This window comes from Musa acuminata, chromosome BXJ3-1 (genome assembly GCF_036884655.1).
Source record: "Musa acuminata AAA Group cultivar baxijiao chromosome BXJ3-1, Cavendish_Baxijiao_AAA, whole genome shotgun sequence".
In the NCBI taxonomy this organism is placed as follows: Eukaryota; Viridiplantae; Streptophyta; class Magnoliopsida; order Zingiberales; family Musaceae; genus Musa; species Musa acuminata.
The window spans coordinates 31,066,937-31,139,025 of NC_088349.1; the positions used below are offsets into that span (position 1 = coordinate 31,066,937).

Genomic DNA, 72,089 nt, shown 5'->3' on the forward strand with positions numbered 1-72,089 from the left:
AAATCGTTTTAACAATTCTAATGTATATTTGGATTGGTTAAGAAATATACCATCACTAAGTTGTTTGATTTGTAATCCCAAAAAGAAAGTTAATTCACCCATTAAACTCATTTCAAATTCAAGACTCATACATTTGGCAAATGATTCACATAGTGATTCATCCGAAGAGCCAAACACAATATCGTCAACATAAATTTGCACAATAAGAAAATTATTTTCAAAATGTTTAATAAACAATGTAGTATCAACCTTGCCTTTGGTAAAATTATTTAAAATAAGAAAGGAACTAAGCCTTTCATACCAAGCTCTAGGAGCTTGTTTTAAGCCATAGAGAGCTTTAGTCAATTTGAATACATGATTAGGAAGAAGAGAATTTTTAAATCCGGGAGGTTGTTCGACAAATACTTCTTCGGAAATAAAACCATTCAAGAAAGTACTTTTAACATCCATTTGAAATAGTTTAAAATTATTACTACTAGCATAGGCAAGGAGCATCCTTATGGCTTCTAATCGAGCCACGGGAGCGAAGGTTTCTTCGTAATCGATACCTTCTTCTTGGTTGAAACCTTTGGCCACTAATCTAGCCTTGTTTCTAACCACGATACCATTTTCGTCTTGCTTGTTTCTAAAGACCCACTTAGTACCTATGACTAAGTGGTCACTTGGTCTAGGAACAAGCTTCCATACCTCATTCCTCTCAAATTGGTTCAATTCTTCTTGCATTGCAATGATCCAAAAATCATCTTTTAAGGCTTCGTCAATGCATTTAGGTTCAATTTGAGAAAGGAAAGCGGTGTTAGCATAGAAATTTTTGAAAGAAGAATGAGTTTGAACCCCTTTTGATGTATCTCCTATAATTTGCTCTTTTGGATGAGCATCTACATACTTCCATTCTTTTGGTAAAGAAATTTCGGAAGAAGATGCATTCAAAAGGCTATTTTGAGGAGAGGGTTCATTTAAATTCAAATTATCAAAACCAAGATCATCATCAAAATCATTTTTCTTTAAATCGGAAATTTTATTAAAAACTACATGAATAGACTCTTCAATTACTAAAGTTCTTTTATTAAAAACCCGTAAAGCTTTAGAAACGGAAGAGTAACCAAGAAAGATGCCTTCATCGGATTTAGCATCAAATTTTCCTAAAGCATCCCTTTCATTTAAAATAAAGCATTTACAACCAAAAACTTTAAAATAGGAGATGTTTGATTTTTTGTTATTCCATAATTCATAGGGAGTTTTGGATAAGGATGGTCTTATTAGGACTCTATTCATGATGTAGCAAGCCGTATTTACTGCTTCGGCCCAAAAGTACTTAGGTAAACTATGTTCATTCAACATAGTTCTTGCCATTTCTTGTAGGTTTCTATTTTTCCTTTCAACTACTCCATTTTGTTGAGGATTTCTTGGAGTTGAGAAGTTGTGATTGTACCCATTACTTTCGCAAAAATTTTGAAAGTCACGGTTTTGGAATTCACCACCGTGATCACTCCGAATTGATGAAATCATGAAGCCTTTTTCGTTTTGAGTGAGTTTACAAAATTTAGAGAAACACTTGAAGCAATCACTTTTGTGAGCTAAGAAATAGGTCCAAGTGTATCTAGAGTAGTCATCCACAATCACAAAGGCATATTTGCTTCCACCTAGACTTGTTGTATCAATTGGTCCAAATAAGTCCAAATGGATCAATTGTAATGGTCTAGTAGTGCTAATTTGATTTTTTGGTTTGAAGCTTGTTTTTATTTGTTTGCCTAGTTGACATGCATCGCATACTTTGTCCTTAATAAACTTTATATTTGGAATTCCTCGTACTAATTCTTGAGATGAGATCTTAGATATTGTTTTCATGCTTGCATGGCCTAATCTCCTATGCCAAAGCCAAGCATCATCATTTACGGCGGAGAAGCACATTTCATTACTTAGTTCATCAAGATTGATGGTATAGACATTATTTTGTTTTAAAGCAATCATAGTCATGTTATGATTTGGTTTTTCAATAATGCACATATTTGATTCAAATCTAACGATGTAACCTTTATCGCATAGTTGACTAATACTCAAGAGATTATGTTTCAATCCATCAACTAGTAAGACATCATCAATGGAAAAATTAAATTTGTTACCAATAGTTCCCTTGCCAATGATTTTGCCCTTGTTGTTGTCTCCGAAGGTAACGTACCCTTCTTCTTTGCTAGTGAGCATAGAGAAATGAGATGGATCTCCAGTCATATGTCTTGAGCATCCACTATCGAGATACCATCTCTTGCTCCTAGCTTGTGGGTTTGTCTACAAAAGAGGATGATTTTTAGGTACCCATTTGATTTTGGGTGCCTCAAAAATTGACCCACTAACTTTGTTATTTATTATTGAATTCTTTATAGTTCCTTTAGGAACCCATATTAATTTTTGTGAACTAATTTTCCTAAATGGGCATTTGTAGGCAATATGTCCGGATTTGCAACAAAAGTTACATTTCATATAAGAGGAAACATGTAATGTAGGTCCTTTTATGAAAGTGGTAGGATTTTGATGTAATCCTTTTACAAATCCAATTCCATTTCTATTTGCGATGTGACCCTTGTGTGCAAGGATCATATCTAATCCTTTGCTACCAACCTTAAACTTGTTTAAGGTTTCCTTAAGAAGCAAGTTTTCATTTTTTATTGCTTCTAAGTGCTCACACTTAGAGCATGGAGGAGTTTGAAGACTATCAAACTTATCTTGTAGCAAAGCATGCTCTTTCTTTAAGATACTTAACTTCTTGCTAACAGTTCTACATTCATCAAATAATTCATGAAAAGCGATAGATAGTTCTTCAAAAGATAAATCTTCATTAAATAAATCACATACCTCTTCTCCTAACGCCATTAGCGCGTAATGAGCAACTTGCTCGGTGTTGGACTCCTCTTCTTCGGATGCGCTTGAATCATCCCACGTTGCCTTGAACGCCTTCTTCTTTGATGTCCTCTTTTTGGCTTGAGGATAATCGTTCTTGTAGTGTCCCGGTTTTTTGCATTCATAGCAAATCACTTGTTCCTTCTTTTGTTCAAATTTATTTTTTACATTATTTTTAAGTTTGTTCTTTCTTAAATATTTTTTAAATTTTTGAGTCAAAAGTGCAATGTCATTGTCACTGTCCTCATCACTTGATGTTCCTTTCAAGTGGTCTTCTTATGATTTGAGTGTAATATCCTTCCTGTTCTTTGGAAGGGGGTTCTCGAGCTCGTCATGAGCTTGACATGTCATTTCGTAGGTCATTAGAGACCCAATGAGTTCTTCAAGAGGGAATGCTTTAAGGTCTTTGGCATCTTGAATGGCCGTAACTTTCGGATCCCAACTTTTAGGGAGGGATCTTAAGATTTTAGTTACTAGTTCAAAGTTAGTAAAATCTTTACCAAGAGCTTTGAGTCCATTGATGACATCCGTAAACCGGGTGTACATGTCTCCGATGGACTCACTTGGTTTCATTCGGAAAAGTTCGTAAGAGTGCACAAGAATTTTGATTTTGGACTCTTTCACTCGGCTAGTGCCTTCATGAGTGACCTCTAGAGTTCTCCAAATATCAAAAGCCGAATCACACATTGAAACACGATTAAATTCGTTTTTGTCTAATGCACAAAACAAGGCATTCATAGCCTTTGCATTTAAAGCAAAAACCTTCTTCTCCGATTCATTCCATTCGCTCATCGGAAGAGAAGATTTTTGAAATCCATTCTCGACAATAGACCAAAGCTCAAAGTCCATAGAAATGAGGAAGATTCTCATGCGAGTCTTCCAATATGTGTAATCCGACCCATTAAACAAAGGTGGTCATGCAATAGAATGGCCCTCTTGCATGCCGGAGTAAGCCATCTCTCTTGGGTATTAAACCAAATATGAGAGATAACCTTGCTCTGATACCAATTGTTAGGATCGGAGTGGCACTAAGAGGGGGGGGTAAATTAGTGCAGCAGATTAAAACTTCGGTTTTAGTAAAATCTTTCGTACGATAAGAACGGAACTTGAAAAGCTTAACTTGAAAGCGTATTCTTAAAGTTGCGCAGCAAAGGTAATGATGAAATAAAGCAAGTAAGAAGATTTGCAGTAATGTAAATGACAATAAGAAATGCAAACCAGAGATTATGCCATTTTTAAAGTGGTTCGGTCAAATGACCTACTCCACTTGCGAGGCCCCTCTTCGATGAGGCTCCCACCTTCCACTAGCAAGTCTCTTGAAATGGAAGGGTAAACACCCCTCTTACAACCTTTTACAAGCAGCTCAACCTCTTATAAATTTTTAATAAGAAAGGAGGAGAACTCTCTAGCAAATTGAAAACAAGACTTGCTAAGACTTTCTAAGACTTTTCTCTCAATCAAAATGCTTCTCAAAAGTTGTAAACTAGATTTGAGGGGTATTTATAGGCCTCAAGAGGATTCAAATTTTGGGTTTCAAAATTTGAATTCTCTTAGGGTTCCCGGTGCTGGAGGTTCCACCGCCCAGCCAGGCGGTGCCACCGCCCAGCGCTCGGGTGCTGGACGGTGCAACCGCCCAGCCAAGGAGGTGTCACCGCCCAGCCAGGCGGTGCCACCGCCTGGCTTTCCGATTCATTGGTTTGGCTTAATTTTAGCCCAAACCAAATCTGACTTTGGGCCCAGTTGGCCCCTAACCAGGATATAGGATTATCTCTTAATCCTAATCCTAATTACAGGTGAACTACATATCACAAAAAAAACATCCTAAGCAAGTTTTTTAACCGCGAACGTCGAGTCTTGTTCCGGCGAGCTTTCCGACGAACTTCTTCCGACAGACTCCCTGCAAGCTCCCAATCTTTGTGATGACTTTAACGAGTAGCCGAGCCTTCTTGGTGATCTCCGCGAGCCTCCGACGATTTCTTCGGCGAACTTCCGACACATTCCCGATTTCTTCTCGGATGGTTCCGGCAGCATCTCCGATGATTCTTCGGTCTCTTAAACGTCCATCGAGCTCGACTCCGGTATCCTTGCTTTATGTTTTCTGGTTATCGTAGTTAATCCTGCACACTTAACTCAATAATATGGATTAGATCAATTAACCCACCAATTGATTATATTATCAAAATTCGAGATTCAACAATTCCAAGAACTATGGTGTCTGATCGAGATTCAAAATTTGTTAGTCATTTTTGGAGAACTCTTTGGAGGAAGCTGGGTACTTCTTTGAATTTCAGTAGCTCGCATCATCCACAAACCGATGGGCAAACTGAGGTAACAAACCAAAGCTTGGGAAATTTACTTAGAAGCTATGTTGGCAAGAATATTAAGCAATGGGATGTCATTCTTCCACAAATTGAGTTTGCTTACAATCGTTCTATGCATCATAGTATTGGTAAGAGTCCTTTTGAGGTAGTTTATGGTGCTAATCCTGCTGGTCCTTTGGACTTAATCCCTCACTCTATAACAAAGCAATTTAGTGGAGATGCTGATGAAAGAGCTAAGCAGATAAAGAAGCTGCATGAGGGTGTGAAAGCAACCATTGAGAAGCAAAATGAGAGGTACATGCATGCTGCCAACAAACATAGAAAACATGTGGAGTTTAATACAGGTGATTTGGTCTGGATTCATCTAAGGAAGGAGAGGTTTCCACCGGGCAAATTTGGAAAATTGAAACCAACGGCTGATGGTCCATTCAAGGTGCTTAAGAGAATTGGCAGAAATGCTTATGAGATAGAGCTACCTGAAGATTACGGAGTATCCCCAACATTTAATGTGGCTGATTTGAGTCCTTTTTATAATCATGTTGATGAATCAAACGAAGACTTGAGGACAAGTCTCATTCAACCGGGGGAGATTGACACGGGAGTGTCTAATTTACTACAATCTGATTATATGAGCCTTGATTATGATCTAGTATCTTTTTCAGTCAATAATGATGCCTCATAATCTTTATCTCAGCACACTCAAATATGACAGCTCATCAGCATATTCTCTACACAAAGTTAAAGCTGTTTCAAGGTGCTTTTCTTCAAGACAAAGGAATGCATTAAAGGAGTTGGTTGGCAGCTGTGAACATTTCTTCATTACCAATGAGTGCATTAAAATAGTTGGTTAGTAGCTGTAAACACTTAATTTCGAAATTTCCTATGCATGAAGGGTTGTTTCATGCACTAGTATTTATTTTGGTGTTTAGGACTTAGAAAGGATTTTTTTTTAGAAACTGATGATATCTGGGCAGAAGCTCTTAGAGAACCCCTTAAACTCTGTATCTCTTGGATGCATCCTTGAGTGGTGAGTCTTTTATTTTCTAGTTCTGTATCCTCGTTTAATTTCCGTTGGGTGGTGAACTTTCTGTATCCCATTGTGATTTTAAACTTAGTGGTGAGCTACTTTTCGTTTTTATCTAAGCTGCTTCGTTAGTGCTTCTGGTATTAGTTCTTCCTTGTCTACTGTGACATTTTCTATCTGAACAAATTTTCCATCGGTGTTATTTGAAAATCCATTCTGCATTTTTACCCTCCCCGGTATCAGTTAGATGTGGCTGAGATGCGACTCCGATGTTAGATTGGTCGAGATACGACTCGGGCATTGGATTGGCCGAGATGCATGGTTCGGACGCTGGATTTGGCCGAGATGCGACTCAAGCATTGGATGTGGCCGAGATGCGACTCGGGCGTTGGATTTGCCGAGATGTGACTCAAGCGTTGGATTGGCCTAGATGAATGGCTCGGACGTTAGATTTGGAGGCCGAGTGGGTAGATTTGGCTCTAAATCGGACCTGGGGACCAAACTAGTTCGGTTCCGAATTGAGTCTAGGGACCGAGTTTGTGAGCTCGGCTCCGAATTGAGTTTGGGGACCGAGTTTGTAAGCTCAACTCCATATTGAGTCTGGGGACCAAGTTTGTGAGCTCGGCTCCGAATTGAGTCTGGGGACCAAGTTTGTGAGCTCGGCTCCGAATTGAGTGTTGGCGCGTCGCTAGTCGGGAGTGACCTGGAGTGACCCGGGCAGGAATCGAGCTGGGGTGCTGACGGGTCACCAGTCGGGAGTGATCTGAAGCGACCCGGATAGGAATCGAGTTGGGCCAACGAGTCGCAGGTCGGGAACCGATCTGGAGAGGCTCGGGCAAGGGCTGGGCTGACGGGCCGTAGGTTGGAAACCAATCTGGAGAGGCTCGGGCAAGAGTTGGGCCGGTGAGCCGCAAGACAGGAACCGATCTGGAGAGGCTTGGGCAAGAGCTGGCTAGCGAGCCGCAGGCCGGGAACCGATCTGGAGAGGCTCAAGCAAGTGCTGGGCTAGCGGGCCACAGGTCGGGAACCGATCTGGAGAGCCTGTGGACCACTTGTCACGAGTGGCTTTTCGGCGGGAGATTTTGGATGATGAGACATCTTTCGATTGGTCCCCTGGGACATGGAGTTGCTTCTCAGGGTTCCTCAAGATAGCGCCCAAGATGACCTTTTCTGATAAAGTCCTCGCTTTGATTCTGGAGGTCACGGCAATCTTCCATGTCATGGCCGTAGTCCTAGTGGAACGTGCTTAGAGGGAGAGGCGAAGGCCTCGGGAGCAGTAGCTCTTTTCAATCGAGCCTCTGGCGGGGTTGCACCGGGGCTGCTGAAGTCGTTCCCCGGGATTGTTTCGCCCTTGGCCTCTTGTCAATCGAGCCATGTACTGGTTGGCGCGCTGGAGCATCTCGGGGATCGTTACTGGCGGCTTCTCGATCAATGACCAGAAGAACCTTGAATGCTTCAAGCCCATCAGAAATGCCTGCATGATAAGAGAGGGGTGAGCGTCCGGGAATCCCTGGATCTCAATGGCAAAGCATGCCACGAACTGAGAGAGCGACTCATCTTCGTGCTGGGATAGCACGAGCAAGGTAGCCATGGAAGGCCTAGGTTGCACGCTGGCGAGGAAGCTCTGCTTGAACTCCCAGGCGAGTTGGTTGAAGGATAAGACCGAGGATTGGCATAGCCGGCTAAACCATGCTTGTGCCGATCCCCTTAGAGTGGTCGGAAATGCCTGGCACATTAATGCATCAGAGGTGCCATAGAGGGCCATCTGAGCTCGGAATACAGAGACCTACTCCGTGGGATCAGAGCCGCCGTCATATGTCTCCAATGTCAGCAGCCTGAAGTTGAGAGGTATCAGCTTATCCTGTACTTCCTGAGTGAAAGGGGACCTGCTCGAGTTGCCTTTGCTGGACTCGCCTCGCGATTTTCGAAACTCATGCTGGAACGCGTCCAGACATTGGTTGAGCCGGGACAATTGGGCCCTAAGCGAGTCGTCCGTCGAGTCGGATGATACGGTGCCAAGCTCGAAGTGGGGTAGTGTGACTCAGCAGGGTGCAAGTATGCTTTGCTCGGGCAAACCTCTCAGGTCCATCGTTTGGTCTCGGGCTTCTCCCGTCCCGACCTGCTCCCTACTCAGCCTTTGTCGGGTCGGGTCAATCGAGGGAGCTACTAGCTGGACGATCTGGGGAATGAGTGGGACGAACGTCTGCATCATCCCTATCATTGCTTGTACTTGCTTGGTCAGGTTGAGGAACGCCTTGGGCGACATGATCGAGAGTCCCACGGTAAGTCCGGGAGGTGGTAACCCCGGGTCATTGAATGGGCGCCGGTAGCGATCTGGCGTCGAGGCCAGGATCCCCCCATCTCGAAGGACAGGGAGGGGCTGATCTCCGGGCCCAGCAAAAGGATGACCACCCAGTGGTTCTCCCTCAGGGAGAGCTCCCGCGGGATGCTCCTACCCCTCCTTCTAGCGCCAAAATATTAGTGAACAAATGTGCCATAGTTGGTGAGTCAGCATGGCCTGGTCCACGGGTCAATGTCGGGAGTCTTCTGTCGGTTGAGCTGGATACCGAGGTTGACCGGGCCCCCGCGACGGGGTGTTGATCAGCGTTCCTTGGTGTGCTGATCCGAGCACTGTGTATGCCGAGTTGCGTCTCTCCTTCTCCGGGGTGGTTGGCAACTCGTCTTCATGAGGTGGTCGCACCCTCAGGAAGGAGTGCTGGTTGGTGTTGGTTGGGATCCGGGCCGGTTGGCTGCTCTCCTTCATGCACTAGACAACGATTCTTGGGTGGTTGGCAGCTCATCTTCGTAAGGTGGCCATGTTTTCCTACAAAAATGGCCCTCGTTAGGATCACTAGATGAGGCCCCTCCGACGAGCAAGTTAGTCCAGTGATCGGTTGATTTTTTTACCTCCCTTGGCCAGATGCTGGTCAGCGGTCTTTATATTATTGTACGTGGGTCGGTCGTACACAGGTTAACGTGGTAGACATGTCGAGCAGTGCCTTAGTACGGATTCTAATTTGGCATGTCTTGGGGGCGGCGCCGCCTCGGGGCTCCCGAGGCCGAGCAATGCCTTAGTATGGATTCTGACTTAGTGTGTCTTGGGGGCGACTTCGTCTCGGGGCTCCCGAGGCCGAGCAGTGCCTTAGTATGGATTCTAACCTGACGTGTCTTGTGGGCTAAAATATGTTATATCAGTACGGATTCTGACTTGGCGTGTCTTGGGGGCAACGTCATCTCGGGGCTCCCGAGGCCGAGCAATGCATTAGTATGAATTTTGACCTAACGTGTCTTGGGGACCGTCATATCACTACCCATGGGAACCAGCATAGGATTCTCTTGCACAAACCATGGGGATCATTGCCTGCTGGCCAACTTTACGTAGATCATAAAAAGAAATCAATGACTCGAGGAAGAACATAATTGAAGGGAATACCAAACGATCGTTGTGGGTCCCTTACGCATATTTGTGTAGTATTCCTTTCTGAGAAGAAACTTGACCATTTTATTAATTATATATAGTACCTGCCTCAAATCTATACCTAAGTGCAAGTTTATGAATCTCTAATCTCTAAAATTTTCTGGTAATAATGGAGATGAACTCCACCACTTCTTAATATGGAATAAAAGGGTAAAATGATTATGATTTTTAGTATGAAATGCTAATAAATCCTTTAGACTTTGAAGATAGAGATTGTCAGGACTTTTTTTCTAAGCTTTTGAATAATGTTTATCGAGTATGTTTAGTTCAGTTGTTTATTAAGTTGGTTTGATTTAGTTAAAGTCAAGTAGAGATTTATTTAATATTTATTTATTATTAGAGTTCAAATCCTTATGGACTATGGGTGGAACACTATAAATAATGATGTAACCCTTTCTTGAATAAATCAATCAATCTATGAAAAATATTGTTCTGTCTTTTGACAAACCTTAGGAGGTCGATCCCCTCGAAGCGATCAAGGAGGCCGATCGGTATCAGAGTGACGATAAGACTTTAGGGTCTTATCAATTAGTATCAGATCGACGATAAGACCTTTAGGGTCTTATCATTTGAGCCCACCCGCTGCCCGTCACTGCTCTCCGGCCAGCAATCGACTCTGCCCCACTTCCGGCCAGAGTCCACCGCCGCCTCCCACTCGAGCCACCACCGCTGCCAGGAGACGACGCTACCATCGTCCCACTCCGCCGCAGCCCTACTCCTCTTCTCCACTGCCGCTGTAGGGCAACTCCTTGTCCACCGTCGCCGCTGCTTCCCGGCCGATCGATTACCGTCGCCCCGCCTCCCAGCCGCAACCCTAGCCGTGCCCGCCCCACCCCACCCCCCCCCCCTTGGGTCGCAGCCGCAGCCCCTACTTCCGTTCTTCCCCACTGCCGCTACAAGGCAACTCCTTCTCCACCGCCGCCACTACTTCCCGGCCGCTCGATCACCACCGCCCGCCTCCCAGCCGCAACCCTAGCCGTGCCCCCCACACCCCGCACCACCCACCCCCCCCCCCCCCCCCCCCCCCCCCCCCCCCCTTGGGTTGCAGCAGCCCCTCGTTGCAATGGTTGCAGAAATAGAGCCACGACCCTCGTTGCCTCCTTCTCCACCACCGCCGCTGCGCTCCGGCCAGCAACCTCCACTGTTGCCAGCCACCACAGCCTTCACCTCAACCCCCTCGCTCTGCACCATTGTTGTAGCCCCCTTGCACTGCATCGTTGCCGCAGCCGTCGTTTGCCACTGCAGCCTCAACCCCGACCGCTTCAATGCCACCTCCCTCTTGTTCTGCCTTCGCTGCTGCAGTTGTCAGTTGCCATCACCGCAACCTCAACCCGGCTGCTTAGCAATTGCTTCCTTGGGTCATAGCAGTCGCAACCGTTGCCTTTCAACCTTGGCGCTCTCATCTCATGCAGTGACAAAAACACAGGGCAGCAACTCTTCCTCCGTCGCAGCCACTGCATCGGTGAGCCCTTGCCGGCGCTGCCCCCAACTGCACCACCATCGCTACCTCTCAGCCCTCAGCAGCAGTGATCCCTCCACACAACGACTGCAACAAGCATCGTTGCCTCTCACTAGTGCCTCCTTCCGTAGTGTGATAGAGACAGAATAACGCTGCCTTCCATCCACGCCATCGCAGCGGCGAGCCCATGGCGGTGTTGCCCCAGCCGCACCACCATCGCTGCCTCCCAGCCCTCAGTAGTAGCGATCCCTTCATGCAGCGACCATAACAAGCATCGTTGCCTCCCACGCAGCAAATGCAGCTACATCCCCACATCCTCGCAGCAACCCTTCATTCCAATAGTGCTACCACCGATTGCATCACAACAACAGCACCGAGTAAGGCAGTGATTTATGCCCTAGTCTTGACACCAGAAATATGAGTTAAGATTATAGATTTGCAGTCTTACAAAATGGCCATCGATAACTCAATGAAAGCACAAATGGAAGCATTAGAAATCAGAATTGAGAACCGGCTGCAAGAAACACTTAATGATTTCAAAAAAAGCCTACTAGAGAGCCTCAGTAAATTTCAACAAAATGGGGGCTCAAGTTCTACGTTGCACAGATATGAAAATATAGGAAAAAGGCCCCAATATTGTAACACAAACTACTTACACATTAAGGTGAAATTTCCGAGATGGAAAGATGGAGATCTGACCAGTTGGATCTCTAGGACAAAATTTTTTTTCCATTTTCACAGAACTCCAGAAGAATCCAAGGTGGAAATAGCCTCAATCCAGCTCGATGGAGATGCACTCCAATGGTACGATTGGTATGAAACTGTTTACGGAGTTCCTTCATGGGAGAAGTTCAAAAGAGGGCTTCTTGTTCGATTTGGCCTATCCAAATATGAGAATATTGATGGCCAGCTCGCCAAAATTCATCAAACATCTACAGTGTTAGAATATCAGAGTAGGTTTGAAAGATTATCAAATCAAGCTAGAGATTGGTCGGAATGATAACTTTTGGATACATTTATTGAAGGACTTAATCCAGAGATCTGGTGTGAAGTTAAGGCTCGTCAACCCCGCACTATGATAGCTGCGATCTCATTTGCACATCTACATGAGAAAAAAATTAGTAAGGAAAGATCAACAAGGGGTTTGCACTATGATGAAAAGTGGAGTATGAAGCACCAATGTAAACAAGGGCAACATCTGATGATTAAGCTAATTAGAGAAGAACCGAAAGCAGAACCGAAAGCAGAAGAGTTGGACTTCGATTATGAAGGTGTGGAACCTGATGAAGATATTGAAACCATCACACATACAGTGCATGCATTGGCTGGCTATGCTAACCCATAAATTATGAAAATCAGAAGAACTTTGAAGCATCAGTCTGTCACTATTTTGATTGATATAGGTAGTACTAATAATTTTATGGACAGGAAAGTTATAGCCCAACTTGTGATAGCAAAGGTCAAGAGTTTTTTGCAATGATTACTATACTGAAAGACCAACCTATTACTTACACTGTTAAAAAGTGGAGACCATACTTACTTGATCAACGGGTTGTGATGCATTGCAGATAGCCTATGACTGAAGTGCTGAAAGAGAAGCTCCCCGAGATTGATGCTACTCAGCCTGAGGACAAGGCTGATTTGAAGAGGGAGGAATTGTTAGGACCATTTTTCTAAGCTTTTAAATAATGTTTATCGAGTATGTTTAGTTCGGTTGTTTATTGAGTCAGTTTGGTTCAGTTAGAGTCAAGTAGAGGTTTATTTAATATTTATTTATTATTAGAGTTCAAGTCCTGATAGACTTTGGATAGAACACTATAAATAGTGATGCAATCCTTTCTTGAATGAATCAATCAATCTATGAAAAATACTATTCTATCTTTTGACAAACCCTAGGAGGTCGATCCCCTCGAAGCGATCAAGGAGGTCGATCCCCTCGAAGTGATCATCCCTTTCTCTTCTTCTTTTTTACGATAAGACTTTAGGGTCTTATCAGAGGTGTCTGTGACCTCTTCTACCACAGGGATAGTCTGACTTGTATCAACTATGCATTTCTAGCTATATTACTTTTTTATCCTTCTATACCGACTAAAGCTTTCTATTATCGTGAAGCAAAAACTCAATTAGAATTGGCTTGTTCATCCACTAATGTTAGTGGGTGTTTGAACAAACCATCATAAGATATATGAGTCTTGTGCTACTAATAATCATGCCATAATAATAATTTAACCTAATATAGGAGGAATCGTCGACTCGCACATGCATCATCATACTTATTTCAAAAGTCATTCATCAGCATAACTCCTGTGATAAAGCAGCCACGGGGGACTATCAAGAAATGTGATTCTTCGCGAATAGCGGGTTTTTGACCTAAATACGTGACGGGATATTACAAGTGATAAAATGGCCTTGCTATCACATCCATTGAGATCTCACCCTGCATCATATTTATTCTCTTGAGACAAAACAAAACAACTTGAGAAGATTATTCGAACATATTTATAGTAGTATAGATCAGACGATTAGATAAAAAAATTGAGAATCGGATCATTGATCATTCATTTGATTGATTAATTAAAATGTTTGCGACTAAAATGCCATCAATTCTTCATTTGTTTTCAAAGACATTGGAGATATCTTGAGAATCTTTTATATTGTATTATGAGAAAGAAATAAAGAGCTATTGTATTCATCCCCTCGGCTTCTTGCTCTCTTGTCACTACCTCTTTTTAACTATAATATTTTTATATTTTTTTATGTTTATTTAATTTTTATATTATGAAATCTTTTATTGATCTTATGGTCTAATCAATTGATCTAATGACTCGAGACCTGAACACGTTGATATCGGATCTGATTTTGATAACTGTGCATTACTAGACCATGCACGTATGATATTTGTAGAATATGATATGTTTTAGTCCTATTTTAGGTTCTTACCAGCAATAAAAATGACATCGGAGCAAGCTGGCTTTGTTGTATTTTGTGAGCATAGATACGCATCAGTACGAGAAGAACGTAACTCATCGCTTGGATTAGGTTTTGAATCTTGACCGTCAGATGATAATACAACAACCCACATTGGTTTGAAGATCTCCATACGTTTATATGATCTTGAAACGTTAGAACTTGGTCTCCTGCATGCCCTTTTGTTTTTTTATTTTGGCTCATGGAAGGCATAAGAAGACGATAACTATGGTTTCTATATAGTTATAATCTAAACATGTGTTGTGTTGTTAGCTCTTAGAAAAAAATATCGTTAATATTTTAGACAATCCAACACGATTTAGACCTAGATGCATAGGACGGTTCGAGGTATCTCCGATGTGAAAATGCTAAAGTCGCGAGGTACCACATACATGAAAACTAAGGTCGAAAGATGTTTCCTGACCTACTCCCTTGAATACTCAAGCTAATAATCCAATATATATGAGTGTGGACATTAATAGTTTAAGGAAATCCTCTCTTTTTATGTCAGAGGTAAGTTTTTATATCTTATTATAAATGATAAAGCTTGTGATTATCTTTGTCATCATAAATGATGAAAATAAAGTTTATGATTACCTTTCTCATCGTTTAAATAAAAGTTTATTTTCTTTTTCCTCTTCGAGCGCTATACGACGGTGATGTGTTAGATGATAATGTATCTCCTATCACTAGTATTATTGACTTATAAAATAACTCAACATAATTCAATTTGGGTTGGATAAACCTCAAATTTTGAGTATATTTTTAAGTTTTCCACACTAATATAACCAATGACGTCTATATTGATTCCATAAGCCAAAACAGCACGATGATTGGAATTTTTTAAAAAAAATATTATTTTAATTAAATTGAGTAGTTGTAATAACTACCGTCATCCAAGGATATTTTTTTGGACTATGACCTTTAAATGTAACTTTTGGAGCACTCGTTAAGCTATCTAAAATAGAGTTCCAAGTAACTTTAATGGGTATTAATAAAGTATTTCTCTTCTATTATTTTATTCCTTGATTTCATTGTTTAATTTAGTTTTACTTCTTATTTCGCAGAGAGAGAGAGAGAGAGTGAGAGAGAGAGAGAGAGAGAGGTTAAATCAAATCACTAGGACACCATCATATTAATCTCGATGTAGAAATCTTAATTAAACTTGCACGTAAGGATATAATTTCATCTCGTCGTAGGGATATGGTTTCCCTTTGCATGTACAGTTCTTTTTAACTTTATTTTTAAACTTTACTATTTAAATATTTATAACTTTTCTCAATTAAAATCTGTATACGTTTCTTTTTATTCTTTTTACCCCCCACAATTCTAATCATGCATGTAGTTATATAACTTAGGTAGTTAATTAAAGCGATCGCACAAGTCTCTTAACAATCATATCCACATTTTAGAAATTTCATTTTTGTAAATCTTGCATGAATTCTTGTTTCAGTTTGATGCATTAATTTCTGAAGCTCTTTTTGAAACAACTGCCTCAAAAGGCCGGCAAAAATAAAAATAATCTAAAGATATATTTATGCTATCGACAACAATAACAATAATAATAAGACCGCAACATTCCAACTATTTGAGGTGAAAAATATTATTATTATTTTTTTTTTTTGTCGATCATTGGACTATGTAGAAATCCACAGCTTTAGATAAATTAAGAATATTTCAATCTTTATTTATAATTTTTTATAGAATTTATTAATTTTTTCTTCATCTCTGGTACTACTAATAGTTTCGCGTCTTCTAATTACGACATCAATAGATCCCACTAGCATATGTTAGTTAATATCATTTTAAATGATTATTTCTCTTTATTTTTTATCTATTACTATTCAGTATGAAATTATTTATTTTATTTAACTCTAAATGTTTTTATAAGATGAAACGTTATGCTGCGAAGGTTCAACACTTTTGTGAGCATGTAATCATGGAGATATGATGTCTCTTCCATGTTAAAGCAATAAAATATTAGAAAGGGATCAAACTAAAATTATGATATTGAAAAGAATGGTGAATCAGACCCTATTTTATCCCTGTCAATGGATCCAATGATTATGTCAACTAAATCGTTTGTTAATCTAATGAAAATAATAAAAATAGGATAAAGCTCAAGCTAAGAATAAAATCATACCTATGCCCATCTCCCAGCTTGGCTCGAATGGGTTCGATATGCGCCCCAGTGTGTGAATAAGCTTTGTTTAGGACTTGAGGATGGGGAATACTTCTAAGGGAAGGAAAGAAGGCATTGCTCTCTTACTTGTGGAACTCAAAGCAAAGGCAAAGTGATTCATGTTGAGGAGCATAGGACGAGAAATTTGAAGTTTCCATTATTGGATTGATAGCCAATAGGTTTCAGCTCATGTAGGGCTTTAATAGTCCACGGCTCACCTCCCTTTTTCTAAACCCTAAATCCAAATTAGGAGATGCTGTAGCTATGATTTTGGGAGGAGAAAAACTACAGCTAGCAACTTGATTCAAAAAGGGGTAGAAAAAAAAAAAAAAAAACAAGGACAACGAGGTTGTTCTCAATCATCCAGGTAGTATTCTTATCTAAGGTTAGATCAGATCTACAGTAGATTCTTGCTGTGATTACTTCGGGAGAATTTAGATATTGTACATAATGACGTGATCCTTATATCCCAGTTATTCTCTTGTGATTGTTGTTAGGGTTTTGAGTAAGAGATTGAGATTTGTATATTCATTATTCTTATAGTGGATTATCTCTAATTTGACTCGTGGTTTTTACCCAAAGGTTTTTCCATATAAATCTTGGTGTTTTATTTGATTATGATTCTATTTAATTTTGCTGTGTGTTATAGCCTGCTAGTATTTGTTCATATATAAAAGTTATTTCTCTTTATATTTCATCATCCATCTTTATTCTATTTTTGACAATCCCAATGAAGCTCTAAATTTCATATATTTATCAAAATTAGACTATATGAAAGAAAAAAGAGTATTAGTTGATGATAATTTTATGCACCCAATTAGGTGCATATCATTTCTAAAAAAAATAGTGAAATAGGTCTTAAACTATTTTAAATTATTTTCTTTCACACAAACTTATCATCGCACCATTATACCTATGATTTCGTGTCTTAGGAACTCATTAATGATCATAATTAATAAGTATTTTATTTATTCATTTGTGTTTTTAAAAATTATCAGCATATTCCCTAAAAAGATACTTGTAAAGTTACATTTAACGTGAATAAGATTGAAGTAGCCCCAATATCGTGAATTAGAATTAAGACGACGAGCCAACTTGGTTCCTTCCTATCTTGAACCAACTTGATTTAGTTTCCACAAGTCTCCATATATATATATATATATATATATATATATATATAGCCAACAAAACTTTAATCACTCTAAAAGTGAAAAAGATTGGGTAAATTCCGGTCATTTTGGACTTTTTTCCTTTAATGCTCCCCACTTTTTTTGTATCCTAAAGAAACCAAAATTGATTGGATCAGTTCATAAGGTGATATGGTCCATTATTATATTAGTTAAAAGTATTTTTGAATAGGATTTCAACATGATCCAATGTAAACTAGTGGATTAATTTTCATTTATATTTAAATAGGATGCAAAATCTGAAAATTTCAGAAGAGTTGAATGATCAGAATCCAACCCAAACTCGTGAACACGGATTCTGATTTCTGTGTGCCGTAAGGTTATCCGCATTAACATGTGTGAATCTGGTGACCTATCTGAGTTAGATCCAAAATATCAGGCAAGGATCATTCCAGATTCAGGTTTGAAATTGTCCCCCATGCTATAGCTAGTTCTTATCACTTCATTTTCTCTCTGGTCCAACCGATCTCCCAGTCTGCCGACAATTAAGGAATCAATGTGCAAAAATGTAGGCTCTCAGGACCACAATAAACAAGCCACACTTTGCAAAATCCTAATAATCTCGAATCAAATGCATATATGAATAGAAATCCCTGCCGACAGTTGATACATAGACCAAGTGTGCTGTGCATGTTCATCTTTCATCTTAATGATATGTACCAGAACTCAGACTTGTGCTCCGCTGTAGCCTATAAATGTCGGCTGTGGAGGAAGTCTGCAAGAGGAGTCAGTGTCCACTGGTGCACTTTTTTCTTCTCTTTCAGACCTGCACATCTCTCTTCTCGTCACTTTTGAGTGGCTCAGACTGCTCTAGTCCGTGATTCTGTGGTGAAACAGCAGAAAAAAGCGTGTTGTTTGAAGAAGACGGTGTTTCGTCTCCATGGTATCAAACACGTGCTACGCTGGAGACAACACGCATCTACAACTTGGTAGATCCTTCTTCTGAGAGCACATATCTAAATTACCTGGTGACTATTACGGTGTTCTTATATGGAAAGATATGCATGCACGTATACCTCTGAGAGAGAGAGAGAGAGAGAGAGAGATGCGCAAAACCATACTCTGTATGGTTTCTGTATCCTGTAAACATGGGTACAAATTAGTTTTGGTCCAACATATGCTTTAGGAAAGATAAGATCAACCAGGAACAAAATTAGGGGCCCCATCCCGATTCCCATGCATGAGACCTGTCAAATCCTTCCTCTCCCCATGATGACCCTTGACGCACCTTACCTTGTGGTCTGTGAGCTAATTAATTACAGCATGGGAAACGTGAGTGACCTGTTCCAGACTTTACTGCTGTCATAAGCCCATCTTCTAAAAGAAACACAGAGAGTCCAGAACTCTCCCACCACGAGTTAAAGCCAAGGGCATGTGCCACTCCTCGTAGGCTGTTGTCTAAAAGCAAAGAGCAGAGACAGGCATGTAAGTTCGATATAATTATACAAACTCACATGTGATTTCCAGGCTACCACCAACCCATACATGTATAAAACAAGCAATACTGCAGTTTGTTTCGGTCTTGAATCACCAACCCTACTGCAGACTCCATCGTCAGGAATATGTGATGCCATCTGGTAGACGCAGGTGATCGACGATGGTTGTACTTGTTTCTCTAGCTAGGATAGCGAGGATCTACTTCATTCTTGAGTGTACAATCTATCTATCACAACAAGTAAATGGTGTGCAATCGCAGAATTTGAGCTTGGCAGTAGTCACCCTATCCGATAAGATATATTGCTATGCAACCTGTTACTATCATCATCTTCCATGCAGCTGTTGTCTGTAATCTCATGCGTCTGTTTTAGCAACAATTTAGTCACAGTGGTCCAAATGCAGCGCTTTGTCTTCTGTCAGGACATGGCGACTGTCGGTGCACCCCATCGAACGCTTTTGTCAGCTCGGAACGCCGCACCCCCTCTTCTCTCTTCCGCTTCACCACCTCCCACATTTCTCTTCGCCTCTGCGAACTACTGTGCTGTTGTTACTGCTTGGAGAAGGAAGGAAAAGCAACAGGTGGCATTGATTCAACCGATGCCAACCTCACTCGAGGTCCCACTCCACCCCACCTGTCTCTGTTCTCTCTCTACTTTCTCTGTCATCACTCAACTCGTTCACTTTCTCACTGGCTTCCTCCTCCCTTTTATATCCGTCACTCCCCTTCTCCACCTTCAGTTCCTCAGCCCAGCACAAAGAGGAACTCCATTACCGCTGCCATTTGGTCACTGCTGCGTGATTGAGGAGGAGAGGAAATGGCTTCTGCGCCGGACACGAGCAAGAGCTTCAAGCTAGAGCGCCACGGTGGCTACCTCCTCCGCCGAATTAACAGTACCAAGGTCATCGCCGCCTCCTCCCACCTCCTTTTCCGCGCCTCCATCCTCGCCACCGTAGTGCTCATCCTCCTCTTTACGCTCCACTACCCTCCGCTCCTCCTCTCCCACCCCGGTGCCGCCGCCTCCTCCGTTGCTCACTCTAACCACCGAAGCCTTCTCTCCTCCGCTGTCACCTATGGCGGCGCCGCGTGGGAGCGGGAGGTGCGCCGATCTGCCACCCCGCGCAGCCCCTCTGGTCTCACCGTCCTCGTAACCGGCGCCGCGGGCTTCGTCGGCACCCACTGCTCGCTCGCGTTGAAGAAGCGCGGTGACGGCGTGGTCGGGCTTGACAACTTCAACTCGTACTACGACCCCTCGCTCAAGCGCGCCCGCCAGTCCCTCCTCTCTCGCCATGGCGTCCTGGTGCTGGACGCCGACATCAACGACACCCCGCTCCTCACCAAGCTCTTCGACGTCGTGCCCTTTTCCCACGTCCTCCACCTCGCCGCCCAGGCCGGCGTCCGCTACGCCATGCGCAATCCCCAGTCGTACGTGGCCTCCAACGTCGCCGGACTAGTCGCCCTCTTCGAGATCGCCGCCAAGCACGCCGATCCCCAGCCCGCCGTCGTCTGGGCTTCCTCTTCCTCCGTCTACGGCCTCAACACCGCCACCCCCTTCTCCGAGCTCCACCGCACTGACCGGCCTGCGTCGCTCTACGCCGCGACAAAGAAAGCCGGCGAGGCCATCGCGCACACTTACAACCACATCTATGGCCTCTCCATCACCGGCCTCCGCTTCTTCACCGTCTATGGGCCGTGGGGCCGCCCCGATATGGCCTACTTCTCCTTCACCAACGACATCATCTCCGGCAAGCCCATCACCCTCTTCCGCATGCAGGACGGCACCGCCGTCCAGCGCGACTTCACCTACATCGACGACGTCGTCAAGGGCTGCCTCGGCGCGCTCGACACTGCGAAGCCGAGCACCGGCAGTGGCAGCAAGAAGCGGGGTCCCGCGCAGCTGCGGGTCTACAACCTCGGCAATACGTCGCCGGTGCCTGTGGCAAAGATGGTAGGGATCCTGGAGGAGCTGCTGGGGAAGAAGGCGAAGAAGAACGTGGTGACGCTGCCGCAGAACGGCGACGTGCCCTACACGCATGCCAACGTGAGCTTGGCCGAGAAAGACTTCGGCTACCGGCCGACGACCGATCTCGCGACCGGGCTAAAGAAGTTTGTGAAGTGGTATGTGGAATACTACGGAGTAAAGACGGGTAATAATGTCCACAGCAAGATGAAGAAGATGGAGGAAAAGGAGGCCGAGGAAGAGGCGTCGGCCTGAGGAGGGATTGCCAACTGTACCTTCTATTTGCTGTTTCCCAATTATACATTTGTTCTCATTTATGATTACTATCAACAGCAGTCAGATCAGCAATGGTAATAAAAGAAGAAGAAGCTGATGATGATGATTGGAAACCGAAGCAGAAGGAACTGCGGAAAGGAAGAAAGAGAGCTAAGAGACGCCAAGACTGAAGAAGAATGATGTCATGGTTCCTCTTTATCTTTTTCTTTCCAAGTACTTCTGTAATTGTGAAGATCGCTTGGATTTTGCTGTGGGATGTAAATCCAAACACAGACTTTAAATTGTAATCAATGCGTCCATATTTGTGTGTGTGTCTCTCTCTCTTACTCGCACTCTCAGTACAGCTGCATCTCATCTGTTAATATAAGTGCATCGTACATCATCATGCCTGAGGAAGTGTGGAGAACGGGGTGGTCGGTGAGAGGTCAGTTTGCGTGGTGGGGTTGTGCTTGTTGACTATGGTGTCATGGAGTTAACAAACAAGTGTTTTTTGTTTCTTGACTTTATTACACACTTCACTTTGTCCGTTCATTCACTTTTTGATTGCTAATTAAGAAGGGAGTGATGGATCCAATTCAGTTGATTATGGGTGTTTTCGATGATAGGAAGGAAGAATCGAAAGCTTCTTATCATGTTGTTAATAGCAATGTTTGTTATCATAAACTATCATTGCTCAACCAGCTGGAATAATGGTGGAAGAAAATGATGGCAGTAGCAGTCTTTTCTTGTTATAATTGCGGATCAGAATTGAGGGTTGGATACCTGAACTGATGTAGCCTTTCTTCCCTCCCATCATTCACACAGTGCCGCACTCTCAGAGATCATTGCAGAGCTCAGCAAATTTTTCTGTCAAGACGATAACTTCCTCAGCTTAATACCTTGAGATTCTTATATCACAGTTGTGATCATTTAGATTAATCAAAATATTTAAATTAAAATTAATCTTATAAGTAACATTAATTTTTTCACTTGGGAGATTAAATGTTTAAATACTAATTAAACTCTGTTACTAAATATCATAATCAGAGCTTGATGTTTTAACTAGTCTATCAATTTCGTTTGACTCAAATTATTGAATCAAAATATTTAAATTAAAATTAATAATAATATATTTATTATATATTTATAAATTAATCTTAATTTTATTTATTTTTAATATGAAATTAATCAGGATGAGAACTAGCCAGCTCCCACTCAGCACAAGTTCCTCAGGTAATTAATTGTTCGGCCGGGGGATCTATCTCACTCTAGTTCCCTCCATCCCAGCAAATGGAGGGAGATGTTGAAAAGAATCTGATCAAGCATTTAGGTCACGCATCATCACAATGTCAGGTCAAAAAAGATCTGGGTACTAATGGAGACGGACAGATCAAACCTTAAAGGTGGGCACCGCTGCCCACCTCCACCTCCGCCTCTCATCTGATGTGAAGGTGGTGAGGGTGATGGAGCTCGAAAGGGATGTGCCACCACTTTGCCCAGTGAGTGGGAGTTCGGCTGACGAGGCCACATGTGCTCGGCGAGCCATTTCGCCCAACGCAAACGCTGTGGTGCCCCCTTCCCCCTCACACCACCCATCCACGCCCACCATATGTGGCCAAGTGAGGATCCACACAGAATCCTTCGTCGTAAGGCATGACGAAGTTGTCGCCATGATACTTGCAGGGCAAGAACAGGTAACGGGGGAGGGTCATGTCGAAACAACCGCAAGCTGTGAACCCAATTAGGAGGAACGGTACCAAATAACGAGAGTCACCATCTTCTCGTTTGTCCCAGCTCAACTTCAACACATTATGGTTTTCGATTTCATTCACATCATATCGACTACTATACTATACTATACATTCCCATCAATATTATCTCTTGAAGAAATTTACCAGTGACAAATGACACCTAACAACAGGATATCCATCTTTTAAGTATGCTGATTGTGGTTTTTCGCACCATAAAAACCACAATTACTGTTGTAGGGTCCAAATTAAACTACATAAGTGGATTCCAGCAGGGGAATTTGAAGCATTTTTCGACGAATATCAAGATATAATGCTTGCCACGTGAATTTGATCATGGATATTGCTGCTGATATTTGTTTACATGGCAAGCATTATATCTTATATTCGTTGAAAAATGCTGGAATCCCCTTCAAAGTCATTCTGTTCTGCAGATCCACCACCGTAACCTTCACATAGCCACTGCCATAACCACCACTGAAACCACCTTGAGGCCCACCACCGGGACTATCATTAGAGCAGCTTACATGGATACTTCCAGCCTTGTTATTCCTGATGATTAAAAGTGAAATGTCAAATATTACTAAAGCTTATAGATGAATATTCAACATCCAGATTGTCCATTCTTTTATCAAAACTGTCTCAGCTAAAAGAGGATGAAGATACTGTGAGACGATGACAGACCTGACCAGCCATGCTAGCCATAGCATTGCTTGCTGATTCACCATTGTCAAAAGTTCACGAACCCAAATACTCTCGACCTTCCAGTGTCTCTATCAGTAATGACTCTGGCTGCATCAATTATGAGATAGCCTGTAGACAACACACAAAGCGAGTGGCTCATAGTAAGATTTAAGGTGATGTTTTGTGCTAGATCTTTTGTTTTTTTAATTCACCACATGGTAGAAAGATTAATAGTTTCATTACTAAAGCAGCCACATAAGTTATGATAACAATTACAACAAAAATATCCATATTGTGGAACTAATATGTTGATCCAGCTGATAATAATTGTTTTAACAGATACAAATCATTTGCTGAGCCACACTACTTACCTTCAACCACATTTCCAAAACCTGAGTGACTGATCATCAGTCCCATAGGAGAGACCTGTGGACCACGGAAAAAGCAAAAGTAGAGTACAAAGCTGAATTCAGTAACATGTCTTCAACATGTACACCCAAAAACTACAACAAAATATTGTGTATGTAGATTAGATCTTGTAGACAAAATGGGAATTTATCCTACCTCCAACGAAAAGTCTTGTTGATGACATATAGCGCACAAAGTTAAGCATAGCATTTGGTCCACTTGATATTGCATTACTGAAAAGTTCTTGCCATCAAGTTTCATGCTTGCATGGCCTAGTTTCCTATGCCAAAGCCAAGCATCATCATTTAAAGCGGAGAAGCACATTTCATTACTTAGTTCATCAAGGTTGATGGTGTAAACATTATTTTGTTTTAATGCAATCATAGTTATATTATGGTTTGGTTTTTCAATAATACACACATTTGATTCAAATCTAACGATATAGCCTTTATCGCATAATTGACTAACACTCAAGAGATTATGTTTCAATCCATCAACTAGTAAGACATCATCAATAGAAAATTTTAATTTGTTACCTATGGTTCCCTTGCCAATGATTTTGCCTTGGTTGTTGTCTCCGAAGGTGACGTACCCTTCTTCTTTGCTAGTGAGCATAGAGAAATGAGATGGATCTCCAGTCATATGTCTTGAGCATCCACTATCTAGATACCATCTCTTGCTCCTAGCTTGTGATGGTGTATGTTTCTACAAGGGATTATTTTTAGGTACCCATTTTCTTTTGGGTGCCTTAAAAACTTGTTCATCATATTGCATAGAATTGATCATGGTTCCTTTAGGAACCCAAATTAGTTTGTTCGGACTAATTTTCTTGAATGGACATTTATAAGTTTTATGTCCATATTTGCAACAAAAGTTACAATTGCTTTGGTGCCGAACATGTAAGACGGGGCCTTTAATGAAGGTGGTTGGATTTTGGTGAGGACTTCTCACAAATCCGATTCCACTTCTTTTAGGAACGTGACCCTTATTTGTAAAGATCATGTTCAAAGATTTGCTACCAACCTCGAATTTCTTCAAGGTGTCCTTAAGTAGCAAGTTCTCCTTTTGGAGAGATTCTAGATCATGACATTTTATACATGGAGCTAAACTATCATGATATTCAGTTTTTAATTTATCGATATCACAAGTGAGACTATCATGCTCCTTTTTTAGCAATTTATATTTTCTACTAATTGTCTTACATTCATCAAATAACTCATGGAAAGCATTTAATAATTCATGATAAGGTAAATCTGCATCAATTAAATCCGTTATCTCATCTCCGATGGCCATTAGAGCGTAATGAACAACTTGCTCGGTGTTGGACTCCTCTTCTTCGGACGCGCTTGAATCAACTCATGTTGTCTTGAGCGCCTTCTTCTTTGATGTTCTCTTTTTGGCTTGAGGACAATCGTTCTTGTCGTGTCCCGGTTTTTTCCATTCATAGCAAATCACTTAGTCCTTCTTTTGTTCAAATTTATTTTTTGTATTATTTTTAAATTTATTTTTTTTTAAATATTTTTTAAATTTTTGAGTCAAAAGTACAATGTCATTGTCACTGTCCTCATCACTTGATGTTCCTTTCAAGTGATCTTCTTGCGATTTGAGTGTCATATCCTTCCTTTTCTTTGGAAGGGGGTTCTCGAGCTCGTCATGAGCTTGACATGTCATTTCGTAGGTCATTAGAGACCCAATGAGTTCTTCAAGAGGGAATGTTTTAAGGTTTTTGGCCTCTTGAATGGCCGTAACTTTTGGATCCCAACTTTTAGGCGTAAACCGAGTGAACATGTCTCCGATGGACTCACTTGGTTTCATTCGGAAAAGTTCGTAAGAGTGCACAAGGATGTTGATTTTGGACTCTTTCACTCGGCTAGTGCCTTCATGAGTGACCTCAAGAGTTCTCCAAATATTAAAAGCCGAATCACAAATTGAAACACGATTAAATTCATTTTTGTCTAGTGCACAAAACAAGGCATTCATAGCCTTTGCATTTAAAGCAAAAACCTTCTTCTCCGATTCATTCCATTCGCTCATCGGAAGAGAAGATTTTTGAAATCCGTTTTCAACAATAGTCCAAAGCTCGAAATCCATAGAAATGAGGAAGATCCTCATCCGAGTCTTCCAATAAGTATAATCCGACCCATTAAACAAGGGTGGACGTGTGATAGAATGACCCTCATGCATGCCGGAGTAAGCCATCTCTCTTGGGTATTAAACCAAATATGAGAGTGAGTCTAGCTCTGATACCAATTGTTAGGATCGGAGCAGCACTAAGAGGGGGGGGGGTGAATTAGTGCAGCGGCTTAAAACGTTGGTTTCGACAAATCTTTCGTACGATAAAAATCGGAATCGGAAGTGCTTAACTTGAAAGCGTATTCGCAAAGTTGTGTAGCAAATGTAATGAGGAAATAAAGCAAGTAAGAAAGTTTGCAGTAATGTAAATAGCAGTAATGAAATGCAAACCAGAGATTACGCCGTTTTTAAAGTGGTTCGGTCAAGTGACCTACATCCACTAGCGAGGCCCCTCTTCGATGAGGCTCCCACCTTCCACTAGCAAATCTCTTGAAAGGGAAGGGTGAATACCCCTCTTACAACTTTTTACAAGCGGTTCACTCTCTTACAGATTTTCAGCAAGAAAGAAGGAGGTGAACACTAGCAAATTGAAAACAAGACTAGCTAAGACTTTTCTAAGGCCTTTCTCTCAAACAATTGCTGCTCAAAAAGTTGTAATCTCAGCTGAGATTTGAGGGGTATTTATAGGCCTCAAGAGGATTCAAATTTGGGCTCCAAATTTGAATTCTCTTTGGGTTCCCGATGCTGGCGGTGCCACCGCCTGTCACTATCAGACATTGACAGTGCTGCGCGGTGCCATCGCCCAGCTCTCGGGTGCTGGGCGGTGCAACCGCCCAGTCTGGCGGTGCCACCGCCAGACCCTTCGGTTCATTTGTTGGGCTTCAAATTTAGCCCAAACCAAGTCTAATTTTGGGCCCAGTTGGCCCCTAACCAGGATATAGGATTATCTCTTAATCCTAATCCTAATTACAAGTGAACTACATAACAAAACACATCCTAAGCAAGTTTTCAACCGCGAACGTCGAGTCTTGTTCCGGTGAGCTTTCCGACGAACTTCTTCCGACGGACTCCCAGCAAGCTCCCGAACTTGTGATGACTTTAACGAGTCGCCGAGCCTTCTCGGTGATCTCCGTGAACCTCCGACGATCTCTTCGGCGAACTTCCGAAAATTCCGACAGGTTCCCGATTTCTTCTCGATTGGTTCCGGCAGCATCTCCGACGATTCTTCGGACTCTTAAACGTCCATCGAACTTGACTCCGGTATTCTTGCTTTGTGTTTTCTGGTTATCGAGTTAATCTTGCACACTTAACTCAATAATATGGATTAGATCAATTAACCCATCAATTGATTTTATCATCAAAATCCGAGATTCAACATCCACAACTGAAGAAGAAGCTGCTAGCACAAAAGAAGAAGAAAGCACTCAAGGCAACTTGGGACGAATCAAGTGCATCAGAAGACGAAGAGCAAACCAATGAAAATTAAGTGGCGAACTACGCATTAATGACTTTCAACAATGTGGGATGTGACTCAACTAAAACGTTTTTACCTTACAATGAATTACTTAATGTATTTCATGATTTGAATGATAAACTTAAGATATTTGATAAAAAATATAAATTGCTAAAACAGGATTCTATTTTCCTTTCTAGTGAATTTGATAAATTGAAAAATGAGTATGGCAATTGCTTGTTAACATTCTGCACTAAATGTAAAGAGTTAGACACATTCAAAAAGAAAAATATATTGTTACAATAAACATTAGAAAATTTTAAAATTAGAAACAAATCATTACACATAATTTTTGCTAGCAATGGTTGTGCACATAGAAAGGAAGGAATTGGCTTCGTAAGTAGTAATACTCAACAAAAGCCAACTATATTTGTAAACGGACCCACATTACATGTTCCCCCTAAAGTTAAATGTAAGTTTTGTGGTAGATATGGTCATTATGCTTATAAATGTTCATTCAAAAAATATAGCTCACATAAATTAATTTGGGTTCCTAAAGGAACCATAAATGATTCTATGCCAAAAGTCAAGAAAGATAGATCTAACCATGAGGGACTCAAAGTTAAATGGGTACCTAAGGCAAACCCCCCTTTCTTGTAGATATGTCTATAATCGAAAGCTAGGAGCAAAAGAAAATATATTGATAGTGGATGCTCAAGGCATATGATCGGAGATGCAACACACTTCTTAAAACTCACTAGTCGAAACAATAATAATAAAGGAAAAATCATTGAAATTAAAATTATTGGTAACAAATCAAATCTTTGATTGAAGATAGTAGATAGTTTAAAACATAACCTACTAAGCATTAGTCAATTGTGTGATAAGGGATCTAACATTAAATTTGAATCTAATGCTTACATCATAGAGATACCATATAAAAATCTATGATCGCTTTAAGAAGCGATAATAGTTATACTATTGATCTTGATAATTGTCATGACGTAACTTGTTTTTCGGTTTCAAACGATGATGCATGGCTCTGGCATAAAAGACTAGGGTATGCTAGTATGAAATCAATCGCACAAATGCTAGTAAAAGGAATGCATTTTTCTTGAAAATTTCTCTATCTCTAAAGCTTATCGAGTTTTTATCAAGTGATCCTTGGTCATTGATGAATCTATTAATGTTATTTGAATCTCTTGAACTAGAAAATAATTTTGATGATGATTTTGAATTTTATAATTTGATTTCCTCTCCAAAGTAACTTAGATACATCTACTTCCAAAGAATCCTTACCCAAGAAAATGAAGTATGTATATGCACATTCTAAAGAGCTAATCATTGGAGACACATCAAAAGGTGTTCAAACTCGTTTTTCTTTAAAAAATATTTATTTAAATCTATGAATCGAGAACTTTTACTATTTATTCTCGTATGATTCTTTTGTTTTATTAAAGAGAATATTTATCAAAATGAATCATGACTTTTTGGTATTCAGGACTTGAGATTTATATGACTTATTTGTATTCATGAATTGTAATACCTAATCATCAAATTGATCTCTCATGATTTAAATTTATCTTTGATATTAATATCTTTCATGTTATGATTTGAACATTGATATAAATTTTGCACCATTGTATCCTTCCCTTCTGTTTTATAAGGATAAAGGGGAGAAAGAGAAGTGATAACTTGTACATCACAAAGATAAGCAAAAACTTGCTAATTAACACATTCCAAAAAGAAGTAAAAACTTACTAACACATCTCAAAGGGAATCAAAAACTTGCTAGCTTGCATATTTTAAAGAGAAGTAAAAACTTGCACTTTTCTCCTTTTTGTTGATGACAAAGAGGGAGAAGTTGACTGTACTCTTTGATGACTTAAAATTTTAATGATCTGGAAATATGCATACAATGATATCTTAACTCATGTTTTGAAATTATAATGTATGTATTGATATTTTAACTATGATGTGTTGCACATGACTTTTGCAAAGAAAGTCACTATGATTAAAATTGTTTCGACTTAAATTCAAAGACTAACATTATAAGGTTATTATTTTCTGAATTTGAGTTTATTTCAATATGACATATAGACAGGGGGAGTTTAGTTAAAACTCTATCATCAATTGGTTATCATCATCAAAAAGGGAGAGATTGTGAGATTGTTGAATCCCGGATTTTGATAATAAAATCAATTGATGAAGTTATGAACTAATGAGCATTTAAGATGAGTGACGCAGAAGCAATTTCGTTCATGGACCTGAATCATTGAAGCAGAATCAGACATTGGGCCGAAGAGCATAATGTCAGATTGGACATCGGGCCGGAGGATTGGTCAACGTGCCGAAGGATGGACTTTGTGCCATAAGTTTGAGCATCAGGCCAAAAGGATCGGATATTACGTCAAGAAGATTGGATGCTGCAATAGGCCAACATGCCGATGGATCGGGCAATACGCCGAAGAAAGGACGATGTGCCAAAGGTTCAGACAAAGTGCCAAATAAACAAGAGGACATGCCAGACAACATAGGCTTCAAGATTTGTATTTGTTGTGTCTTGATCGTAGTTTAGACTTTAGAGTTTAATTGAGTTGGTTTATAGTATAACCATGCCAACTTGATTAGGAGCCCATTGGGCTTGAATCAGAGTTGAATTGGGTTTATTAGAAGGTCAATTCAATGATCTGAGGTTGGGCCTGGTGATGGCACCACCAGGCCAGGCGGAGAAACCGCTTATGAGCTAGAAAGTACGAAATGTACTTTTCTAGAGAACCCAATAGTGGTACCACTAGGGTCAACGATGGTACCGCCAGGACAATCTCTCAGACTGTGTCAAGCGGTGATACCGCTGGCGCTCAGGGTGGTAGGCGATGGTACCGCCCAATGCAGGCGATCGTACCGCCCAATGCAGGCGGTGGTAACACCAGTACTTAGAAAACTCGGAGATTTAATGTTTGGCTTTATTTTTTAAGCCATTTGGGGCCTATAAATACCTCATTTATTCTTGCTTGGAATAACAAGAAAAAAAAAACAAAAACTTATGATTTTAAATATGTAAACTCTCTTAAAGTATTGAATCTCTTCCTCCTTGAGTTTAGAAGTCTTTCTAAGGGAGGAGTGAGGTCTTGTTGTAAAAGAGAAGTGTGAAGGTTCTTTCTTGAGCCTGTGAAAAGAAGAAAGGGTTGTAACAAGGGTAGTTGATTTTCGTCCGTTGAAAAGAAGATCGGTAGGGAAAGCCAGTGGCGTCAAGGAAAGAGAAATCGGGAGTGAACGTAGGTCGAGATGACCAAACCATTATAAATATTATTTGTATTTTCCTTTATGCTTTTTATTCTTATTACTAACTGATTTATTTGTTCACTACCTTTACTTGCATTATAAGCACCTTTATGATACAGGTTTCATCAAACAAACTTTCAAACCAAAATTTTTCTAAAGCACTAATTCACCACCCCCCCCCCCTCTTAGTGCCCTATTTTTATAATAGGAGTATCATCCTCGAACTCATCATCCTCATTTAAAAGAGGGGAAAATCGATTTGTAACATTCATAGAATCAGATTTAGAGGTCCTTCCCTTAGCGAGATCTTTGGTAGACACTATCCCCTCGATCTTAGAACGAGTAGGGCTAGCTGAATTGGTCTCCTCCATATTGTCACGAACGGTCGTCGCGCACCCGCAACAACTTCGTTCAACGAATTATTTGTCGCTTTTGCATATATATACTAATGCTTGACAGCATATTTTGCCTTGGTTTTATGTTTTTTTACGTGTAAAAATGTAAGTTCGAATAGGTTACAACACTACAGTGTGACTGCTCGCCACGTCGAGCAAAACAGCCCAAAATGACTCCATTTTCGCGTGCCACAACCTATTTTCTGCAGACCGTTGCTGCATGTGAAATGTCAACCATCTCAGCACCCTGGTATCTCTGTTTTGCAGAACCTATAGGGTTGATTCAAATAGAAGTTTGGACAGGTATTTGTGCTCCAAATCTTTCAAAGGTACTAAAAGATAGATCTACAAGTCTATTTTCAGATAAAGCAAGTTTTGCTTAAATCAAAATTCGGTACACTAAATTTTGCCTAATTTTATTTCTCACAATGTCCTTTTGTACTTTGGTGTTTATAGGATAATATGAACCTATGCCAAAAATGGGAAAAGGAGTTGCGTTTAGAGCTACGATGCTCTTATCGACTCCCAAACGGGACAGACTTATGTTTGATAGTCGTCCAGAAATAGATGGACCATATTATGTTATGATCCCACTTCATCCTCTATGTTTGTTGACATATTATCCAAAGTTTTGCTTATGTGTTTCTATGTGCGCTTTGGATAAAAATAAAGTGAATGCAATGTCAAATATGACATTTGAGCTTTTGTTCCTTAATTGTTCATTTGATTTCCTTTAAAATATTTCATACGTCATTGATATACTCCGAAATATTTCATGCGTCATTGATATGCTTCAAAATATTTCATATGTCATTTATATGCTCTAAAATATTTCATACACCATTGATATGCTCCGAAATATTCCATACGCCATTGATATACTCCGAATTATTTCATACGCTCTAAAAATACTCTTTATTCTATTGTTATGAATAAAGTATGTTTCAAATAAAATGACATTTACGATTCTGCATCTAATGAGATGATATCCATGAATTCTTATATCTGCCTTACACTATTGATATGCTCCGAAATATTTCTTACATCTTTAATATGCTCTAAAAATACTCTTTACTCTATTGTTATGAACAAAGGATGTTTCGAATGAATTGACATTTGCGATTCTATATCTAATGAGATGATATTCATGAATTCTCGACTTTGCCTTGCACTTTGATACCAAGTTTGTTTGAAATTATCCTCTCTCGCCATGGATACGTTAGTCACTTGTTGAGCTTTGTAGCTCACCCTATTGCTATATAAATTTTTATGGTTAGCTCGTCACTCACTAAAATATTAGGATTGGATTGAGGTAGTGGAAAAAAAGAAGATTTTAGGCAAATATTTATTGGTTAATGTGTTGTTGAATAAGTACACTTTGTGTGTAATAAATATTGTCGATAAATTTAACTTGTTGTATCGTGTAAAAGTTTTAAAAAACATCTTACCTTTGTAATTTTGGAATGTTAAGTTTAATTTACGATGATATAAACTTGTAGTAAATTGTTGATTTTGCGATTGTATAGATTTTCACACTGATGGATTTACAAGAGTGGTTGAATAAATAAGAAACATAAGCTCAAATATTATATTTGACATTGCATTTATTTTATTCTTATCCAAAGCGCACATATATAAACTCATAAACAATACTTCGGATATCATATCAAAAACATAAAGGGTGAAGTAGGATCATAACATAATAAGGTCCACACATTTTTGGACGACCACCAAACATAAGTCTCTCATATCTGGGAGCTCCATCCACCCACATCTGGATGAAGTCAACGGGGGTCGGTAGAGTATCGCGGGCTCTAAACATGACTCCCTTTCCCATTTCTAGAAAAGGTTCACATTATCCCACAAACACTAAAATACAAAAGAACATTGTGAGCAATAAAGTTGGCACATATCGGAAGCACATAGAAAACATCGAAAACATACATGTGCCTATATAAAACAATACTTTGCGAACACAAACTTTCGCATAATACATTCAGATATGAAAAGATTTACAGACAAGATCATACAAGAGTTCAAAGCAATCACATAAGGCTCGATTGAAGAAAGAATTCTAGATAAATTCAATTTCAAAAAGATGAAACAAGAATAGGCAAAATTGACAAAAGTACCGTTCTGACAAATTTTATAAGGAACATTGTACAAATAATTCAAACAATCAATTATGCTTCAACTTACTCAAGAAATGTATCATTGGAAAGATATACCAATCTACTTTTAGATAAAATAAGTTTTATACAAATTAGACTTTCCAACAGGGAGTTACAAATAATTTGATAATTAAATGTCAGAGAACAAAATCTCTGTTTTGTAGAATCCATAGGGTCGATTCCAATAGATGTTTGGGCAGGGATTTGTGCTCCAAATCTTTCAAGTAAAGTACTGAAAGATAGATCTATGAGTCTAGTTTCCAAAAAATCATATTTCATACAAACTAGAATTTCCAACAAAGAGTTACAAGCAATATAATAATGAAAGGTCAGAGAATAGTATCTTTGTTTTGTAGAATCTATAGGGTCGATTCAAATATTGGTTTGGATAGGTATGTGCACCAAATCTTTCAAGTAAGGTACTGAAAGATAAATCTATGAGACTATTTTCAAATAAAGCAAGTTTTGCCTAAATCAAATTCGGTATAAAGAGTTATAGTAAGAACAAGACATATAGGCTATAAATCTTAAAAATTCCAGATTTAATGCTTTACATCTAAACAAGAGGGATATAAAATGCAAGGCCAGAACTCTTCAAATTTCTTATAATCAAGGTAAAAGCAAAAATTAGAATTGCAGTGAGAAGGGGTTAGAACACTTGTCTTACAAAAATTTAATTCCCAAATGTGAGGAATTGATCCAAAATCTCAAGCCACAGTAAAACTTCTAATTTAATTCCTCTTCCCTTCTCAAGTCTACGTTGGTTGCAGCAAGCTTCCTCATTTGATAAGTTTTCCTTTAGTTTTCTATTCTAATTGTTTACGTTTGACTAACACAAAGATGGCAAGGTGGCAAGCATGCATGAAGGAAGCTAATGTGTCATCCATAGAACAAGCATAAGTGGCACCATCATTAAGTTATCTAGTAACACATGTCCTCCATTTTTTTTTAACTTAATACGAATCTTTCACAAATCATATCCAATTGATAAAATTCACATTTAGGTCCCTAGCAATAAACTTTCAATATAAAATCACTTAATGTAAAAGAATTATTAAACAATCCTCATATTTACAAATAGGTCCTTACATAAGGATCTGCTTGATATGTTTGATGTGCAAAATATATTGAGGTTTAGTAAATTATATAGTGATCGATGGAAATTTACTTTGATGTCTTTTAGGAATCTAGGATGATGAGGACATCTGGTCCTCTTACCTCATCTTCTTCTAATTAATTAAGTGGGATGAAAGAGTTGATCGGAGATATCAAATCCGAATGGATAAAGAATAGAATAATTTAAAAAGCTTAGTCCTCCCTTTTTCATTAGTGGGCTTGATCCAATCGTGGCAAAACATTGGATGATGCTAATGGAGAAAATAATTGATATCTTAAATTGCCCTGATAATTAGATCTCTTTTATCACCTTTATGTTGGAAGGAGAGGCTGAACACCAATGGGGAACAATAAAAAGAATTTGTGGAGATCAGGGACAGGAATAGCAAGGACAAGTTTACTAGTAAAACTAACAAACGAAATGAATCAGAAATTGATAACAAGATGACATCTAGATTTGGGAAAGGAAAATCACCACAAAAGACTCAATCATGTAAAAAATGTGGGTTAAATCATGAAATAAGTTAGTGTTTTCGGGTGACTAAAGCTTGTTTTGCTTGTGGAAAATTGGATCATAAAGTAAAAGGCTGCCCTCTAAACAAGTAGAAAGAGCCACTGCCTCCTCGATGATCAGCCCATGTCAAAGTATATGCTATCACTGAACATACTCCAAAGCTTATAAATCAGTGGTCGAAGACAATATTCATGTTTCTGATAGAAATGCAAAAGTTTTGATTGACCCTGGTTCCAATCTATCGTTTGTTTCATAGTATTTTCCTTGTCACTTGGGCATTCAACCTAGACCATTGGATTATATGCTATATGTAACTACAACTGTTTGGGATTCTATGACAACAAACTTAATTTACATCTTGTTTGATTTCGTTTGGAGAACACGAATTTTTTGCTTATTTGAGTCTCTTAGAGATCCAAGATTTTGATATTATACTTGGCATGGATTGGCTATCTTCCTATCATGCAAATATAGATTATCATACCAAAGTGATCACTTTTTACATACAAAAACAGCCCATATTTTATTTTGAGGGTATCAAGCATGATTTACCTCTTTTCCTTATATTAGTACTTCAAGCTCATCGTCTTATGCAAAAAAGGTTATTTTTGTCATCTTGTATATGTAAAGGAGCATCCAGATATCAAGAAACATATATTGAAATAAGTTCATAATTCTAAGTACACCATGCATCCTGATAACACTAAGATGTATAGAGATCTCAAAAATAATTGTTTGACTTATCAGTAAATCAAAGTAGATCGCCAGAGACTTAAAGGTTTGTTGCAAAATTTAGATATTCCTGAATGAAAACGATAATGTGTTACCATGGACTTTATTTTTGATCTACCCAGAACCTTTAGAAAGCATGAAGTATTTTATGTTTTACTACTTGGAAAGTATATACCGACTCCCTCTCATGTCTTACATAGAAAAGTCCACTCAGATCATTGATAAGAAAGAAAAGATCCTAAGAAATAGAATTATTCATCTAGGTAAAGTGATTTGAAAGCATCATTCTATTGACAAAACTACTTGAGAGATAAAGAAAGAAATAAAAAAAAGTGTCTCCTCATCTTTTAATCGATGGAGGTTTGATAAATTTAGATAACTAAATTTTACTTTTAAGGGGTTGAAGAGTGTAATATCTCTCATTTCTAAAATTTTTGTAAGAACCTATTTGTAAATATGAGGAGTGTTTAATAATTCTTTTACATTAAATGATTTTATATTAAAAATTTATTGCTAGGGACCTAAATGTGAATCTTAGCAATTGGATATGATTTGTAAAAGATTCATATTAAATTAAAAAAAAATTGGAGGACATGTGTCACTAGCTAACCTAAGGATGATGCCACTTATGCTTATTATATGGATGACACATAAGCTTCCTTCATGCATGCTTGCCACGTTGCCATCTTTGTGTTAGCCAAACCTACACAATTAGAGGAGAAAACTAAAGGAAAACTTACCAAATAAGGAAACTTGCTACAACGAACGTAGACTTGAGAAGAGAAGGGAAGAGGAAATGAAGTAGAAGAATAAGTTTTGTTTTGGCTTGAGGTTTTAGATCAATTCCACAAACTTATGAATGAAATTTTTCTAGGGCAAGTGTTCTAACCTTTTTCTACTGTAATTCTAATCTCTACTTTTGCCTTGATCATAAAAAATTTGAGGAGTTCTGGCCTTACATCCGATATCCCTCTCGTTTAGACGTAAAGTTTTAAATCTAAAATTTTTTAGATTTATGACCTATCTGCCTTGTTCTTGCTATAACTCTTTGTAGCGAATTCTAATTTGGGCAAAACATGCTTTATCTGAAAATAGACTCGTAGATCTTTCTTTATATACCTTGATTGAAAGATTTAGAGTTAGTTAGACTGCCCAAATTTTTATTTCGACTGACATTAAGAATTTTGCAAAATAGGAATCGTAATTTATAACGTTATCGATACTAAACTGCTTATAACTCCCTGTAGGAAACTCTGATCAGTGCAAAACATACTTTATTGGAAAATAGACTCGTAGATCTATCTTTCGATACCTTACTTCAAATATTTAGAGCACAAATCCCTGCCCAAACATTTATTGGAATCAACCCTATAGATTCGACCAAACAGAGATTTTGTTCTCTGACCTTTGGTTACCAAATTATTTGTAACACCCTGTTAGAAATTCCAATTTGTATAAAATTTGTTTTATCAGAAAGTAGATTGGTATATCTTTCCAATAATACCTTTCTTCAGTAAATTGAAGCATAATTGTCCTAATTATTTGTACAATATTCCTCACATAATTTGCCAGAATAGAACTTTTGTCAGTTTTACTTATTCTTGTTTCATCTCTTCGAAATTGAATCCATCTAAAATTCTTTCTTCAATTGAGCCTTATGTAATTACCTTGAACTCTTGTATGTCGTTTACCTTGGCTCTTTCCATATCTGAATGTATTATGCGAAAATTTGTGTTTACATCGTATTGTTTCATATAGGCATATGTATGATTACGTTGTTTCGCATGTGCTTCCGATATGTACCAATTTTATTATTCACAATATCCTTTTGTCCTCCGATGTTTGTGGGATAATGTAAACATTTACCAGAAATGATAACGGGAGTTATGCTTAGAGCCCGCGATGCTCTGCTGGCCCCCTTTAATTTCATCAAACGTGGGTGGATGGAGCTCCTAGACGTAGGAGACTTATGTTTGGTGGTCATCTAAAAATGAATGGATCATATTATATGATGATCTCACTTCACCCTCTATGTTTTTGATATATCCAAAGTAATGCTTATGAGTTTATATGTTTTTTGGATAAGAATAAAATGAATACAACGTCAAACATGACATTTGAGTTTATATTTCTTATTTGTTCTTTTGATATGCTCCGAAAGGTTCGTTATGCCTTTGATATGCTTCAAAATATTTCTTATGCCATTGACATGCTCCGAAATATTTCTTACACCATTGATATGCTCCGAAATATTTTATGCGTCATTGATATGCTCTAAAATGTTTTATGTCATTAATATGCTTTGAACTATTCCTTACTCTAATGATATGCTCTAAAATACTCATTACTCTATTGTTATGAACAAAAGATGTTTCGAATAAAATGACATTACTGATTCTGCACCTAATGAGATGATATCCATGGATTCTTATATCCCTGCTTTGCATTTTGATACGAAATTTGTTTGACTAAATTTTACTTTTAAGGGAGGAAGAGTGTAATATCTCCTATTTCTGAAATTTTTATAAGAACCTATTTGTAATGTAAAGGCCTATTTATAAATATGAGGATTGTTTAATAATTCTTTGACATTAAATGATTTTATATTAAAAAATTATTGCTAGGGAACTAAATGTGAATCTTAGCAATTGAATATGATTTGTGAAAGATTCATATTAACCTTTAAAAAAAATGAAGAGCATATGTCACTAGCTAACCAAAGGATAGCGCCACTTATGCTTATTCTATGAATGAATGACACATAAGCTTCCTTCATACATGCTTGCCATCTTGTCATCTTTGTGTTAGTCAAACCTAAACAATTAGAGGAGAAAACTAAAGGAAAATTTACCAAATGAGGAAACTTGCTGCAACTAATGTAGACCGAAGAATAGAAGGGAAAAGAAATTAAAGTAGAATAAGTTTTGTTTTGGATTGAGGTTTTGGATCAATTCCTTACAACTTGGGAAAGAAATTTTTCTAGGGCAAGTGTTGTAACCCTTTTCTACTATAATTTTAATCTATGCTTTTGCTTTAATTATAAAAAATTTGAAGAGTTCTAACCTTGCATCTGATATAAATCTCGTTTAAATATAAGCTTTGAATCTGAAATTTTCGAGATTTATGAACTATCTATCTTGTTCTTTTGTTATAACTCTTTGTACCGAATTCTTATTTAGGCAAAACTTGCTTTATTTGAAAATAGCCTCGTAGATCTTTCTTTCTATACTTTGATTGAAAGATTTATAGTACAAATGTCTACCCAAACTTCCATTTGAATCGACCATATAGATTCTGCAAAACAGAGATACTATTCTCTGACCTTTCGTTACTATATTGATTATAACTCTCTATTGGAAATTCTAATTGGTATGAAACATGATTTTTTGGAAACTAGATTCGTAGATCTAGCTTTCAATACTTTACTTGAAAGATTTGGAACACAAATACATGACCAAACTTCTATTTGAATTGACCCGATTATACAAAACAAAGATACTATTCTCTGATCTTTCGTTACTATATTGCTTGTAAACTCTTTGTTAGAAATTATAATTTGTATAAAACATGATTCTTTGAAAACTAAACTCATAGATTTATTTTTTAGTACTTTACTTGAAAGATTTGGAGCACAAATCTCCACTCAAACATCTATTGGAATCGACCCTATGGATTCTGCAAAACAGAGATTTTGTTCTCTGACCTTTGGTTACCAAATTATTTGTAACTCCTTGTTGAAAACTCCAATTTATATAAAACTTAAAATATTTCATATGCCATTGATATGCTCCGAAATATTTCATACGCGATTGAGATGCTCCAAAATAGTTCATATACTATTGATATGCTCCAAAATATTTCATATACCATTGATATGCTCCGAAATATTTTATACACCATTGATATCCAAAATATTTCATACGTCATTTATATGCTCTGAAATATTTCATACGCCATTAATATGCTCTGAAATATTTTATACGCCATTGATATGCTCCAAAATATTTCTTATACTTTTGATATACTCCAAAATACTCCTTACTCAATTATTATGAACAACGTATGTTTTAAATGAAATGACATTTACGATTTTATATCTAATGAGATAATATCCATAAATTCTTGTATCCCTGTCTTGCATTTCGATACCAAGTTTGTTTGAAACTATCCTCTCGCCATGGATACATTAGTCGCTTACTGAGCTTTGTAGCTCACCCCGGTGCTATATAAAATTTTCAAGTTAACTTATCACTCGCTAAAATATAAGATTGGGCTAAGACAGTGGAAAACTATTCAAATTTTGAGCAAGTCTTGTTGGTTGATATATTGTTGTTGTATAAGTGCATTTTGCATATAATGAAATATTATCGATGAATCAGAATTTATGTATCACGTAAAAGCTTTAAAAGACCTCTCAAGTTTGGAATTTTGGAACGTTAAGTTTAGTTTACGATGATATGAACTAGTGGTAAATGGTTGGTTTTACGATTGTATATATTCTCACATTGGTGAATTAATAAGTGTTGTTAATGCTATGCTAAGTTGGCTTTGGGTTTCCTGAATTATCGAGTGATGTGGTGTATGATTATAAACTACACAGGTTTTATATATGTAAAAAAAGTTTGAATGTTTTCAATATCCTTAAATGTTAGTTTGGATCCTGGATTGGATTCTTAATGAATAATAAATTTTCTAGATTTAAGATAGGTTCACGTCTCTTGAATGTGTTAAATTTGGAAGGTATAACATAGTGAAATATCCCTCATTTCTGAAATTTTTGTAAGGACCTATTTATAAATATAAGGATTGTTTAATAATTCTTATGCATTAAATGATTTTATACCGAAAGTTTATCGCTAGAGACCTAAATGTGAATCCTAACAATTGAATACGATTTATGAAAGATTTATATTAAGTTAAAAAAAATAGAGGATATGTGTCACTAGCTAAGCTAAGGATGGTGCCACTTATGCTTGTTCTATGGATGATATATAAGCTTTCTTCATGCATACTTGCCACTTTGCCATCTTTGTGCTAGCCAAACCGAAGCAATTAGAGAAGAAAACTAAAGGAAAACTTATCAAATGAGGAAACTTGGTGCAACCAACGTAGACTTGAGAAGATAAGGGAAGAGGAATTGTAGCAGAAGAAGTTTTGCTTTGGCTTAAGGTTTTGAATCAATTCCTCACATTTGGGAATTAAATTTTTTTAAGTGTTCTAACTCTTTTTTATTGTAATTATAATCTCTGCTTTTGCCTTGATTATAAGAATTTGAAAAGTTATGGCCTTACATCTGATATAAATCTCGTTTAGTTATAAAACTTTAAATCTGGAATTTTCAAGATTTATGACCTATCTGCCTTGTTCTTATTATAACTCTTTGTACTGAATTCTTATTTGGTCAAAACTTGCTTTATTTGAAAATAGGCTCATAGATCTTTCTTTCCATGCCTTAATTGAAAGATTTGGACTACAAATGTCTACCTAAACTTCTATTTGAATCGACCCTATAGATTCTGCAAAACAAAGATACTATTCTCTGACCTTTCGTTACTATATTGCTTTTAACTCTTTATTAGAAATTCTAATATATATGAAACATGATTTATTGGAAACTAGACTCGTAGATATATTTTTCAGTACCTCACTTAAAAGATTTGGAGCACAAATCCCTACCCAAACATCTATTAGAATCGACCCTATGGATTCTGCAAAATAGAGATTTTGTTCTCTGACCTTTGATTACCAAATTATTTGTAACTCTTTATTGGAAACTTTAATTTGTATAAAACTTGTTTTATCTAAATGTAAATTGGTATATCTTTCCAATAATACCTTTCTTGAGTAAATTGGAGCATAATTGATTATTCGAATTATTTATACAATGTGTCTCCCAGAATCTGCCAGAACAAAACTTTTGTCAATTTTGCATATTCTTGTTTCATCTCTTTGAAATTGAATTCATCTAGAATTCTTTCTTCAATTGAGCCTTATGTGATTGCCTTAAAATCTTGTATGCTCTTATCCCTAATTCTTTTAATATTTAAACACATTATGCGAAATTTTGTATTTGCATCGTATTGTTTCATATAAGCACATGTATGTTTTCATTGTTTCGCATGTGCTTTTGATATGTGCCAATTTTATTGCTCACAATGTCCTTTGGTACTCCGATGTTTGTGAGATAATATGAACCTTTGCCAAAAATAAGAAAGGAAGTTATGTTTAAAGCCTGCGATGCTTTGCCGCCCCCCTTTGACTTCATCCAAACGTAGATGGATAGATCTCCCAAACGGGGTAGACTTACGTTTGATGGTCGTCTAGAAATGGATGGTCCATATTATATTATGATCTCATTTCACCTGTCATATTTGTTGATATGTTATCCAAAGTTTTGCTTATGTGTTCCTATATGCGCTTTGCATAAAAATAAACTGAATGCAACGTTAAATATGACATTTAAGCTTATGTTTCTTATTTGTCCTTTCGATATGTTGTGATACCACCTCTATCACACACTCCAAATTAACGCAATCAAAAGGTGTGAACCTATCTTCAATCAAGAATATTATAATTAATCAAAAATCCACTCCAAAATCTAAACTAACATTTAAGGACACTGAAAAACTTTCAAACATCATTCATATCTATAAAACATGTGTAGCTTAAAATCATATACCACCTCACTCGATAATTCACGAAACCCAACGTCAACTTAACAAAACATTAACTACACTTATAAATTCACTAGTGTGAGAATCTATATACTAGCAAAACCAATCATTTACTACAAGTTCATATCGTTATAAAACTAAACTTAACATTCTAAAATCCCAAACATGAGAGGTATTTTTAAACGTTTACAAGATACACCAATCCAAATTTGTTAACAACATTTCATTACAAGCAAAGGGTACTTATACAACAACAACACATAAACCCACAAAGATTTGCCCAAAATCCGAATAATTTTTCATTGCCTCGGCTAATTTCCAACATTTTAGTGAGCGACAAGCTAACTTGAAAATTTTATATAGCAATAGAGTGAGCTACAAATCTCAACAAGCGACTAACATATCCATGGCGAGAGAGAATAGTTTCGAACAAACATAGTATCAAAATGCAAGATAGGGATGCAAGAATTCATAGATATCATCTCAGTAAATATTTAATCGTAAATATCATTTCATTCAAAACATATTTAGTTCATAACAAATGAAGTAAAAAGTATTTTTAGAACACATCAAAGGCGTCAGAAATATTTCGGAGCATATCAATAGCGTATGAAATAATTCAGAGCATATCAATAGCATATAAAACATTTTGAAGCATATCAATGGCATATGAAATATTTTGAAGCATATCAATGACGTATGAAATATTTTGGAGCATATCAATGGTATATGAAATATTTCAGAGAATATCAAATGAACAAATAAGGAACATAAGCTCAAATGTAATATTTAAAGTTGCATTCATTTGATTTTTTATCTAAATCGCACATAGGAACACATAAGCAACACTTTGGATAACATGTTAACAAACATAGCGGGTGAAGTGAGATCATAACATAATATGGTCCATCTATTTTTAGACGACCATCAAACATAAGTCTGCCCCATCTAGGAGCTCTATCCACCCACGTCTAGATGAAGTCAAAGGGGGCCGGTAAAGTATCGCGAGCTCTAAACATAACACTCTTTTCCATTTCTGATAAATGTTCACATTATACCACAAACACCGAAGTACAAATGGACATTGTGAGCAATAAAATTGGCACATATCATAAACACATGCGAAACAACGAAAACATACATATGCCTATATGAAACAATATGATGCAAACACAAACTTTCGCATAATGCGTTCAGATATGAAAAGAGTTAGGGACAAGGTAGATAGGTCATAAATCTCGAAAATTCCATATTCAAAGCTTTATAATTAAACGAGATTGATATCAAATGCAAGGCCAAACTCTTTAAATTTCTTATAATCAAGGTAAAAGCAGAGATTAGAATTGTAGTTGAAAAGGGTTAAAACACTTGCCTTAGAAAAATTTGATTACCAAATGTGAGGAATTGATCCAAAACCTCAAGCTAAAGCAAAACTTCTTCTTCTACTTCAATTCCTCCTCCCTTATCTTCTCAAGTCTATGTTGGTTGCAGTAAATTTCCTCATTTAGTAACTTTTCCATTAGTTTTCTCCTTTAATTGCTTAGATTTGGATAACACAAAGATGGCAAGGTGGTAAGCATTCATGAAGGAAGCTTATGTATCATCCATAAAACAAGCATAAGTGGCACCATCATTAGGTTCTAGTGACACATGTCCTCCATTTTTTTTTTAACTTAATATGAATTTTTCACAAATGATATCTAATTACTAAGATTCACATTTAGGTCCCTAGAAATAAATTTTCAATATAAAATTATTTAATGTAAAATAATTATTAAATAATCCTCATATTTACAAATAGATCCTTACATTACAAACAAATTATTATAAAAATTTAAAAAATGAGGGATATTACACTCTCCCCCTTTAAAAATAAAATTTAGTCATCTAAATTTATCATACCTCCATCGATAAAAAGATAATGAGACACTTTCTTAATTTCTTCCTCTAGCTCTCAAGTAGTTTCGTTAATAGAATGATGCTTTCAAATCATTTTAACTAGAGGAATAATCCTATTTCTTAGGATCTTTTCTTTTTTATCAATGATTTAAGTGAACTTTTCCACATAAGACAAGTCTTTCTCGATCACAATCAGCTCATACTTAATGATATGAGAGAGATCCGATATATACTTTCTAAGCATTGAAACATAAAATACATCATGTTTCATACCAATTAGAATTTCCAACAAAGAGTTACAAGCAATATAGTTACGAAAGATCGGAGAATAGTATCTCTGTTAGAAATTCTAATTTGTACGAAACATGATTCTTTAGAAACTAGACTCGTAGATATATCTTTCAATACCTTACTTGAAAGATTTGGAGCACAAATACCTACCCAAACTTCTATTTGAATCGACCCTATAGATTCTGCAAATTTAGTGATAAATGTAGGCGTATATAATTGTTATTTGAATAGTAGTTATTATACTCAAATCTTAAAGTTTTGACACCTAATCTAGCATCTAAACTCTTTTCTTTGTAGGTGATTCACAATCAACGAAAGCAACTTCTTTTGATGAAGGAATATACGATAAAGGTATCCTCAACAAATCAGAAAAGATAAATTTAATTTTGAATCCTTGTAACCTTGAATTTCTATTTATTCATGGCTTATATATGCTTTATTTTTATTTAAATATAATTTTATACCTATAAATTATGATAAAAAATCATAAAAATAGGGTTTTATTAATTTCGAGTAATTCTTGGCCTTTTTTCATATTACCAATGTATTGACACACGATAGACTGTTACACACCGGTCTAACGATGGATCGATACGATCGACTTGCAGGAAACGATGTTCCTTGATATGAAGGTCCAAAGAACAAGAAATAAAGACCTTTTGATAGGTCCCAACTAGTTAGACAAAAACCTCTATTTTTCAGCCAAATAATTGTAAAATACGTTACCCAAACCAAAAAAAAATTAGAGTCTAAGCCAACATGCATGGATCAACAACTAGGATTACACAAAGTTGAATTTCCAATTGTCCTATGTAGTCTACAGTATAACTTATCAAGTACAAACAACTGTCATTAGCTTCTGTAATTCAACCTTGTATTTCTTGTTGCATTAGCCTCGCAATAACTTGAGGCTACTTCTAGAGTATCAAGGAAAACTAAAAACTAACAAAACTCCAACTGTGTAAAATGTCTGATCCCAAGCATCAGCTGGAACAATTTCTTAAGGCCCAAAAACAGAGTCTACCAAAGCAGACACAGTTTAGGTCCCCCAAAGAAAATTCAAGAACTAGCTATCCATCTTTTGTCCTTTTAATTTTCATCGACTAGTCTAGAAAACACGAAGCGATACCAACCACATCACTGATTCATGCACTTATTATACGTAGTAAGATCACACCGTAATGTGCAATTAATTAGATAATATGGAGAAAACAAAAAGGAGCTAAAACATTATGTCAAACAGCCATTTAATAGATTCAATTAGAAAGGCGGCATCTATATCATATCCCTAATATTTACAAATGATGCAAAGACAAAGATAACGTAATAAGCACCGATGAATGATCTAGAATAGATCGAAATAGAGAAAAAAAACACTTCATATCAATTTTTGTTTAACTAGGTAAGATTGCGAACAAAGCGTACATGAACATTCCAAAAGAAAATTGTCTAATGATACCTTGAGCAGCCGGACAGAGACAGTAAGACATCAAGACGGGAGGTTTCCGTCGGTGGGGCGAGGACTGCAAAGGAACGCGACGAGGTCGGCTAGGGTTTAAGCGTTCTGCCACGGCAGCGTAAAACTATCCAACGGAGGTGTTCTATTATTTGGAAGGAGAAATTTCTTCCCACGGCCCTTTAACCCCGCTGGCCACACCGAGGGTCCCACCCACTGAGGTCAGTCGGGGTGGGGGACGATGGCATAGGCGTCTGTTTGAGTCTGAGGTATGTCACACGTTGGGCAATTTATAGAAAAATTTTCTAACCATTGATTTTTTTTTTATTTTTTTTTAGGAATCGTTTTTTAACCGGAGGCATTCTTTTTAAGGCGAGATTGCCTCCATTTTTTTAAAATTTTCCTCGCAGCCGGACAAGTATTCTCAACCACTATTTTACTAATTATTTTATACTTTAAAGCTCATTCAATTTAATCGAATGTCCGATCGATTCAGAATAAATAGTATTTAGAAATTACATCATATTAATATATATTAATTTATAGTAATAAGTATATAAAAATATTAAAATTATAAAAAATTTATCATCATAAAATTATAAAAATCAAATTATATAAATAATAATAATAATAACTAAAAACTCTCGAAGGTTAAGAAAACCTTAAAAATAACTTATAAAGGCAAAAAGAATAAATTATATATATATATATACATATATATATATATTTCAAACCATCAAAATAGGTAGTTGATAGAACCCTAGAGGAATTGTATGTAGATTGATCATTAAGGGAGATCACTCCTCGAAACGTTATAGGGGTTCCTGTTGAATCTCAGATTTTGATGATGAAACCAATTGATAAGTGTTTATGATTTGATTTGCGTTTTGAGTGACGCAGGATGCTTCGATCAGGATGAGACAATTAAAGTAGGAAGAATCATGTTGGGCTGGAGGAAAACATATCCAAAGATTGGATGTCGGGTCGGAGGATCGGTCGACATATCGACAGAAGGCTTCGGGCCATGGATTCGGGTATCGGGCCAAGAAGAGCGAATATTGCATTAAGAATTGGACGAAGCGTCGATGGACCAATGACATACCGGACAACATGATTCATGCTTAGTATTAATTGTCTAGATCGAAGTGTATTTTTACATGTACAGGATTAACTACGATAACAAGGCATAAAGCAAAATGGAGTCTCGGAATCAAGGACGCGATTTCGTTGGGAGTTCATTGGAAGTCTAAACGTTCGTCGGAAGTTCTACAAGAACCAACCGAGAAGTCTAGGAGCTTACAGGAAGAAGCTCGTCGGAACTCACCAAGAAGATCATCGTGAAGTCTAGGAGCTTGCCGGAAGTCTATTGGAACATTGCCGAGAGATCGTCGGTAGTTCGCCGGAAGATCGCCGGAAGAAACTAGACTTACGAACTTATTTAGCTTAGAATATGTCTTAGGAATCGTAGTTAGCACGTAATTGGGTTTGGATTTGGGCCAACCCAATTAAGGGCCAATTGGGCCCATGTAAGGACTATGTTGGGCCTAATGAGAGGCCCAAACAGTGACCCAAGAAGTGGTACCGTCATGGCACAGTCTTCGAGACTGTGTCAAGCGGAGGTACCACCCCTAGCAGGGTGCCAGGAGGTGGTACTGTCAGGCTGGGCGGTGGTACCGCCCAGTGGCAAAGAGCCAAGCGATGGTACCACCAGACTGGGTTGTAGTATTGCCCAATGTAGTGTCAGACTAACACTAGCGGTGATACCGCTCGGACCTAGGAAACCCAGGATGAGATGATTTTAGGCTCCAAGTTTGAATCAACTTGAAGCCTATAAATACCCCTCTCATCCCTGGTTAACAAACACAAGCACAAAGAATTTAAAAGTGAGAAAACGCTGCTGCAATCTCTTGAGAAATTCCCTCCTCCACTCTAAGTTTAGAATTCTATAAGAGATGAGTGAGTGCTTGTAAGGGTTGTCTCCTAAACCTAGTAAAAGGAGGTTGATCTTCGCCTATTAAAAGAAGATCGATAGTGGATGCTAGTAGCCTCAACGGAAGAGGAATCGGTGGAGTGGATGTAGGTCACGACAACCGAACCACTATAAAATTGGTGTGTTCTTTAGTTTGCATTTACTTTCTGCAATTTACATTAACTGCAAACTGCCTTTAATATGCTCTTACTTCGCTTTCAAAGTTAAGCATTTCCAAGTTTGGTTTTATCGTACGAAAGGATTTTTCGAAACTGACATTTTTATCCGCTGCACTAATTCACCCCCCCCCCCCTCTTAGTGCCGACCTCTTTTCTTAACAATTGGTATCAAAGCCTTATTTTCTCATTTGGTTTAACACCTAAAGAGAAATGACTCTTACCAGCTTTCAAGAGGGTCACTCTCTCATTCGTCCTCCTTTTTTCAATGGGACGAACTACACATGTTGAAAAACTTGAATGAGAGTTTTCTTGCTTTCGATTGATTTAAATTTATGGAATATGGTCGAAAATAGTTTTCAAAGGTCTTCTCTTTAAATGAACCATTAAAATGATTTGGAGAAAAAGGCTTTATCTCTAAATGCAAAGGTTATAAATGTCTTATTTTACGCCTTAGATAAAAAAGAATTTAATCGGGTTTCTACATGCGAAATGACGTTCGATATATGACACACTCTTAAAATCACACACAAAGGCACAAGTAGTATTAAGGATTCTAAAGTTAATTTTTTAATGCATGATTTTGAATTATTTCATATGAAACCGAGCGAAATCATTGTTGACATGTACACCTGTTTTACGGATGTCGTCAATGGTTTAAAAGCTCTTGGTAAATGTTTTTCGAATTTTGAACTCGTTAACAAGATTTTACGATTGTTTTCTAATAATTGGCATTCGAAAATAACAACTATTCAAAAATCAAAAAATTTAAATACTTTTTTGATCGAAGAACTTATTGGGTCTCGAATGACCTATAAAATGACGTGCAATGCACGTGAAGAACTCAAGAACAACCTTCCAAAGAACAGGAAGGATTTAGGACTTAAAACAATTGAAGACCACTCGAGTATAAGCTCGTGATGGTGAACTTGAACTCCTCACTAAGAAATTTAAAAAGTTCATGAAACAAAAATTAAAGAACAAAAAGAACGCAACTACTTGCTATGAACGCAAGAAGAAGGAAGTACTTTTAGATGAATTGAGCTTCTCCGAAGACGAGGAGAAAATCAACAAAGGCGAGGTAGCAAACTACGTCTTAATGGCTTTCAACGATGAGGTAATCAAAATGCTCTTAGTTTATTTTGAAATTACATAATGCTTTTTATGAGTTATTTTTAATTTAGTTTAAAATTAATATTCTTAAAAACTATATGTTTAATAATTGAATGAAAATGCAAAAAATGGGATCATTCTTACCTTTCTAGTGATCATGAAAATTGTATGTTTTGTGATAAACAAACAAAATGATTTTGATTAAAAATGCCTTATGAAACCATGCTATATGTGTTTAATAAATAATGTGTATCTTGATGATTTTCATATTCCTTGTGATTAAAAATACTTTATTTTTAATGAAATCACGCTTGATAATTTAATGCATAATGATCATGCTTAATGAGTTTCTATTTTGAAATTATGCATGATGATTTTTGGCTTATTGATCTTTGTTGCAATGAAAGTTCTTTTTTGGTTTTTAAACAATTGATGCATGGCTTTTGTATGAAAACTAAGCATGAAAAGTTAGATTCACCTAAAAAGAAAAATGCGTGACTACAACAAACAAAATGATCTTGATGGAAAATGCTTTATGAAATCAATTTGAATAATGCATAATGATGTAATTATGTAATGAAAATATTAAAAATTTTGGTACCATGCTTGGTGATTTTATACTATGCATGAGATTTAAAAATGATGCATGATGATTTTTTTTACGATTTATGCCTTATTAATCTTTGATGTAATAAATCGGCACTTTCGATTTTAAAACGTTGATGCATTTATTTATTTGGCATAAATGAAATAAATCGTATAAATTGAAACAACTAAAAAGAGGATAGGTTCTCCTTGAAAGATTTCTTTTTCCCTACTTCATCGAGTTTTCCAAAAAGGAGATTAATGAATCTATTTGTATCATTTTTGTTAATCTCTTGAAAATGATTTTGAAAATGATTTTGATGATTTAAATTTGAATAAATTTTTATCCAAATTATGATCTTGATTCCTTGATATTTATAAATTAAGATTTATTATGAATCAAGATTTTTCTTTAATTGTTCTCCTACGATTCTTCTTGGTATTCTATTTAAAGAAGAGATTTACTATATGAATCATGTCTTTTGGTATTTAAGTGGTCTTATCTTTGATGGCATAAATACTTTGAAATGATTGAAATATTTTGCACCATTATGTTCTTCCACTCTACTTCTTCCTTGATTATAATAAAGGGGAGAAAGAAAATTGCTAGTTTGAATCTTAAATTTAGCTAAATTACAAAAAATGCATAAACTCTTCTTATACATTCTTTTTCAGATCATGATCTTGATTTCTCGAATTTTAGACTTAATTATTTTTCCTATCATGCTTTCTTGTCAAAAATGATATCGTTTGACATTCATTTTTGTTATTTACCTTTTTCATGTTGAATATCAGATTTTGATGATGAAACTAATTGATTGTGTTTAGATGTTTAACTGCATTTTGAGTGATGCAGGTCTACTCGATTAGGTTTAGACAGTTGACGCAGGAGGAATTGACGTTGCGATGGAAGAGATCACGTTAGGATATTGGATGGCTGAACGCTTTGGACGTCGGGCATCGGGCCAAGGAGAGCGAAACTGTGCCAAGGATATCGGTGTTGCGGAGGTCAACCGCCGATTGGGCAACAAGCCGCAAGAGAGGATGATGCACCGAAGAATCGGACGAAGCGCCAACCAATGACGTGCCGGGCAACAGAATGTCAATTCGCTTTATAATAATTGTCTAGATCGGAGTAGAGTTTTTGCTTGTGTGTGCAGGATTAACTACGATAACGACGAAGACATAAAGCAAAACAAAGTGTCGGAGTCAAGCACGAAGGATTCATTGCAAGTTCGAGAGTTCGACGGAAGTCCGAAGGTTCGTCGGGAATGCTGTCGAAACTAGCCAAGAATGAGTAGGGAGCTTGCCGAAGGGTTTTTCGGAAGCTCGCCGGAAGGTTCGTTGGAAGTTCGCGGAGCTCACCGAGAATGATCGGAGCTTTCCGAAGAAGCTCATTGAAACTCGCCAAGATCAAATCGTGAAGTCTAGGAGCTTGTCGGGAGTCCGCAGAATGGTTTCCGAGAGTTTATCGGAAGACCGTCGGAAGTTCGCCGAAAGCTCGCCGGAAGAAGTCTTGACTTACGGACTTTGTAATAGCTTATAAAATGTTTTTAAATTCATAGTTATCATGTTAATTAGAGTTACGATTAGGTGTTAATCCTATAACCCAAGTAGGGGCTAATTAGGCCCGAGTTCGGACTGGTTTGGGCCAAGTTTGGAGCTCAACCAGTAAGCTGATTTGGCCTAGGCGGTGGCACCGCCCAGCACCCGAGAGCTGGGCGGTGACACCTCCTGGGCTGGGCGGTTGCACCGTCCAGCACCCGAGCGCTGGGCGGTGGCACCGCTTGGCTGGGCGGTGGCACCTCCAGCATCGGGAACCTTAAGAGAATTCAAATTTTGGAGCCCAAATTTGAATCCTCTTGAGGCCTATAAATACCCCTCAAATCTCAGCTGAGATTACAACTTTTTGAGCAGCAAGTGTTTGAGAGAAAGGCCTTAGAAAAGTGTTAGCTTGTCTTGTTTTCAATTTGCTAGTGTTCACCTCCTTCTTTCTTTCTGAAAATCTGTAAGAGAGTGAACCGCTTGTAAAAGTTGTAAGAGGGGTATTCACCCTTCACTTTCAAGAGATTTGCTAGTGGAAGGTGGGAGCCTCATCGAAGAGGGGCCTCGCAAGTGGATGTAGGTCACTTGACCGAACCACTTTAAAAACGGCGTAATCTCTGGTTTGCATTTCTTATTATCATTTACATTACTGCAAACCTTCTTACTTGCTTTGTTTCATCATTATCTTTGCTGCTCAACTTTGCGAATACGCTTTCAAGTTAATCACTTCCGATTCTGATTTTTATCGTACGAAAGATTTGTCGAAATCAACGTTTTAATCCGCTGCACTAATTCACCCCCCCCCTCTTAGTGCCGCTCCGATCCTAACATTTCATGCTTTGGAAATTATCTTAAAGGGAAAAGAATTATAACATTATATTCTTCCCTTCTTTTTGACATTGACAAAGGGGGAGAAATATCGCTAGCTCATCTTGCAAAATTTAGAAACTTGCACTTTGCAAAGGAAACAAAATTGCTAGCTCAAACATTACAAAGGAAGCAAAAATGTGCTAGCTTGCAAATTGCATGGAGAAAGAAATGCTATCTTACCTATCTCAAGAAGCAAAACATGCTAACTTGCATATATAGCAAAATTGACAAATTTGCATATTTCAAGAAGCAAGAGTTGCTTTCTTGAACATCTCAAAACTGCTAGCTTGCATGTTCTAAAATATTGTAAAATTTGCTAGCTTGTATGTTATAAAACTCGCTATCTTACCACCTTGCATATCTATGATGATAACAAAATTGCATGATGATAAAACTGGAGATTATATTAATTATGCAATAATTTGAACTTCTATGTCCAAACACTTGATAGTTGGAACTTCTCCTTTTTGTTGATGATAAAGGGGGAGAAGTATGATCATGTTATGCATGATGATGTGTTGTAAATATTCATGATGAAATTTGCCATAACTTGAATTTAGCTTGAATTCAATGTTCTATCAGTATGACAGATTGATAGGGGGAGTTTGTTTAAACTCCGGGTGTTAAGGTTAACTCTGTCATCAATTAATTGTCATCATAAAAAAGGGGGAGATTGTTGAATCTCAAATTTTGATAATGAAACCAATTGATAAGTGTTTATGATTTGATTTATGTTTTGAGTGATGCAAGATACTTCGATCAGGATGAGACAATTAAAATAGGAAGAATCATGTTGGGTTGGAGGAAAACATGTCAGAAGATTGGACATCGGGCTGGAGAATCAGTCGACGTATCGACAGAAGGCTTTGGGCCATGAATTCGGGCATCGGGCCAAGAAGAGCGGATATTGCACCAAGGATATCGGAGTTACGGAGTCAACTGGCCGATTGGGCAATAGGCTGCAATGTTGGGAAATCTTGGGGGTAACATCACATACGCAACGAAAGAATAAGAAAACAAAATCCCCTATTCCCAAAGAGATGTTCATCGTCGTGTAAAGATTGGTACGCAAAATCTGCAAAACTTAAAACTATGTATAGAGTAGATTGTGTTACATAGGGAGATCGTATATCCCTGTTTCCTTGCAGATCTTTAGGAGAGGGTAAAGGAGGTCAAGTGTCCTCCTCTCTAGCGGTGATCCACACAATAGGGCTGCGACGACACTTCTCAAAACTCTAGGCCTGCTCTAAGGTGGAGACGGAGAGGAGAATAGGAGAGACAAGCAAAGGCTCTAGCCTATAAGGCTCTGAATCCCCCCTATTTATAGAGGCCCCCTGTCAAAACCTAATTGATCCTACCCTTGTGGGTATTCGATCTGCATCCAATTACCCAAGCTTTTTAGATTAATGGATCTCTATCCAATAATCTCTTATGGGCTCTTATTGGATCTCGTCCATGGGATCCAATAATTCAGGGGCTTATTGGATATCCAATAAGATAGGGGCTCTGGCGAATATCTCATATCCGTACCTCTACTCATCGCAATGCCTACCATATGTGTGTGACCCTCTAGGCCCAATATCAAGTTGGCCGTGAGTCATACCTATTAGAACTCTTTCTAACTTAGTGAATTATTATCTCTGTAATAATTCACTCGACTCATCGACTACGGACGTACTAGGCCACTACGCCATAGTCCCCAGACGATATAGGGGAATCTAATCCATTGGACATATTTGTCTTCAGCTATCGTGTACCTATAGTCCGTCATCCATCTAATATCCCAGAGAACGTATATCGAGTATGGTGCTATCAGACCCATACGGTTTCTACTCGAGTCTCGCTCTAATCGGATTCTCCCGGAGAACTCTTTCTCTCTCAACCCGAATGACCCTAGCTAGGGATTTGTTTGAGCAAGAACACATGAGACATTCCTTTCATGACGCCGAGAGTTGTACTAGATCTGGGACATCCAAACCTATTATAAGTCTGGCATCAAAGAGTGGAGCACTCATACAAGACATCCTTGGTGTCTCAAGTCTAAGGACCAAATACACCACTAGGACTATGGAATCGCTGTTTGACAATAAGGCATCATCAACCATCTAGCATTCCAAAAGTGGATCAATCAGTGAAGTCATTCTCCAAAATATAATAAGCCAAAATATAATAAGCAAAAAAAGATTCTGTGTCAAGTCACACGTGCCATCACTCACCTGATTGGCTTGCTGGGCACCTATGACTAGGAATCTCCCACTTGACCTAAAGCCAATCACCTATATGTTTGATCCCCATTAGACCCCTGTGACGCTTAAAGATAATATGAGACAATGGCTTTGTCAGTGGATTTGTAATGTTATCTTCGGATGAAACTCTTTCCACTACTATATCTCCTCGGGTTACGATTTCTTTGATAAGATGGAACCTCCTCATAACATGCTTAGATTTCTGATGAGACCTAGGTTCTGTTAGAACCCTTGCAGATTCTAAACTTGGGGTTGATCTCTTTAGGGATCGGCCTCCTTGGAACTCTATAGGGGTTCCTCCCTCCAAGTTGCTGCTCAAAGGCTGCAGAAAAGATTCATCTATTGCTTAAGAAAAGAGAAGGAATACATGGCTATTTATAGGGCTTCTAAACCCTAACTCCTAATAGGACTCCTACTTAAGACTCTTACTTCTAACCAACTCCTAATAGGACTCCTACTCAAGACTCATATTCCCTTACAACTCCTAATTCTTCTCTAAGAAAAAACCTCCTACATGAATGCCCCTCTCAATTAGGACTCTCATAGCTGGAGTCCTAACAGAATGTCCCTCACAATTAGGACTCTCCTGGCTATAGTCCTAACAGTTTTACATAAATGTCCCTCTCAATTAGGACTCTCCAAGCTAGAGTCCTAACAGACCTGCCCTCTTCAAATTAGCCTTGTCCTCGAGGTTGATGATTCGTGAATTCTGGGAATTCGATCTTCATGTCGTCATAGTTTTCCTATATGGCATCTTCTATTGGTAGGTTCGCCCACTGTATTAGCACTTCATTAGTGGGTCATCGTCGTCGAGTCACGATCCGTCGATCAATAATGGCACTTGACTGGGTCTGGAGTTCTCTTTGGGCAGTTATATTTGGTGGGTGGCTTTGGGCTGTCTCCAAGCACTTATTTAAAACTTCCGTCTGGCTGTTGGTTTGTGGGTGATATGTCGTACTCCTTTTCAATTTAGTACCCTGCATATGGAATAACTTTGTCCAAAATATGCTCTTGAAGATGCAAGTAGAATTTGTCATAAGCACAATGCGTCCCTTATAGCATAATTCTTTTGAGTCCCGATTGTAATGAGCCACGGAGCTTGGTGCTTCCTCTAATTTTTTTTGTATCTTACTGGTCTCCGAATCTTCCTGCCATTCCATCTTAATATCCTTAAGGAAGTCGCTGGTTGGAAGTAAAACGACAAAAAATTCAGCTTGCTTAGGTAGCTGCGAAAGCGCATTTGCAACAACATTCTCTTTCCACCTTTTGTAAGTTATTTCATAATCAAATCCAAGAAGTTTTGTTACCCATTTTTGCTGCTTGGGGGAAGATATCTTCTGCTCCAAAAAGTACTTGAGTCTTTTATGGTCGATTTTAATTTGAAATCGTCGCCCAATCAAGTAGGGTCTCCACCTCGTTGCTGCGCGCACAATGGCGAGCATCTCCTTATCATATGTTGACTTATTTTGATGGGAGGGAGATAATGCCTTGCTAGTGTATGTGAGTGGTCGACCATCTTGCATGAGAATGGCTCCAATTCCGACTCCAGATGCGTCAGCCTCAATAATGAAGGGTCGGTTGAAATCTGGTAGTGTTAGCACCGGTGTCGTCGTCATGGCTGCCTTAAGTTTGTCGAAGGCAACGGAGGCTCTGTCCGACCATTGGAAGACATCTTTTTTCAGTAAGGAAGTAAGTGGTGCACTGATCTCTCCATAGTTTTTCACGAACTTGCAGTAGTAGCCTGTTAAACTCAGAAAGCCATGTAGCAATTTTATGTTCCTCGGGGTAGGCCAGTTTTGCCTTGCTTCAATTTTGAAGGGGTCCACTGTTACACCTTCCTCTGATATGATATGCCCAAGATATTCCACCTTTTGTTGAAGAAAGCAAAAATTCATAGTGGTTGCTGTGTGTTCAAAAGGTGGTTTTCGGTATGTCTTCTTCGCACACTCATATTTGATGATACCCGGATCAAAGGTCCAGCTTTGTAAAGATTTATGCTCCCTTTCATCTAGCAATTCATCTGCTATTGGAAAAAGGTATTTGTCCTTGATGGTTATGCCATTGAGAGCTCAGTAATCAACGCATATTCGCCATGTTCCATCCTTCTTGCTTACAAGTAGCACCGGTGAAGAATAGAGGTTGCACCTTGGCCGAATAACTCCTATTTCGAGCATTTCTTTTACAATCCTTTCTATTTCATCCTTCTGGAGATGTAGATATTAATATGGCCGAGTATTTGCTGGAGGTTTACCTGAAAGAATCATTATATAATGATTATACCGACGGGTAAGAGGTAGGTTGTACGGTTCGTCAAATATATCTGAAAATTCAGCAAGCAAAGGAAGTAGGTTTGGATCTTCAAATTGTATTGGCTCTCCCTTAGTTTGCTACTCAAGTTGTATCAAAAATCTGCTGCATGCTTTATGCAAAACCTTCTCCATTTGTTGTGTGGAAATCGTCGTTAAGTCGCCCCCACGTTTCCCATTCAGTATCACCTGTTTCTCCTTACTGTAAAATTTCATAATTAGTTGCATAAAATTCCAAGAAATATCACCTAATATCATCAACCATTTAATTATGAGCATGGCCTCATGATCATCAAGAGGGAGAAGGAAGAAATATGCAATCATCTCTTGGTAAGTCCTCATGATCATCAACAGTTTCACTTGCGGGCGCCTATGATCATACTTCAAAATCCATCCATCGACGACATTAACGTCAAACCTGCTGCAACTTTTAATAGGTAAGGCCATCTGGATAGTAACCTTACTGTTTAGAAAGTTATTAGAACTGCCCGTGTCGATGAGAACAGTGATCGGTTGTTGTTTGAGAAGGCCTCCAACTTTCATCGTTTGCGGGTTTGAGTAGTCGGCTAGTGCATGTACTGTAACTTCAGTCGGTTGTGGCTCTTCTTCTGCATCTTCTTCTTCATAATCAAGGCTCTCTTCTAGATGTTCAATGACCTCTTCTTCTATTGGTTCAATCATAAGAAGTCTCCCTTTACTACAGCGATGCTCACGACTCCACGGCTTGTTACAATACCAACATAACCCCTTCGTATATCGCTCCCGAAGCTCTTCTCTTGTTAACCTCTTTAGTGTAGGGACTTGGTCGACGGTAAGGGGGGCTGAGGGCTTCAATATTACTGGTTGAGGAGTGACCCTAGTCCTCCGAGCTTCATGATTCAATTGCTCCTCTTGATGTCGTGCGAAAGAGATGGCTGCCATAAGCGTATACGGTTGTCGCACTTTAACTTCTCCTCGGATCTCCGGCTTCAAGCCCTCAATGAAGGTCCTCAATAGCTATTTTTGAGACCAATCATGAGTTTGATTAGATAACCTTTCAAACCTAGTTTGGTACTCCTGAATGGTGGAGGTTTGTCGGATCTTTGCTAGTTGTCCGTTAATATTCTCGTAATCGGTTGGTCTGAAGCGGATTAGCAGTCCTTCTTTGAATTGTCGCCATGAAAGAACTCCATAAGTATGTTCAAACTAGCCAAACCACTGTATAGCATCGCCTTCAAGATGTATAGCTGCTATTTTCACCATAGATGCGTCTGGGGTTTTGTGGTACCAAAAATATCGCTCCGCACGCGAAATCCAACCAATCGGGTCTCCTTCTTCCCATCTAGGGAAGTTTAATCTCATATGTGGATAGTTGGGGTCGGTCATAGAGCCTCCCCTCCCTTGGAAGTCTTCTCTTTGGGCTTGGTGCGATTGGGCAAAGCTCTCTCCTTGATGTGATTTCTTCGGGCTTAGTGGTCGGCCCAATCTGAGTTCAGTAAAGAGTGTCCGAATCATATCCTCCATTTGTGCCTCAAAAGCTTCGAATTTAGCATTGAATGCCTCGTCAGATGCCATAGTATATGCCTCCAAATCTGTGATGTTATGATCTCTCTTTTGTTGTCTGGTTAAAGGCGTGTATAGGTTGAGAGAGGTGATGGTCGAAAGGGTTGGTGGATTGATAGATGTAGGCTGCGGTTTAGGTTTGTTTTGTGGCTGTTTTGGGTGCAGTTTGAGGGTGTGGTTTGGTGGAGTTTTAGGGCTGTGGATAAATATTTTAGATCTGTGGTAGATGGTAGCAAAGGTTTGATAGAAATCAGTGGAAGTTGCAGCAAGTATGTGCTGTCTTGTAAGAGCAGAATTGTCGTCGAAGAAATAGCGGTTTCTCGACGTAATTTCCACCAAAAACTTGAGAGAATTAAGGAGGGAATTGATAGCAAAATCACAGTTTATATGACAACAAGGATGACTAATTTAATCAAGAAAATTTTGGCAGTATAACAGCAAGGAAATTGGTGCAAGTTGCAATAGCAGAATTCTCGTCGAAAAATTTCAGCGGGTTACGATGAAAATTTACAGCAACACAAAATCATTTTTAGAGATGGATTCCTCAATAGATCAATCTTAGATGGAAGCCAAGATGATCTATGAAGTGTATAAGAAATTTCATTCAAAAAGGATTGCAAATAGATGGGTTAAGGCAACAATATGCGGCTGAAATTTTTGCAGCACAGATTTTTAAGTATAGCAGATTGGTCGTAAAAGATCAATAGTTTATATTGAGAATTTTTTGATGAAACCAAAGAGAAATCTACTATTAGGAAGTGTCAAAGCTATCATAAAAATTTCGTAGAGATTTGGATAGAAACAACATAGTATCAAGATCAAACAAACAGTGCTATGTGGCTGAAATTTTACAGTGCAGATTTTCAAGTATAGTAGATTAGACGTAAAATATCAATGGTTTATATTGAGAATTTTTTGACAAAACCAAAGGGAAATCTGCTGTTAGGAAGTGTTAAAGATGTCACAAAAATTTTGCAGAGATTTGGATAGTAAAAACACAGTAGCAAGATCAAATAGACGGTGCTATACGGTTGGAATTCTGTAATGTATCTTTCGTCATAGAGATGAAAACTTTATGACAAAAAGTTTATGCTGCAAGATAGGAATAATTTTTTTGGGATTTTCAAATAAGGATAACTAAATTGCAGCAGCAGTAAGGTAGAAAACCAGAACCTGTTGCAATTCACGGGGAGATCAAAGGATGATCCGTGGTGGTGGAGATGACGGTGGAATTTGGCAACGATCTCTTAAGCAATTGTAGGAATTGCTTTGGGCGGTTGTGGAGGGTTGATGGATGGCTGTGGAAGGGCAGCGAGATGCCAAGAACGATGCTCTGATACCAGGTGTTAGAACCCTTGTAGATTCTAAACTTGGGGTTGATCTCTTTAGGGGATCGGCCTCCTTGGAACTCTATAGGGGTTCCTCCCTCCAAGTTGCTGCTCAAAGGCTGCAGAAAAGATTCATCTATTGCTTAAGAAAAGAGAAGGAATACATGGTTATTTATAGGGCTTCTAAACCCTAACTCCTAATAGGACTCCTACTTAAGACTCTTACTTCTAACCAACTCCTAATAGGACTCCTACTCAAGACTCCTATTCCCTTACAACTCTTAATTCTTCTCTAAGAAAAAACCTCCTACATGAATGCCCCTCTCAATTAGGACTCTCCTAGCTAGAGTCCTAATAGTTTTACATAAATATCCCTCTCAATTAGGACTCTCTAAGCTAGAGTCCTAACAGGTTCCTTCGCTTGAGCAATCGTCCCGTTGTTGTCGCAATATAAGGAAATCGGCTCCTCGCTATCTGGCACGACTCCCAAATCTGTGATGAACTTCTTCACCCAGACTCCCTCCTTAGCTGCATCTAATGCAGTAATGTACTCCGCCACTGTGGTCGAGTTAGTAGTAGTATCTTATTTAGAACTCTTCCAACATACTGCTCCTCCATTCAAGGTATACACATACCCCGAATTTGACTTGCTATCATCGACATCAGACTGAAAACTCGAGTCTGTCTAGCTTTCAACCTTGAGGCTACTACCTCCATATACTAGTAAAAGATCCTTAGTCCTTCTCAAGTACATAAGGATATACTTTACTACTTTCCAGTGCTCCAAGCTTGGATCCGCTTGATACCTGCTCATGACACTCAGAACATGCGCTATATTAAGCTTAGTACATAGCATGACATACATGATATACCCTATTGCTGAGGCATAAGGTATCATATCCATGTTCGCCCTTTCTTCTGGAGTCTTTGGGGACATACTATTCGATCCTAGCATGGCTATTGATCCTCCCCTAGTGGGTATTCGATCTGCATCCAATTACCCAAGCCTTTTAGATTAGTGGATCTCTATCCAATAATCTCTCATGGGCTCTTATTGGATCTCGTCCATGAGATCCAATAATTCAGGGGCTTATTGGATATCCAATAAGACAAGGGCTCAGTCGGATATCTTATATCCGAACCTCTACTCATCGCAATGCCTACCATATGTGTGTGACCCTCTAGGCCCAATATCGAGCTGGCCGTGAGTCATACCTGCCAGAACTCTTTCTAACTCAGTGAATTATTATCTCTGTAATAATTCACTTGACTCATCGACTACCGACGTACTAGGCCACTACGTCGTAGTCCCTAGACGATATAGGGGAATCCAATCCATTTGACCTGTCTGTCCTCAGTTACCGTGTACCTATAGACCCTCATCCATCTAATATCCCAAAGACCATATATCGAACATGGTGTTGTCAGACCCATACGATTTCTACTCGAGTCTCGCGATAATCGGATTCTCTCGGAGAACTCTTTCTCTCTCAACCCGAATGACCCTGGCCAGGGATTTGTCTGAGCAAGAACACATGGGATATTCCTTTCATGACGCCGAGAGTGGATGATCCTCTATCGACACTCAATAGCCCTCGTAAGGTCGACTACCACTCCCAATGACTAGCTATACTAGATCTGGGACATCCAAACCTATAAGTCTAGTATCAAAGAGTGGAGCACTCATATAGGACATCCTTGGTGTCTCAAGTCTAAGGACCAGATACACCACTAGGACTACAGAATCATTGTCTGACAATAAGGCATCATCAACCATCCAACATTCTGTAAGCGGATCAATCAGTGAACTCATTCTCTAATGAGCACTTGTACTGTATCCCTAGTGTCCCTACACGAGCAATTATGAGACCAGCTGCATCCATCATATGGACGGGTATACAGCACACCAGTTTGTCCGGTTATCACGATATCCCTCTCGAGTAATCTATGGCCGGGATTATTTAGGATATGTGTTTAAAGGCGAATCGATCTCATTATCGTGATCTCATCACGATCCGATTCCCATTGCACAAATCCAAGGACATCACAATATATATATGCATATATGCAATAGTTATAAAGTGATATACGCCAAAATATAATAAGCAAAAAGATTCTGTATCAAGTCACATGTGCCATCACTCATGTGATTGGCTTGTTGGGCACCTATGACTAGCAATCTCCCACTTGACCTAAAGCCAATCACCTATGTGTCTGATCCCCATCAGACCCCTATGACGCTCAAAGACAATTTGAGACAACGACTTTAATAGTGGATCTGCAATGTTATCTTCGGATGGAACTCTTTCCACTACTACATCTCCTCGGGTTACGATCTCTTTGATAAGCTGGAACCTCCTCAGAACACTTCTGATGAGACCCGGATTCCCTAATTTGAGTAATCGTCCCATAGTTGTCGCAATATAAGGAAGTCGGCTCCTCGCTACTCGGCACGACTCCCAAATTTGTGATGAACTTCTTCACCCAGGCTCCCTCATTTGCTGCATATGATGCAGCAATGTACTCTGCCTCTGTGGTCGAGTCAGCAGCAGTATCTTGCTTGGAACTCTTCCAGCACATTGCTCCTCAATTCAAGGTGTACACATACCCTGAATTCGACTTGCTATTATCGACATCAGACTAAAAACTTGAGTCCGTGTAGCCTTCAACCTTAAGGCTATTACCTCCATACACTAGTAAAAGATCCTTAGTCCTTCTCAAGTACTTAAGGATACACTTTACTGCTTTCCAGTGCTCCAAACCTGGATCCGCCTGATACCTGCTCGTGACACTCAGAGCATGCGCTATATCAGGCTTAGTACATAGCATGACATACATGATAGAACCTATTGCTGAGGCATAAGGTATCATATCCATATTCGCCCTTTCTTCTGGAGTCTTTGGGGACATACTCGTAGAAAGCGATATCCCATGTCTCATCGGTATGAGACCACTCTTTGAATTTTCCATGCCAAACCTTTTGACAATGGTTTCTATGTACCTGGACCGGGACAAGCCAAGCATCATTTTGGATCTATCTATATAGATTCGAATCCCTAAGATATAGGATGCTTCCCCTAAGTCCTTCTTGGAGAAGTGTCTAGATAACCAAGCCTTTATTGTGGATAGATTCGAATCTCCAACCTCGCTCAACTCTATCATTTTCCCACTATCTCTGCCAAGAATGTGTTCCTTCTCAAGGAACACTGCTCTCTTAGCTACAAAGACCTTTTGGTCCTCGAGATGATAGAAATAATACCCACAAGTTTTTTTGGGGTATCCCACGAACTTGCACCGCTTTGTCCTCGATTTTAACTTATCGGGGTTATGTCTTTTAATATGGATAGGGTAGCCCCAAATCTTAACAACCTTAAGATTGGGCTTTTTCCCTTTCCATATCTCATATGGTGTATGCTAGTCATAGGTGCCCAACAAGCCAATCACGTGAGTGATGGCACATGTGACTTGATACAAAATCTTTTTGCTTATTATATTTTGGCGTATATCACTTTATAACTATTGCATATATGCATATATATATTATGATGTCCTTGGATTTGTGCAATGGGAATCGGATCGTGATGAGATCACGATAATGAGATCGATTCGCCTTTAAACACATATCCTAAATAATCTCGATCATAGGTTACTCGAGAGGGACATCGTGATAACCGGACAAACTAGTGTGCTATATACCCATCCATATGATGGATGCAACTGGTCTCATAGCTGCTCGTGTAGGGACACTAGGGATACAGTACAGGTGCTCATTGGAGAATAAGTTCACTGATTGATCCACGTACGGAATGCTGGATGGTTGATGATGCCTTATTGTCAGATAGTGATTCCGTAGTCCTAGTGGTGTATCTGGTCCTTAGACTTGAGACACCAAGGATGTCCTGTATGAGTGCTCCACTCTTTGATACCTGATTTATAGGTTTGGCTGTCCCAGATCTAGTATAGCTGGTCATTGGGAGTGGTAGTCGACCTTACGAGGGCTATTGAGTGTCGATAGAGGATTATCCACTCTCGGCGTCATGAGAGAAATATCCCATGTGTTCTTGCTCAGACAAATCCCTGGCCAGGGTCATTCGGGTTGAGAGAGAAAGAGTTCTCCGGGAGAATCCGATTAGAGCGAGACTCGAGTAGAAACTGTATGGGTCTGACAACACTATGCTCGATATACGGTCTCTGGGATATTAGATGGATGAGGGACTATAGGTACACGGTAACTAAGGACAGACAGGTCCAATGGATTAGATTCCCCTATATCGTCTGGGGACTACGACGTAGTGGCATAGTACGTCAGTAGTCGATGAGTCAAGTGAATTATTACAAAGATAATAATTCGCTGAGTTAAAAGGAGTTCTGGCAGGTATGACTCACGGCCAGCTTGATATTGGGCCTAGAGGGTCACACACATATGGTTGACATTGCGATGAGTAGAGGTTCGGATATGAGATATCCGACGGAGCCCTTGTCTTATTCGATGTAGATCCAATACCCATTAGGGGAGGACTCATTAGGGTTTGATAGGGGACCTCTATAAATAGGAGGGATTCAGAGTCTCGTAGGCTAGAGCCTTTGCTTGCCTTTCCTATTCTCCTCCCCCTCTCCACCTCAGAGCAGGCCTGGAGTTTTGAGGAGCATTGTCGCAGCCCTGTTGTGTGGATCACCGCTAGAGAGGAGGACGCTTGACCTCCTTCACCCTCTCCTAAGGATCTGAAAGGAAACAGGGATATACGATCTCTCTAGGTAACACAATCTAGTAGTTTTAAGTTTCACGGATTTTGCACACTAATCTTCACACGACGACGAACATCTCTTTGGGAATCGGGGATTTTGTTTTCTTGTTCTTCCACTGCGCATGTGATGTCGCCCCCAAGATTTCCCAACAGTGGTATCAGAGCCAGGTTGTTCGTGCGAATGATTGGTTTTGAACTGCATGTGTTGTGTTTAGGAAAAACTATTGATGTCAAAATCGTTGACGTAAAAGTGAGAAAGGGCAGCAATAGTTGTTGCCCTTGATCTACGTGCGTGCAGCGCAACCGCAGGCAGGCAGCACCGGGGCTGCGTCTGCAGCAGCCGACCGGCGACCGGCTTGCATCAGGCTTGCGTCCGACGGGGCTGGCAGCCCGCGGGCAGAGGCGCCTGCGGCCGCTTCTCTCACGGGGTGAGGCGCCGTAGGGCAGCGGCACTTGCTGCCACTGCTCCCGCGGGCGAAACCCCCCCACAGGGGCGATCGCTCGGCGGGACAGCACCGCCTGTGGGCGTTGCCCCGCGGGCAGAACCGCCCGCGGAGGTGGCGGCGCCCGTAGGGGCGCCAACTTACAGTGGCAGCACCGCCTGCGGGCGTTGCCCCGCCGGTAGAATCGCCCGCGGTGGCGCCCACCCGCAGTGGCAGCGCCGCCAGCGGGCGTGCCGCCTGCAGGAGAGGGCAACGCCCTCGCCCCGTAGTATAGGCCGCTGCCAGCAGGGTGGCGGCGGCGGCAACAGCAAAGGGGAGTAGGGCATTAGGGTTTTCTGGGCAAAAGATAGTTTTGCCCCTCGAAATTTGAGAAATTCCAGTTTCTTTCTCTTGTCCAAATTATGAAAATACCCCTATGAATTCAGAAATTCCCTATATGTCCTTGATTTCATAAAATACTAATTAATTAAAATGTTTAGTTAATTATTATTTTTTATCATTATCTAGTAGTCCTACATGATGATGATTATTTATACATGTGATGTGTGATGTGTGGACGGATGATCATGGACCGTGTGATGTGTGTACTGGTGATTATTATTATTGAGGTCTGCGGGCCTCTATTATATTTCTCGTTTATTGTCGGGCCTGCGTGCCTATGATTAAGTTGCAATCACATGAGGAGGCACAGCGGGAGTGTGGATGCGATAGCGGGACCCACGAGACGGACGATCGCGATGCATGAAGATGCATCAAGATGTCGACGGAACTGACGAGGACGAGATGGACGATCATAGGGCATGGAGATGCACCGTTGCACACATAGATCTTGATGTGAGTGATTAGGCCTACAGGCTTGGGCCTAATCACATTAAGTTGTGGTCCATGATCATCTGGTGTGATTGCTTATACACATACTAGATATGTATATATATTTGCATGCGATGTAGATATATATTAAATATATATATGTGTGACATGTCATATTAGGAGACCAAATCATAGAAACATCTCTCTCGATAATATTAAGTCGGTAAACATGAGGCAATTAGATTGACCCACGTGGCCTTCCATCGTTATAAGTAGGAACCGATTCCCGGTGTAGGTTGAGTTGGTTGAGTCCCTCGAGACTCACCTATATCGCAATTCGCTATCTTGCTTACGACATAGAGATGTCACTGTTGAATCTCGTATTTTAATAATGAAACTACTTGATATATGTTTATGATTTAATCTGCGTTTTGAGTGACGCAGGATGCTTTGATCAGGATGAGACAATTAAAGCAGGAAAATCATGTTGTGCCTGAGGAACATGGTAGAAGATTGGACGTCGGGCCGGTAGATCGGTCGACGTATCGACAGAAGGCTTCGGGCCGTGAACTCGGGCATCGGGCCAAGAAGAGCGGGTATTGCGCCAAGGATATCGGAGTTGCGGAGTCAACTGGCCGATTGGGCAATAGGCCGCAGGAGAGGACGATGAGCCGAAGAATCGGACGAAGCGTCGAGGGACCAATGACATGTCAGACAACTTGGTTAATTGCTTAGGATTAATTATCTCGATCGAAGTTTTGTTTTAATTGTGCAGGATTAACTATGATAACGATGAAGACATAAAGCGAAACAAAGTGTCGGAGTCAAGCGCGAAGGATTTGTTGCGAGTTCGAGAGTTCGACGAAAGTCCGAAGGTTCGTCGGGAATGCTACCGGAACTAGCCGAGAAAGATCGGAGCTTGCCGAAGAAGCTTGTTGGAACTCGCTACGAACAAATCGTGAAGTCTAGGAGCTTGCCGGGAGTCCGCAGAATAGTTTCCGAGAGTTCATCGGAAGATCGCCGGAAGTTTGCCGGAAGCTCGCCAGAAGAAGTCTTGACTTGCGGACTTTGTAATAGCTTAGAAAATGTCTTTAAAATCATAGTTAGCACATTAATTAGGGTTAGGATTAGGTGTTAATCCTATAACCCAAGTAGGGGCTAATTAGGCCCAAGTTCGGACTGGTTTGGGCCAAGTTTGGAGCCAAACCAAGTGAGCTGAAATAGTGAAAGAGGTGGCACCGCCCCAGCCAGGAGGTGGCATCGCCTGGGCTAAGCCTCCCAGCGAGACTGGGCGGTGCAACCTCCCCAGCCAGGAGGTGGCACCGCCTGAGCTCAGTCTTCGAGCAAGACTGGGCGGTGCAACCTCCCTGACAGAGAGGTGGCACCGCCTGAGCTCGGTCTTTGAGCTCTAGCAGAGAGGTGCAACCGTCTCAATCAAGAGGTGGCACCGCCTGGGCTCAGTCTTCGAGCTCTGCCAGGCGGTGTAACCTCTCCAGTCAGGAGGTACAACCGCCTGATCCCGGAATTCCGGGATTTGATCGTTTTGAGATCCAAATTTGAACTGGGTTGGGGCCTATAAATACCCCACCCATTCAGCACTAAAAGCACAGAACACACACTCGAAATCTTGCTATCTTTCTGTGTTTCTTAGAGCTCAAAACTGCTAGTTCTCCTCTTTCTATTCTTCAAGTTTGAGTTGTAAAGAGAGGAGAGAAAACTTCTGTAAGGGTTGTCTCCTAAGCCCGTCAAAAGGAGTGAATCTGTAAGAGGGTAGTTGGCCTTCGCCTATTGAAGGAAGGCCTCAAGTTGACGTCGATGACCTCGTCGGTGGAGGAAGCCAAAAGTGGAGTAGGTCAAGACTGACCGAACCACTCTAAATCTCTAGTTTGCTTTCATTTTGAGCACTTTATCATTACTGCAAACCTCCTACATAGCTACTGCTCTCTGCGCTTTTACGAACAAGTTTCTAAGTTCTGTTCTTTTCAAATCTGCATTCAGACGTAAATCGGTGTTTTCGTACGATCTCTACATTGCGGTTTACACTTACGTTTTGATTCTATTTATAACTGTAAACTGTCTTCTGCGCTTTTACGAACGAGTTTCTTTGCAGTTTACGTTTACGTCTTGATTCTGTTTATAACTGCAAACTGATTTCTACGAACGAGTTTCTTTGCAGTTTACGTTTACGTCTTGATTCTGTTTATAACTGCAAACTGATTTCTGCGAACAAGTTTCTTTGCAGTTTACATTTACATCTTGATTCTGTTTAGACGTAAAACTGTGTTTTAGACGTAAACTACTTTTAAACGTAAAACTACATTTAGACATAAAACTGCGTTTAGACGCAAACTGGGTTTAGACGTAAAACTACGTTTAGACGTAAAACTACGTTTAGACGCAAACTGCGTTTAGACGTAAAACTACGTTTAGACGTAAAACTGTGTTTAGACGTAAAACTGCGTTTAGACGCAAACTGCACTGCGCTCAGACGCAATCTGATCTTAGACGTAAACTGCGCTTAGACGCAAACTGCGCTTAAACGTAATCTGCGCTTAGACGTAAACTGTGCTTAGACGCAAACTGCGCTTAGACGCAATCTGAGTTTAGACGTAAACTACGCTTAGAAGCAAACTGCGCTTAAACGCAATCTGAGCTTAGACGCAAACTGCGCTTAGATGCAAACTGCGCTTAAACGCAATCTGCATTTAGACGCAAACTGCAAACTGCATAAATTGTGCTTAGACGCAAACTGTGTTTAGACATAAACTGCACTTAATCATAAGTAATCTTAGAATTGGCTTTTGCATCAAAATAGTTTTTATCGAACGAACGCAGCTTTCGTTTTTAATCGCTGAAAGATTTCCGCTGCACTAATTCACCCCCCCCTCTTAGTGCTCTCGATCCTAACAATTAGTATCAGAGCGGGGTATTTCTCATTTCGGATTTACACCCGAGAGAAATGGCTCTTCAAGAGGGCTTTTCGGTCTTTCATCCACCGTTCTTTAACGGATTGGACTATACTTATTGGAAAACTCGAATGAGAGTTTTCTTGATTTCTCTAAATCTGGATTTATGGAATATCGTTGAAAACAGTTTTCAACTTCCCTCTAAACCGACGAACGAATGGTCGGATTTGGAGAAGAAGTATTTCTCTTTAAACGCAAAGGCTATGAATGCCTTATTTTGCGCTTTGGACAAAAATGAGTTCAATCGGATTTCTACGTGCGAAACAGCTTTTGACATTTGGCGAACACTTGAAATCACGCACGAGGGAACTAGTAGTGTCAAAGACTCGAAAGTTAACTTTTTATTGCATGATTTCGAGCTTTTTCGAATGCAACCAAGCGAGACTATAGGCGACATGTACACCCGTTTCACGGATGTCGTCAATAGTTTAAGAGCTCTTGGAAAATGTTTTTCGGACTTTGAACTCGTAAACAAGATTTTGCGTTCTCTTTCTAAGAAGTGGGATTCAAAAGTAACTGCAATACAAGAAGCTAAAAACCTAAACAACTTACCACTTGAAGAACTAATTGGTTCATTGATGACATATGAAATGGTGCACAATGCACATGATGAACATTTTGAACACAATCACCTTCCAAAGAACAGGAAGGATTTGGAACTCTGGACAAATGAATGCCACTTGAGCGATGACTCAAGTGATGAGGACAATGATGAACAAAACAACCTTCCAAAGAACAGGAAGGATTTGGGACATAGAACATTTAAAGACCACTCGAGCATAAGCTCAAGTGATGGTGAACTTAAACTACAAATGAAACAAAAATTAAAAAGCAAAAAGAATCGAACTACTTGCTTTAAACGCAAGAAGAAGAACAAAAATTGGGATGAATCGAGCCCCTCCGAAGAAGAGAAAGTCAACAAAGGCAAGGCAGCAAACTACGCCTTAACAGCCTACAATGATGAGGTAATCGAAATCCCCCTAATTTATTTTGAAATTACTTGATGCTTTAATGATGTATTTTTCTCTTTTAGTTTAGAATTAATTTTCTTAAAAAATACATGTTAAAAAAAAATATTATTATGATCATACTAAGTAATTTCGAAAATGATAATATTGCATATTTTATGATAAACAAATAAAATGATCTTGATTGAAAATATAAAATCATGGTTAAGAAGTAATAATGTGTATTACGTTGATTTCCATTGTTATTTCTCGATTTTGATTAAAGATCATGTTTGATTTGAAGAAATGCATAATGATGAAATTAAATATTTTGATTAACAATTTTATGCATGAGATTTTAAGCCAATGATAAGCATGTGTTATTCTCATGAGTATATTTGAAAAACTATGGCAAAAATGTGCTCGAATGCATGAACGTGTTAAGATCATTTTTCGGACATTCTTGATTCAATGTTCAAAACACTTAATTGCCATGATGATTTTACACTATAACATGTTGGAAATTATATGTTTTGGATACATAAATTTTTATGATCATGAGCATGTTTTATCTTCATAATTGAACTTGAAAATCTATAGCAAAATCTTATCCGAATGCATGAAAGTACTAATTTCATTTTCGGATTCACTTAACAATTGGTATCCTAACAATCGGATTTTCTCATACACTTATGAAAAATATTTTTCTAAAATAGATTTGATGAAATAATTTCTGCTTATAAATTCCATCTTGAAATATGAATGATAATGTCTTTGCTTGCAAAGATTTGTTTCACATGCATATCTCCTATGATTCATGTGCAGAAAAAGAATTTATAAATCATAATACAATGAGATTTCTTATGCAAAAATAAAGTGCTTTTGTGATTCTATGCTAAAGAGAATAATTATTAAAATCATGATCTTGATAATTATAACATGAAGCTCTTTATAAATCAAGATCGTTCATTATGCTCCCTACATTTATCAAAAAGGAGTTCTTCAAATGAAATGCAACTTGTCTTTTGATTTCATGATATTTTGTGAATCTCGAAATTAATTTTAATGACTTGATTATGAGTTTCAAGTTGACGATTTGATTTGAATAAGTTATGTCTAAATCATAATCATGATCTTGCAAAATTGAAATCATAAATAATATATTTTGGTATTCATGAATTGATACTCACAATATGAAAGTATTGGTATTCATGACTTGATTTTGATTGAAACATTACATGCTTAAATTAATCATTCTTCTATGTTTCAAAAATTCTTTAAATACCTTATGTGATGATTGAAAATTAATTTGCTTTATGATGAATCACGAATCATGACTTGATCTATGATATTGAAATATTTTAATCATGATTCTTGGTTATATAATTCCTTTGCCCTATTAAAAGGATTTGTTGAATGGATTATGTCCTTCTTGAACTTTCTTGATATCATGACAAGATTTTGTAATATGGCCTGTATAATAATTAAAAATTTTTGGCCATTGATTTCTCCCTTCTTTTCGACAAAAACAAAGGGGAGAAAGCTTTTGCTAGTTAGAACATGCAAAGAAAAGCAATTGCAATCTTGCACATGAAGCAAGTATTGAATTGCCATGATTGAACCTAAGAATCTTGCTATGCTTTTGTGCTTATATGTTGTGATGAAAATATAGCTTCATGTTATAAAAACTTGGATATATTTTAAAATAGCTAGAGCTACTTCTCCTTTTGTTGATGATAAAGGGGGAGAAATATATGAATTGATACTATAAGTGCCATATTTGAATTTTCATCATGTTAAGATATCAAGAACTTGCATTGTAATTCTACTTGATGATATCTTGCCATGTGATGAAATGCTACGATTTGTTGCTAAAATGATGCATGCAATACTTATGCTTTCTACGTAATGTATTGCATATGATATGAACCTTATTTAAAATTGCCTTGATTTGAATTCAAGGTTTATCTCAATTATGGAATTTTGAAATAAAAATGATTACTCACCTTTGTCATGATTTAGAAATTGACAGAAAGGGTTTTTCCCTTCTTTTTGACAATGACTAAGGAGGAGATAACTTGCATGCACAATTCAAGAAGAAAGCAAATTTTCACTTCTCAAAAGAGAAGAAATTGCTATCTTGAACATCTTAAGAAACAAAAAGAAACAAAAATTGCTATCTTGCCTATCTCAAGAAGCAAAACATGCTAACTTGCGCATCTAGCAAAGTGGACAAAATTTTCATATTTCAAGAAGCAAGAGTTGCCTTCTTGAACATCTCTAAATTGCTAGCTTGCATGTTATAAAAGTGCTATCTTGTATGCTGTAAAACTTGCATATCTAAAACTTGATAGCTTGAATGTTCTAAGCGTGATGTAACATTTGCTAAATTTTCTGGCTTCAAAACTGCATGATGTTAAAACTTGATATTATGTT

The 72,089-nt window shown here is 38.8% G+C and overlaps 1 protein-coding gene and 1 long non-coding RNA gene across 2 annotated transcripts; one reads left to right on the forward strand and one right to left on the reverse strand.

The window, feature by feature from the left end:
* The first annotated feature begins 19,675 nt into the window (after nt 1-19,675).
* LOC135629626 (UDP-glucuronate 4-epimerase 6-like) lies at nt 19,676-21,497 on the forward strand. The gene has a single exon (XM_065137290.1). It carries the CDS (start codon nt 19,766-19,768, stop codon nt 21,161-21,163), a length of 1,398 nt encoding a protein of 465 aa, XP_064993362.1. The 5' UTR covers nt 19,676-19,765; the 3' UTR covers nt 21,164-21,497.
* Nucleotides 21,498-23,025: 1,528 nt separating this feature from the next.
* LOC135628149 (uncharacterized) lies at nt 23,026-46,299 on the reverse strand. The gene is made up of 3 exons (XR_010492785.1): nt 46,066-46,299; nt 23,596-23,724; nt 23,026-23,463 (listed from the first exon to the last, which is right to left on the reverse strand). It is a non-coding gene; the product is annotated as an uncharacterized LOC135628149 (long non-coding RNA).
* Between the last annotated feature and the right edge of the window lie 25,790 nt (nt 46,300-72,089).

What these genes read in the sequence shown, in the direction of transcription:
- LOC135629626 (XM_065137290.1), top strand. Translation starts at nt 19,766, where the DNA reads ATGGCTTCTGCGCCGGACACGAGCAAGAGCTTCAAGCTAGAGCGCCAC.